Genomic DNA, 72089 nt, shown 5'->3' with positions numbered 1-72089 from the left:
GTCTTGTAAAATTCTATCACGCGATCTCAGGCGTTGTTTCTATCACCAAGGCTATATTTTCCAACTACTGGTTCTTCTTCTTTGTTTCCAGTTTTTGGATTCCAATCTCCAGTAATTGTCAATGCATTCTGATTGCATGTTTGATCAATTTCAGACTGCAGAAGTTGGTAAAAATCTTCCATTTCTTCATCTTTGGCCTTAGTGGTTGGTGGGTATATTTGAAAAAGAGTGGTATTAACTGGTCTTCTTTATAGGTGTATGGATATTATGCTATCACTGACAGCGTTGTACTTCAGGATAGATCTTAGAATGTTCTTTTTGATGGCGAATGCAATGCCATTCCTCTTCAAGTTGTCATTCCCAGCATAGTAGACCATATGATTGTCATCCAAAATGGCTAATACCAGTCCATCTCAGCTCACTAATGCCTATGATATTAATGTTTATGCACTCCATTTCATTTTTATGACTTCCAATTTTCCTAGATTCATACTTCGTACATTTCACGTTCTGATTATTAGTGGATGTTTGCAGTTGTTCCTTCTCATTTTGAGTCATGCCACATCAGCAGATGAAGGTCCTGAAAGATTTACTCCATCCACGTCATTAAGGTTGACTCTACTTTGAGGAGGCAGCTCCTTCCCAGTGGTCTTTTGAGTGCCTTCCAATCTGAGGAGCTCATCTTCTGACACTCTGTCAAATGATGTTCCACTGCTATTCATAAGATTTTCACTGGCTGAATCTCTTCAGAGGTAGATGGCCAGGTCCTTCTTCCTAGTCTGTCTTAGTCTGGAAGCTCAGGTGAAACCTGTCTGCTATGGGTGACCTTCCTGGTATTGGAATATTCAAATACAATTAATAGCCATGCTTTATTAACTGGATAGGGTAAAACCCAAATCAGCTGAACCACATGGAGAATTTTCAAACTAACTCAGAGATATTTTCATAATTCTTCCTGCATCAGCCCTTGTTGTTGAAACCCTCCTCCCTCCCCCCACTAAATGCGTCTCTTTGCTTTCTTATCTTAGGAGGTGGGGTCTTATGATGGAAATTAAATTTTCTTGTGTTGAAAACCTTACAAAGTTTTATTCTGTGCAGGGGTTCTTGGGCAGGGCTGAAGGTGCAGTTGAAGAGACAGCTTCACTTCTCCAGCCTCCGGGGCGTATTCTGGAAACTGCCTTTTTGTTGTTATTGCAATGTCATTAATGTATTTCCTATTGTGGCAGAGACTGGATAGCAGCTCACCACATCTGTTCTCTCTTCTTCCTGGGCACATAGCCTATGCTTCCCAGCCTCCCGTGCAGTTAGGTCATATGACTGAATTCTAATCAATGGAAGGTAAACAAAAGTACTGTGTTTCTCTTTCTGTCAGGCACATAACTATCTCTCATGCTCTCTTCCATGCTCTTTCTTGTCCACCAGCTTGGTGCAGACATATACAAGCCATTAGCCTTGGAAGTCCCATGTTGGAGATGGCAGAAATACTAGCTAGGGGAGCCTGGATTCTGGAATCAGAAGGGCTAGTTGCTCGTCGACATCACCTGCTTTGGACTTCACATTTGTGAAAATTTCTTTTGTGTTTTGGCCATTATAAACTTCTGAGATTTGTTTATAATCGTAGCTAATGACACCTTCCACCACCTGTCTGCCAATTTGTTGTACTGAGGTGGCTTACATGTTGCTATGATGGTGGAATGTATGCCACCAGTATTCCAAACACCAGCCGAGTCATACACGGTGGACAGGTTTCAGCAGAGCTTCCAGAAGAAGACAGACTAGGAAGAAAGGCCTGTGTTCTACTTTAGAAAATCAGGCAATGAAAACTATGGATCATGACAGAACATCGTCTGACACACTTGATTTGGACACGTCATCAGAGGGGATAATGTTTGGTGAAGTAGAAGGCCAGACAGCATGAAGGAGACCCTCGGAGAGGTGGGTTGCTGCATATTTGTTTGCCACAAGTTCATCTCTCAAAGATTGCCCCTTAGGCTGGAAATTGCAAATTGTGTCTATACTTAAAGATCTGTAACAAGATTGGTTTGTAGTCTCTTTCAGGAAAGTCTTTGCCCTGGAAATGGTGAATTAACATCTCTGCCTTCTCTACTCTGAATCTTCTCAATTCCCTGGGCTCTGCTTCAGGGACAGTTTTCCCAAATCTTTTATCTGTCCGCCCTCCTTCTTCTAATTCTTCATAACAGTTTGAGATGAGTTTGGTACAAAAAGCTGTGGGATTTTGGTTCTGATAAGAGTGAGCAATGTCTAGGTTTGCAGTTAGGTTCCTGAAAGTTGAGGTTTCATGGGTGTTATTTTTATCAGGAGTTTCTTTACAATTTATTTGGGACTGGCTGTACCTGGGAAACATCACTTCTCTCTCTGCCCCAGTTTCATTGAACAGATAAAAATAACACTGGCTTCCAGATAATTTCTGGGAACCATGTTGAAATCCTGTCTTTAATGCAATGTCCTGTTCCAGACTTGAAAATAAAGGGATAATTCAAAAGAAGGGCCTGCCCTTCAGTAGAGAATTGAGGTATAGGAGACACATCTCCTTTTGTACATTGAATGAACCCTGGGTTTTCCAGGTGGACCAGCCCTCTACATGTAAATCACCACTTTGGCATTTGGAGGCACATTATTTTTAGGGTTGGAGTCAATAATAGAGTCAGTTAACACTGTCTGTCTTTTATTGTGGGGGTTTGATTGGTTGGTTTCTTTGGCTGAGTTCTCTAGAGAAGCAAAACCTCTGTGTGTGTGTGTATGTGTGTGTGTGTGTGTGTGTATAATATCAAGGAAATGGGTCACACGGTTGTAGAGGCTGGAAAATCCCAAGTCCATGGGTCAGGTGTAAGGCTGGAAACTTCTCATGTAGCTGTATGGGCTGATGAACCCAAGATCGGCAGGTAAGATGGCAGGCTGCTGGCTCAAATCCCAAGAACAAGAGTTCAGATGTTGACAAGCCAAATACAGGATCCAGAGCAGAGGAAAGCCAGTGAGCTTTGCCAGGAAGTCCATATACCACCAGGGAAATTCCCTTGCAACTGATTGGCTGCTTATAACAGATTTCATCATGGAGATTAAACATAATATCAGATCTCATGGTGAAGGTGATTGCATCATTAAATAACTGCCAGACTACATCTTAACTGCCAACCCACTGAGAATCATGGCCCAGACAAGTTGACACACAACTTTAACCATCACAGTTGGGGTGCATAAACAGTGAGGACCCAGGGAGTAAGGAAATAGAACTAGACCTTGGCACATGTCGCTGAACACAGGAACTCAACAGAGCCATGAATGAATCCTAAAATAAGCAATGAAAATTCTTCTCCTGCACATTGTTGTTAAATGCCTCCCTGTATGTTTGTCAGAAACCCCGGTGGTATAATGGTTAAGACCTATGGCTGCTAACCAAAAGGACAGCAGTTCGAATCCATCAGGTGATCCTTGGAAACCGTATAAGGCAGTTCTGCTCTGTTCTATAGGGTTGCTATGAGTTGGAATTGACTTGATGGCAACGGGATTGGCTTTTTGGGTATGTTTGTCTTGGCTGATGAGCTGCTTTCTGTACTGGGTGAGTTACTTCTGTCTCCTTTGTGTATTGCCTCTTTTGTAGCTCCTAAAAACATTCCTGTCATTCATAAATATTATTTAACTGAAAATCATGAATAAACCCTTAAGTTCTTTTTTCTTCAGTATTCTGCTTCTTCACTATATTTCCTATTTCCCATAACCTTCTGAGCAGCTAATTTAAACTAAATTTAAATAAACACACTTATTTTTTTCCATAGATATATTTTCTTATCAGAAAGAGCTCTGAACAGGGAGTCAGAGGCTTTGATTCAAAGCCTGGCCACTAACTAGACTTAAGATAGGTTGCTTTAGAATGTTCTCCATAAGGTGTCTGAACAGTGCCCAGTAGATGTTAGTCTCCCTTCCACAACACACCTTCCAGGTGCAACATCCCACAGCCATGTGGTGTAGCCTGTCCCTTACTGCATCCATTCCTAAATCCCTAAATCGTCCTCTCCATTCTTTTCTTCTTGCTCTGTTTTCTCTTGTTATCCTGGCAGGGGGGTGGTGGTTGTCATTCAGTGCTGAAGCCAGGATGGTTGGGCCAGGGCAAGTGAACTGTTGGCTCATCAGGATTTGCCCCAATTGTGGGTCATTCATTCATTCACTAAACATTTATTGAGCATATAAAATTTGCCATACATTTTTCTAAGCAGTACGTTTTTTAAAACTGAATTTTTATTGTGATTTTCCTTATTACAAAACAAAACAGATTTATTGCAGTCTTTAAAGCACCAAAAAATTTTTAAAAAGGGAGAAGAAGGTTTATAGTCCCATTTTCTGGGGTTTACCACTGCTAATAGTTTAGCGTATATTTTTCCAGTGTTTGCGCCATGTAACTATATACTTTAAGAAAGAGAGAGAGTATGAAATATCGTACATCTTATTTAGGACTTGATTTTTCACAAAATGATCAAGTACCAATATCTTTCTTTGCTTTTAAACACTTGTTGGAAATATTATTTTTAATGGCTGAGTAATATTTCACGGTAAGAGCATGTAACAGTTGATGTAAATTTCTCCCCAAGGTTTCTTTACAATATACAAGGTGGAAGTGAGCGACCTTTAGCTATGAGGCTAGATCTTGTACACATCTGTGATCGTTTCCTTAAGCGATATTCATAGATGTTGAATTACTGGGCCAAAGAGCATAAAAATATTTTAACTCTATTTAATTATGTGTTCTGGCACTGTCTTTAAAACTCTGAGTGTAGTGCTTTTAACAGTCCAGCTGGACACTTAAAGAATGCTTTGTGAATTGAAAGTGTCACAATCTAAAATGTATAAGAAACCAGAGGTGATAATGTCTCTGGAATTTTCTAGAAAAAGCAACCTCAAGCCCTTTCCTAGGGGTCATCGAGCCTGGAAAATGGATTATCTCTATGGTCCTGGATCTTCAAAAAATTTGCCTTTGAAGCACAGAGAACCAAAATACGATTAGAGAGCAATGTCGAAGAGTTACTCAGACAACGCGGTGTAGTTGGACTGAGCTCAAGGTTTGTAATCAGGCTTTAAGACTTGGCTGTGCTACTTTCTACCTGTGTGACCTTGAATAAGTTTCTGTGACTTTCTGAGTTTAAGTGTTTTTTTTTTTTTTTTTTAACTCAGTACCAAAGTGGTTAATAATGGGCTTTCTCACCATGAAAATATTAGATATTAATATTTGTCAGGAATAGCCAAGTGTGCCCTCAAGTAGGGTGGTGGACAAGCGCTAATTACAGAAGTTACACACTTTGAGGATACTCTAGATTAGGTAAAAATATGACTCTGGGAAAAGACTTCTAATAAGGAAAACTCCAAATAATTCACATTCAGAATTGTGACCCTACCCCTTTCTCCATCCCCAGTTAAACATAAATTTAAAAAATTAACTTATATAGAAACATTTTCAAGACATAAATAGATTTGGCCTTAACTCTGTCTTTAGGAGGAATTTTTAACTATTGGCAATAGTCAAAAAGAACATAGGGCCATTTCTAGGAGGACTTGGATCTGTGGAGAAAAGACTTTGGTTCTCAGCAACTGAGTCATAAATCCCAGGTAAGAAGTGGTAAAAAATCGAGACTTAAAAAGATTACTACAATATGAAAGGAATGATAACTAGTGGAGTTAATATTCTCCTGGGCCACCTCTTTTACCTGTACTTCACCTAGTCACAGCCCAAGCCCTTACAATGCAATCACAGAGTACTTTAATGGTTTGTTTATATGTCTCCTGCTAGACTATGAACTCAAGGCTGGGGGCTGGCACTTCTCAGCTCAGTTCTCTCTACAGTGAATGAGGAAACTGGAGCAGAATACAGGCTCAGCAAATCTAGTTGAATGGATAAAATAACGTCTGCTTAAGTTATCATGGAAACCCTGGTGGTGCAGTGGTTAAGTGCTACGCCTGCTAACCAAAGGGTCAGCAGTTTGAATCTGCCAGGCGCTCCTTGGAAACTCTATGGGGCAGTTCTACTCTGTCCTATAGGGTCACTATGAGTTGGAATCGACTTGACAGCACTGGTTATCATAGTTAACACATATTCATTTATTCTATTACCTGATTCATTATTTATTAATTGGACAAGGTTTTGTTGGGTGCTCATGTGGTAATCCCTATACCAGTTGCTGGGGTACAGTGGTGGGCAAAATCAACAGACTTCCTACCGTCAGAGAATTTCCAGCCCAGGTGGGCATTTGGGCAATAATCAAATAATTACACATAAGAATATCAACTGTGATAAATGCCAGGAAGGAAAGTTAGGGGTTACCATGATAGGATGTAATTTGAGTTCCCATTCTACCTACAATAACCAGTTGCCATCAAGTCAACTCCTACTTACGGTGACCCCACATATGTCAGAGTAGAACTGCTCCACAGAGTTTTGAAGGGATGACTTTTTGGACATGAATCACCAGGTCTTTCTTCCAAGGCATCTCTGGGTGGACTCGAATCCCCAACCTTTCAAATAACAGCCTAGTGTTTGTTAGCTGTTTGTACCACCAAGGGACACTTCCAATGTAGTTTAGGTTCAAATTAGGTGCTGCTGTTGTTGTGTGCTGTCGAGTCAATTCCTACTGATAGCGATCCTATAGGTCAGAGTAGAACTGCCCCACAGGGTTTCCAAGGAGTGGCTGGTGGATTTGAACTGCTGACCTTTTGATTAGCAGCCTGAGCTCTTAACTGCTTCGCCACTAAGGATCCTCAAATTAGGTATTAAACCCAAAAGAGATAAAAGTGCAAATGATCTCTTAAAAGGTCATTACTATTAATAGTTTACTGGAAATACCATGGCCAAGTCAGAACATTTTTTATGAGTGAGGAGAAAATTACAAGACTGAGGAGAGTCAAGAATGAAACTGGTCTGTCAATGTGCATCAGCTCAAGTGGGACACACTTGCAAATACACTGCCCTTTTGCTGACAAATAAGTGTTTCAAATGCAAAATAAACACCTCGGGGACTTCTCATATGCTTCCCCAAATAGATAGGAGATAGCTGGCTCAAGTAGTGTACTCCCATCCAGTCATAGTCCAGCACTCATTATCGTTAAGACGTAAAATTTTGAGACATTTATGTGCCAGGTGCCATGTGAAATATTTAGCCTATGATATCTCATTCGTAGTTCCTGTGTGGTACAAATAGTTAACTAACTTGGCTGCTAAAGGTTGGAGGTTTGAGTCCACCCAGAGGTGCCTTGGAAGAAAGGCCTGGTGATTTACTTCTAAAGAATCAGCCACTGAAAACACGATGAAAGACATTTCTACTCTGACGCACAAGGGAGTCACCATGAGTTGGAGTCAACTCAGTTGCAACTGGTACTATATTTCTTCTTCATCATCAACATCATCTTTTATGTGCATCCCTCCCTCGAGAGTTTCCAAAGAATTTTTACATCAGTTATCTCATTGTGCGCTCTCAATACACCTGGTGAGGCAGAGATTCCTCTTAGCACTTCGGAGGTAGGAAAATTAAGGTTCAGAGAGGGTAAATGACCACTCCAAAACCAAAAAACCAAACTCGTTGCCACCAAGTTGATTCCAACTAAAAGCAACCCTGTAGGACAGAGTAGGACTTCTTCATAGAGTTTCCAAGGCTGTAAACTTTATGGAAGCAGACTGCCACATCTTTCTCTCATGGAGTGGCTGGTGGGTTTGAACCGCTGACCTTTTGGTTAGCAGCCGAGTGCATAACCACTCTTCCAGCAGGGCTCCCTAATGATCACTCCAAGTCACATAATTCATTGACAAGATGCCTGGGATCTAGAAGTCAGCCTCATATGTCATCCAGCCCCTTTCCCACTGTATGCATGGGAAGAGGTCAATATTGCTGACATAGATCTGAAAAGGGTTATTGTATTAACTTTTAAGACACAATAGTGCATAGTGGTTGAGAACAGTTCTGGGTTCAAATCTCTGTCATTTCTTAGTTGTTTGACCTTGGCCAATGACCTGACATCTCTGAGTCTCAGTTTTCTCATATGCAACTTGGGGGTTATAAGAGTATCAACGTCGCTGGGTTGCTGGAAGGATTAAGTAAGATAATGCATAGAAAGTTCCTGCCCAAGGTGATCTCATCCAGTTACATGCAATTCTTGCCACCTGTGTGTAAGAGGAGTTCCTGGGTGGTGCAAACAATTAACATGCTTGGCTGTTAACTGTAATGTTGGAGGTTCGAGTCCACCCAGAGGCTCCTTGGAAGAACCTATGGAGCATAGTTCTACTCTGACACACATGAGGTCACCATGAATCAGAGTCCACTCAATGATAACTGTTTTTTTTAATATGGTGAAAAAGCAAAAATCCGTATTTCCAGCCCTGTCCTCTTCTCTGAACTTTACTTATGTATCTAAATGCCTACTTGGCATTTCTACGCGGACGTCTACTAGCCATCCCCTCACTAGGCCCAACAGAACTCTTGAGTTCCCTTCCTGATACCCTGTGAGCTTGCTCATTTGTAGACTGCCACATTCCACTGAATGTTGCCACTACATATCCACTTCCTTCAGCCAAAACCCAAAGGTCCTCCTGGATTTCAGGTTCCTGCATCCCCTGTATTCACTTTGTCAGTGAGGCTGCTCAAGTCTTGAAAACATTTTCCAGATTTATCTGCGTTGCTCCAAATAAACCCAAACCCTCCTAGTCAAAGCCCCTATCCTCACTCACCCGAAGCACGGTGATTAATACCTTCCTAACTGGTTTCTCAGAAACTCTGGTGGCATAGTGGCTAAGTGCTGTGGCTGCTAAGCAAGGGGTCGGCAGTTCAAATCCACCAAGTACTCCTTGGAAACTCCATGGGGCAGTTTGGTTTGGTTTTAACTGACTTCTTACCTTCCCTTGCCCCCCCTACAATCCATTCTCTACACAGCTACCAAATAGGTGTTTTTTCAAACACAAATGAGATCCTTCTCTAGTCTGCTTACCATCTTCCAATGGCCTCTACAGCACTTAAGGTAAAAGCCAAACTCCTTACACAGAGGTCTACACGATCCTTCATGATCTCGTTCCTATCTAATTCCTGGATTTCTTCTCTTACTATTTTCTCTCTGGCACACTGTGATCCAGCCAAAATGGTTTCCTTAATGTTGCTCAAACTCCCCAGGTTGTTGACTCTGTTAGGGCCTGTGTACTAACTGTTCCTTTACCTAGCTCCCTCTGGCCTGAGATCTTCACTTCGTGGACTCCTTCTTCCTGTTCACTACCATGTCTGAAGTGCTGAGCATGTGACCCAGTGTAAAGCAGGTCCTCAATAAATGCTTGCTGATTGAGTTAGTGGTTGCCATTTTGAGGCCTCAAGGCTTGCTTTAGCCAAGAAGGTCAAATGGGTATATGAACATGGCCCCAATATTGTCCCAAACCTGAAGTAGTGTTTATAATTTTTTTTTTTTTAAATTTTGGGTACATCATTGAAGATACCAGATCGAAAAACAAAAGTTGCATTCTGTCAGCATTCTGATCTTGGTCTGGTAAACCATGGTACAGACAGCAAAAACAAAATGCAACTTACAAACAAGACGGTATAAACAAGTGTGTGTCTCCGATGTGTGTTTCTCCTGGGTGGGGAGCTCTGGATTGGCAGGGCCAGGTTTTGCATTGACAGCTATTCTAATTTGCTCCCCCCAGCCTTCAGTCTCAGCACACCTATCTCCTCCCTGGCTTCTGCTCTAGAAGCTTCTCTTCTCTGTATGACCTTCCTTTTCTTCTTCCCTTGTTCAAATCTGACCCATCCTCAGCCCAGTTGGCACTCCATCTACATCTTGGCAGCGGGTCGAGCAGAGTGAATAGCTCTGAGTTAAAATCCTGGCTTCGTTACTTACCAGACAGCTGATCTTGAGCAATTGGTTTAGCTTCTCCCAAACTCAGTGTTCTTGTATGTAGAATGGGTAAAGCAGCAGCATTGCCCTCACAGAGTAGTTGTAAGGAATAAAGGACCAGGCATGTGAGGAGTGATTGGTGCCGTGCCTTGTTCACACTAGGTGTGCACAAGACAGCTGTTGTGTCCCTTCTGCGCTAACCCCAAACAATTACCTTTTCCTAAACCTTTTGGTTCTTGGGCATTCAACTATTTGATTTGAAACGTAAATAGATTCTGTTCTAAATCAAGAGCTGTTTTATGTGGGTCCTTGTTCTTTACCAAAAAGTAGGTCTCTTGAGAGCAGGGAGCATATGACTCAGAAACACAAGAATACATCTTACCTTCCTTTTTAGTTAGGTTGCTTCTAGGCCGTTTTGTAAGACTAGTAATAACTGCCAACATTTGTAGAGTGTTTCACATTTTTGCTGCTGCTACTACTGTTATTACTACCATCACAACTACTATTACCGCTAGTACTACTATTACTATGCCATCACTCCTTTTGCTATTACTCTTACTTCGGTTGCTCCTACTGTTATTACTAACACTAGCTAACATTTATTGAGTACCTACTATGTGCTAGGCAGTATTCTCTGTACTTTCCATTTGTTGCCTCACTAAGCACATCAGTCAATGTAGGAGGCTGCTGTGGATAGGGGTTAGGAATACGGGTTGGAAGTCAGTCTTCCTGGCTTTGAATCTTGGTGTCTGTGATTATTAGCTGTGTGATTCTAGGAACACAATTCAGTTACCCTGTGCCTTAATTACCTTAAAATGTTGTTGTTCTTAGGTGCCATTAAGTTGATTTTCAACTCATAGCAAACCCATGTGACAGTAGAAATCCCCATAGGTTTTTCTAAGCTGTAATCTTTACAGGAGCAGATCAGTAGGTTCTTCTCCCACGGAGCCCCTAGATGGATTTGAACCAGCAACGTTTCAATTAGCAGCTGAGCATGTAACTGCTGTACCACCAGGGCTCCTATCTTAAAACAGGGATAGTAATGATAGAGCAGAATTAGTGAGATAATGCAAATGAAAATTTTTGAGAATCTCTGAGCTGTGACTGGCATTTAATAAGCACTCAAGTTATTGTTGATATTAAAAAACACTTTTGTCCACCTTCACTCTGCCCTCCTCTGTACTCCCTAGCACTGTGCTTTCTGCACATCTAATGCATCTCCAACAGAATTGTAATAATGTTTTACTTCTTGGATTCCCCTTCTTTAGAGCAGGAAAATGAGCTGTGCTCACTGTGGTGGTGACATCACCTAGCACTAGCCTGGCACATCATAAGTTTTCAATTGATACTTGCTGACCGGATAAAGGACTGAAGTTTTTAGTGTGTATTTTGAACCAAGTTGCCAGTTAACTTGACAACTTGACAAAGTGGGAAACATTTCTCTCGCCCCTCCTCCCTTCATTTCTTTATTCTATCATGGCAGTGGTCTTACTCTTCCTGTTTTTTCAATAAAGAGACTGAGACTCATGCTGGTAAGTAACTTGGCCAAGGTCAAGCAGTGTCTGTATGGAGGAGTCTGAATCTAGGATGCTAGACTCTAAATGCCTAGCTTCATAAAATAGACTCAATAAATACTGGATAGACTGCATTGTGATTTGGGAAACTCAGTGAATAGTCTTGGATAATGAGGCTGGTGCTATCTCTTTCCTTGAGAATAGCATCTTGGCATCACTGGGAATAGAAAAAGATGTAGAAATCTTTCCAGAGCCCATAAGTGTGCCCAGCTCTTTGAATCAGCGAAAATACCACCAACTACGTGTCTGTGATAGGAAAATACCTGTTCCCGTGGATCTGGGCTCCTGGCTGCCAACTGAGTTGACCGCATGGGTGATCCACATCAATGTAGGGAAATTGGCTGTTAATCTTTTACTACCATGTTTTCATTCAAAGAACACTGTTCCTAATTTGCTTGTGGTGTATATACCCAGTAGTTGAAAGAACATAAAACATTGTTTCTAGCTAGAAATCAATTTTCTAGGTTAAACATTTAAAATATGACACTCACATGCACATCTTCATTATAAAATGTAATAAAATCAACCATGTAGTAGAAAAGTTAGAAAAGGCAATGAAAAAAAAAAAGTCATCCCTAATTCCACGACTTTAACACAATTACCCTTAGCATGTTGATGATTTTTCTTCTACGTCTCTTCCTGTTTATTTTAAAATTTTCATTTGTTATAATAGTGTTTGGAATCGACTCAGTGGCAGTGGATTTGGCTTTTACTTTCACTTAGTATTTTAACAGAATAATTTTCCTTATTATTATAGTATAGTAGTCATAACTACAGGAGCCATGGTGCCCAGTGGTTAAAGTACTTGGCTGCTAACCAAAAAGTCACTGGTTTGAACCCATGAGTAGCTCCATGGGAGAAAGATGTGGCAGTCTGTTTCCATAAAGATTTACAGCTTTGAAACCCTATGGGGCAGTTCTACTCTGTCCTGTAGAGCCACTACGGATCAGAATCAACTCCATGGCAGTGGGTTTGTTTTGTTTTGGTTTTATTTATAACAATAGCAGTTAAATGGTTAATTACTACTCCCATAGACCATTGTTAATTTTCCAGTTCTCACTATAAAGATAGCTTATTAAGTTTAACTTTGATTTTCACAGTCAATGATGAAGAGACATGGAAATGTAGGCTCTTTGTCATTGACCAGAGCTCATAATATTGTCTCATTGTTAGACTTGGGATTTCATGGTCTTTGGTATTTGAAGATGAAAATAGTTATAAAATCATAATATCCTTGTGGAGGCACAGGAGAGATCATCTGATCCAATTATTTCATTTTGTAGATGAGGAGATGGAGGCCCATTACCTACATAATGGTGGACAGAGGTAGGAAGGCCTGTGTCATTTTCAGAAACAGGAAGGATACCAGGATGGAGAGAGAGCCTATAGTTGGCAAGAGTGAGATGGCGAAGATAGAAGGGTAGAAGACAAGTGGGGGTTGAGGCAGCTCATGGAAAGCCTTATGGTTCTTAGTAAGGACTTGAGCTTTTTACTTTGATGAGATGGAGAGCCACTGGTGGGCTTTGCAAAGAGGAGTGACCTGCTCTGACTCATGCTCTAAATATACCACCTGTTGCTCAGAATAGAACGTAGGGGGCAAGAGTGGAAGCCGGGAGTTCCTTGGAGGCCATTGCAGTATTACAAGCAAGAGATGATGGTGACTTAGGCCAGAGTGGTAGCATAAAAGTGGCCAGAAGTGGTCAGTTTCTGAATACATTTTAAAGATTGAGGTGGTAGGATTTGTTGATGGGTTAGATATGGAGTATGAGGGGGAGAGAGTAGTCAAGGGTGACTCCAATCCAAATTATTCTGGCATAAATGACTGGGTAATTGGTCTCTCCATTAACTGAGACTGGGAAGGCTCCAGGAGGAACAGATCAGGGGTGGCTATGAGGTAGGAGGAGGTCAAATTCAATAACCCAATAATAACTCAATTTGGAACATGTTAAGTCTGAGATGTTTATCAAACATTCAAGTGGAGATGTCAAGTTGGCAAATGGCTGTACCAGTCTATAGTGCAAAAGAGAGGTACAGAGGTACAAATTTGGAGATTTTGAGTGTTGGGTGATGTTAAAAGCCACAAGACTGGATGAGATAACCTAGGAGTTGAATGTGGATCAGTAAGAGGAGAGGTCCCAGAAATTATCTCTGAAGAGATGAGGAAGAGCCAGCAAAGGAAGCCAAATAGCAACATCCAGTGAGGTGTTTAATGGGTGCATACTTTACCATCTCAGGGAAGAACTGTCATTTACTTAGCCATTCCATTAGGGAAGAACATTAGGTTGTCTTCCATAAGCACTCAAACATCCATAACCCACATCCTACCAACACTTCCTTGTATTTCCCTGGCCATTCACACAGGCTTCAACTGTATGTTAGTGCCTCATGGCCCAGTGCCTTAATCAAAACCCTAGGAACACCTCATTAGGTCTCTGATTAATTCAGTATTTTGTGTAATTTATTATAATTAGAATTGAACCGGGCCAAAGTTAACCTTTACACTGTCTCTTACAAGAGAGAAATTCATTCAATTCAATAACCCTTATTAATTGTATAAATCAGCTATAAGTTAGCAGTAAATTAGTTAATCTATGCTGGGTAATGAATAGGATAAGCAGTATTGGCAGTGAGTATATTTAAGCTACTTACAGAAATGGACCGTTTACAAAGGCTTTCATGCATTCATTGTTTGGCCATAATGACAGAAACTCATCCAATCGCTTTATACTCCTCTCCCATTAAGCTGACCTTGTACATGTTATGTAGAAATTTCAGGGCAAGGGAGGAGGTAACAACACAAGCACTGGGCTCATCCAGGCCCATGTCAGAATCCCAGCCCCTATTCATTGGGGCTGGGACCTTGGGAAAAATACCTTAATCTCTTTGAGTCTCAGTGTTTTGACCTCTATAATGGGAATGTAGTAATAAAATCTACCTAAGAGGGCTGTAAGAATTAAATGAAATATGATATATAAAACACAGAGCACAGAGTAGGTGCTCTACAAAGATGAGCTCTATTGCTTTTCCTGTGACGTCAGTCTTCAAATCAGGTCTTCAGGATGGTTTGTTCCAATTTGAATCCCTGCTGAGAATTGTATTTCCGTCCTAGATATACTGAATCAGAACCTACAGTTTAACAAGATTCCCAGGTGATTCTTATGTATGATAAATTTCGAGAACCACTGCTCTACTAGTGGTTCTCATCATTGGTCCCTAACCAGTTGTATTAGCATCGCCTGGGAACTTGTTAGAAGTACAAATTCTCAGCAGGTGTTTGAACCAGCTCAAAGCCCTGCTTCAAAGCCCAGGTATAAAATGCCACCTTTTCTCTAGAAGAGGAAATCAGTTCTTTGCGATTACAATGATTGCTGCCTTCTGGAAGCTCTTCAACGTGCAAAGTTTGTTTCCATTTTCCGGTACTGTATTTCTTCCTGACTTGGAGTGAAGTTAGACATTTTCATGTCTTTCACCCAGGAAAGACCCTAGCTCTCATTCATGAAAGTATTTCCCCCCAAACTCCTGAAACAATGCATAGTACATTGTGTGTGCTCAATTTTCTTATCTGTGATATTAACTTTATACAGAGAATTTCAATTTGGATTCAATTAGTGGTTAGGTTACCTGAAGTTACTGTGTATGTTTGAATGTAATACAATGACATTTAAAAAATTCTTTGAATTCATGATCTGCCCTTCTACCTCTATTGGTCTGAATTAACAAGAGTTGGCCTGAGAATACTTAATGGGATTTCCTTTCTTAGATGGGTGTTCCTGTATCTTGGGTAATTAAAAACCACCACCATCTAAACCGAGAGCCAACCACAAAGGCTGCTTAGAAAAAATTATAAGACTTTAACTTCTCACTAAGTTTAGCTTTCTTTCTCTGTCTCTTCGATTAGATGACTCTCTGCCCCCTCTACGTACAAACTTGACAACAATGAATTACTTATTAGGCTTACTTACATAGTAGTTGATAAACTAGATGAGGTGGTATATGATTTAAAAAAAAAAAAAAAACCCCAAACCTGTTGCTGTCAAGCCGATTCTGACTCATAGCCACCTTATAGGACAGAGAACTGCCCTATAGGGTTTCCAAAGGAGCACCTTGTGGATTTGAACTGCCGACCTTTTTGGCTAGCAGCTGCAGCTCTTAACCACTACGCCACCAGGGTTTCCGGTATATGATTAAGCCCTAGTTTTGCCGATCTAAATTGCTGTTTCTTTATGAGTTTTTTTCTCAGAACAAAACCCTGTCTTGCAAAAAATACCCCCATGATATAGTTTTAATTAACATAATCATGCTTCTATGCATATATTTAGACTACAATAAGATAATTCAAATTAGTGAGCTTTTACATGGAACTATTCTTATGTAGGAAACCCTGGTGGCGTAGTGGTTAAGTGCTACAGCTGCTAACCAAAGGGTCGGCAGTTCAAATCCGCCAGGTGCTCCTTGGAAACTCTGTGGGGCAGTTCTACTCTGTCCTATAGGGTCGCTATGAGTCAGAATCAACTCAACGGCACTAGGTTTGGTTTGGTTTTATTCTTGTGGAAGGTGCTAAGAGGTACATGAAAGAAGCGATTAATCACTATGTATTAGAAATACAAAGCTACCATTTTTTGAGCCCTACTGTACCCTGCAGTCCCTGAGTGGTGCAAATGGTTAAAGTGCTTGGTTGCTAGATGAAACGTTGAAGGTTTGAGTCCACCTGGTGGTACCTTGGAAGAAAGGCCTGGCAATCTAATTCTGAAAACTCAGCCATTGAAAACCCTATGGAGTACAGTTCTACTCTGATGCACATGAAGTCACCATGAGTTGGAGACCACTTGATGGAAACTGATAAAAGACTTTAAGATATATTGGGTTTGAGGACAGCATAGCGAAAAGAGCTTTGGAGCTGAGACAGACCTAGGTTTGAGCCCTAAGCTGGTTACTTACTGGGTAGCCTCGGACATATGACTTAACCTCTCTCAGCCTCACTCGGTTTCCTCATCTACAGATCAGAATAAAAAGAAACACGTGTAAGGTTGTTATGGTGATTAGAGAAAGAGAGTGTTGTGTGCCCATCTTAGTCCTTGGTAAGAAATAAGAGCTCAAGAAAGAGTAGTTATGAGTGTTATGGGAAGTCAGAAAAGAAAGGGACTGAAAAACGGAGATCTGTAGTTAGGATATTTGTAGAAGAATCTGGGTGCTCCCAGGAGGCCCTGGACCAGAGGAGTGGCAGCAGAGATGGTAGAGGGGATGGAAGGAAGAGACTTGCTAGTGACTGCAAGTGGGAGTCAGAGGAATCAAAGTTGGCTCTGAGACAGTCATAAACACAAGTACGACTCCTTTTCTCAAACATCCTAGAGTCCCATTTGAGAAACAAATTTCACGCACGTGAGAGAATTAGAGCACAGAGAGGTGGCATGTGGCTGAGTCCTGGATACACAGAGCAATCCCTGAAAGGCATAGCAAAAGCAGCTGTGGTTTACCAAGCGCCTGCCTCATGCCAGAAAGTGTGCTGGAAATCAGCACGTGCATTTCATTTACTACTCACTTCAGAGATGATGAAACTGAAGTTCTGAGGGATTCCGTATTTTCCCAAGGACAAAGGTTTGATGGGTAGCTTAGCTGGAATCTAAATCCATATCCATCTGACTCCAGTGTGTGCACTCTCAATCATTCCACTTGTATATAGAGTATACTACAAATGTTCAAGAAAAGGATGTCCTAAAGTATGGGGCAGGTTGTCATGGGGATAGCAAGGGGAGTATTTGAGGTATAAGAAAGAGCATGAATGACAGACTAGGAATCAGCTCTTTTCTATCAATGGGACAATGAGGAAACTAGGATAAAACCAGGCTTATATTTTACAATGTCTTTTTTCTTGGAAAAAAAGTAATGTGATTCTTGGCTTTCCAGAATAACGTTAACTATAAAGCAAATACTTCTCTAGATAGGTCCCCAATAAACAATGTATGTTCATGCAGAACAAAGTCAGCAAAATTTTACAAAAGTGGTAAAGTTTCTCACAAGTATTAGGAGTGTGGTACTGTTCTCAGAACGTAGCATTAGTCTCTATTTTCTGCTTCTCTCTGTTGATACCATTCTTTTCCTACTTCCTGGCCCATTATAATTTCTCCCAGGCTTGAAATTCCTTTGAACCTTTTCTTATTGGTCCTACTTACCCTGTCAGTCTCCCCTATCACCAATCTCCCATCCCCATTCCCATCCCCGGTATTTACAATGTCTAATAAGGTTGAGTTGCAATACCACACTTTGCCACTAGGTGCTACTGTCCAACACATGAACTACTTCACCACTGAATTACCTTCAGGTTTTTAAAAAAGAACCAGGACTTTATTTGAACAGATCTTTCTGTTCATAGCTTTACAAAAGAGGCTTACCTAAAATCAGAGTTTCTTGTCAAAATAGAATGAGTACAGAAGTTACTGGGGAGGGGAAACATTTATTTTACTACCAAAGCTCTAGGCACCAGAAGTCAAGGATGTCTCCATAGTGAATATTTACAGTCACCATCAACAATTTGAAAATGGGAAGAATTACGTTGCAGGGGGAAAAGTTCAGGGAAGGTGCCTTCCAGGAGGCTTAATTTATAGGACTTTTGAAAACAAAGCATCACCATTGAGTGTCAAGAGTGGCTTTCTCATTAGGCAGCCAGGGACATTCAGCAGAAGCCCTGTCTGCGGATTGTATATGATGTCCCCCAAGGGTTGGAAAGTCTAGATTCTTCTTGAAAGCAGACACATTTGTTTAGTTATTTGTTTGTTGGGTAAAAATGACCTCTGCTGAACTGTTTTTTAGCTGTTTCTTGTAGAGGGGCAGTACAGCAAATTTGATAGTGAAACATGTTGGGCTAGGAGTACTGGAGTAGGATTGATCTTCCCCAAATATCCTTTTAAATCTTCTTGATCCACAGCTACTGAAGAGTCTACAGTAGCTTTCTAAGTTCCAAAGTCTAATCTCTGGGAGTTTTACTGCAGAGACCAACGCAATATGACGTTGGGCTATTTTTCTCATCGCCCTTATCCTATTCCATCATAGCTACTGTCGGGCTTTTCTATATATCCACAAAACAAAGTGTCACATGCCTGCCTTGATATTTTTGCACTCCATAACATGTGTTCGCTTGCATTGCTTACACAACCCATCCTTTAAGTCACAATTTAGGTTTCAACCTTAGGATAGTCTGTTCTGAAGTTCTGACTCTACAGTGAACCCTTTTTCCCTTACACCAACTAGATGAACTCCAGGTCCTTCCAGCTCTAAAATCTGAAGTTTATGAAGTGTCATCTGTATGACTCCTCTGTCATTCATATTTAATCTTCTAGGCTGTCATCTTATAAATATTTATGTTGTGTTGATTTCATTTTTAGTTCATCTATATATCTAGATTGCAATCTCTTTGTGGGCCAGATTATATGTAGGTTAGCTCTGTGATCTTTTTCAGTTTGCTATCTTCTCTGTTCCTTATTTTCTTATCTATAAAATGGGGATAATAATAGGATCTACATTATGGGTTTTTTGTGAAAATTAAATGAGGAAATACAGGGAACAGTACATAGAAGAGAACCTTGGGTAGGAAATATGCACAATTCATGGCTTTTAGCCATTTTATGTTTCTTTAGATCTACTAACCTCAAAACAATAATACAGGAAGTACTCAGCTTCTATTTACTGTGGGTTTTTTTCATTTGTTCATTTAACTTATGCAAATTCAAGCATACACTCTTTTATATGTAATTATGATGCTGTAACATTGTACGTTTGTTTTGCACATACACCATAATTACTGTATACATTATATGTATTTATTTGTATATATTACTATGACAGATTTATATATACAACACATGCATATTGTTCTTTCTCGGCAACTTAAGGGATTCTCAAGGGCAATTTTAGGTAGATGTAACTTTTATATACAGTATGAGATTCAACTCCATTTTATTGAGCTCTTACTAGATACTAGATGCTTTGCAAACATTATCTCATTAAATCCTTAAGACCACTCATTTTACAGAAGAAGAATCTAAGGCTCAGGGAGATTAAGCAACTTGCTCCAAATCACACAGCTAGAAAATCCAGGTTTTTAAACCACAACAGTCTGACTCCCAAGCCTTTGGCCGTCCCATTCCCACCCTTATTAATTGATCTGGGTCATGGGGTAGCAGGCATGCCCCCCATGAGAGCAGTGGTCAGCAAGATTGACTGACAACTGCCCATCCCGAAAAATGTGGCCTTTTCGTTTGGCCTCATGGGAGTTTTGCTTGGCCTCCATGACTGAAGTCTTCTGCACTAGACTGGGGACAACTCTTTTGGACTGATCCTTGTTTCTTGCAAGGATATCTAGTGTGTCTTGCATGTAAACACAAGCTGTGGCCTGAAGCCAGGTCCTGACTTGGTATCCACTGGCTGACGTAGATTAGGCTCTGATTTCATCAGCTTGATGTCGCTTACTGCTCCTTTTCTCTGCTCTCCTGGAGACACCACCTGACAGCTCATCATCACATCATTCTAGGTAGCAAGTCTCCAGGGATCCCATTTAGGAACATTTTCAGCCCAAGTCTTTGAGCTCTTGGCTTGATTTTTGTTGAGAAGGAACTAGTTGGAAGACGGTTGACTCATCATTCCGAGCTCCCCCAAAGCACTTTCTTATCCTAATAGAATAGTAATATGGTAGTCACTGAGTTCAACGAACATTTGCTAGGTGCTTAGCCCTAGCTATTAAAAGGTTAATAAGACATGACCCTTGCACTTAAGGGGCTTATAACCATCTATAAAAAAATATATTCCACAATAAATCCCACATTTTCTTTGTACTAATACAGTTTTTTTTTTTTAATACAGTTTACCGGATGCACTTCTGTATGGTTTCCTCATTGTTCTGTATGTCCACCCCTACTGGTGATGCTCATGTGGGCTAGAAATGAAGAGTGACCAAAAAATGTGGGCAGAACGGGTGGAGGATGGTCACTGAGAGAAAAGTTAGGAGACAAAAGCTCAAATTTTACCTATTTTCTGTTGACCTAGGACACAAAATTAAATCTTTCCAAGCTTTGGTTTTTCTGCCTATAATGCACGTACTGCTACTATTTCCCTCCTGGAGTTGTTATAATGTTCTTGAGAGTACTCTGTAAAGTATAAGTCATTCTTATTACATAGGAGGTTAAAGGTACTGTATTATATTGTAGCGTATGTTTTGGAAATCTAGAAACCCGTCTTTTGTTAGTCGTAGCATATTTTAATTCACTGGACTATTAAATGAGACGATTCTATCCCTTGACCTTTGGATAAACGGGAGTTAACGGTCAGATTTCTTGTCTTTTAGGAGCTGGCAATTGGTTCAGACTGTAGGGATTAATCCTATGAAATGGATGGAGCATCTGATAGAATTTCTGAATGTCAATGGATATCATGATTTTTCTTTCCAAAGCAGAGACGTGTAACTCCAAGTTTGAAAAATATTTGAGGGCCACCTTTAGACAAAGAAGAGCAGTCTAAAGAAATAATGGGATCCATATGACAACTCGGTGGTTCATATAGAGAACTATGAGGAGTACTATGTGAAATTTAGATTCTCCCAGCACATCTTACTGTATATCCCCTAAAATCAGGCTCTGAACACTATCTGCTATGCAACAGCAGTCTTTCATTTCTGGATGTGCGGAATACTCAAATTTAGTCACTGTTTAATTAATATGGATGGTCAGGAGTGTCTTGACCTACTTCTAGGGAACTAAATCTGATATAAAATTTGTTTCTTCTTAGCAATGATACTGATAGACTGTTATTCAGGATAGAGGGGGTATTGGCATGAAGATATCAAGATCCTAAAAAGATGGTATAAACCCACACAAGAAATGTAGATGGCAGAGTAGTAGAGTATTTAGCTGAATGAGCTTTGGGGCCAGACTTCGGTTTGAGTCCTGGCTTTGCTACCTATGAGCTGTGTGATCCTGGGCAAATTACTTAATGTTTCTGTGTCATATTTTCTTGAATTGTAGCACAGGGATATGAATAATACCACCCCCCTAGGGTTGTTGTGAGGAGTAAGTGAAATAGTGCATGCTTGGCACATATTGAAATGTTCGGTGCATATTGAAATGCTCCAAATGTTAACAACGTTACCATTAGGATCACCATCACTATCACTCTTATCATCATCATGATCATCTCCATTGACTTTCTCACTGGTTCCTGTGGTTCAGTGACGCCCATCTTGGTTCTTCCATTTTCTTCTAGCCTGCCATCTCCCATATCTCAAACACAACCCATCTTCCTTTCTTCTCTTAAATTCTTTTCATGTCTTCTAAAAACTCACCTGGCCCAGCCACCTGAAGCTAACTGTTGAGGGTAGGAGTAGATTATATCTCTTGATTCTCAAATAAAAATGGCCAAAAAAACCTCACCCGGGTTTTCAAGATTCCAATAGGGGGATAAAGCATGGTCTCAACAACAGTTATGACGCGGTACTTCTTTGTTTCCCACTCTTATCCAAAATGGTGCCTGGGAGCCCAGAGAATTTATCATTCATGCTCTGGGAAATGAGTCTTCTTGGCTACTCTGTGGTGATTGTCATTTGCTTTCTATCTTCCGTCTTCCACACTCTCATTTACTCATTCATTTGTTTGCTTATTCATGCAATGGTTACTTTGTTGCTACACGTTGTGCAGTAGGCTGGGGGTATAAAGAAGAGACAATGCCTATCCTAATGAGACATAGAGTCTAATGAGGGATGTTAAAAAGTAAAGAGACAATTACAATTCAGTATGATAAAAGCTTTAATGAAGGAAGCACTGGGTCTTGGAAAGCACAGAAGAGAGGTACCTAATCTGTCTTGAAGGATCAGGGGAGGAATCTCAGAAGAGGTGGTGTTGACACTGGGACTGGCCAGCAAAAGGCGGAGAATGTAAGTGGCCCAGTCAGAGGATAACAGCATTGGCTAAGGGAGAGCTCCATCTCCCAGCTCCGCCAGAGCACCAACAATCAATATTATCAATCAGCCGCTCTCAGCACTCTAGCCCTTTTTATTTTTACTCCTCTTTTGCTGAGAATGCGGTCATAGATCTCAGGCATGAGTCAATTTGAAGAATAGCTACCAGCTAGCCTTGGAATCCTTCCTCCATGACCAAATTGAGTCAAACCTGTGTGTTCTCATGCAGTGATGCCTAGAGGTTGCAATAAACTGAGATAGCTCTCTCAGCTCTCTTTCTCTCCTTTTCCTTCTGCGTCTAGAGTGTGCATGAATTATACTTGAGACTGAAGATCAAAGAGGCAGAATGAGATGTCTAGAATCATATACCAAGGTGGTATTGGGGCAGATATTTGAAAGAGATTCCAACTCTGTGAACAGCATCCCTATATTATAACGAATCATCAGGCTTCCAAAAGTTCGTTCATGCTCTTCTTTCTACCTGGAATGCCCTCCCCACATCCTGCAAGGACCATCTCAGAGGTCACCTCGTCACTCAAGGCTTTTCACAATTCCCCATTCCCTTTGCCCCCTGCTCCACCATCCCTACCCTATGAAGAATTAACCCCTTGCCCCTCTATGCTACCTACTATTTTGTTGAGGCTCCTATTTTAGAGTTCATCTCTCAGTCATACCTGTGTATGTTGGTCCCATAAAGACTAGAACTATCTCTTAGTCATCTCTGTACCCCTAGCACGCAGAGGTCCTTGATGAATCTTGCTGAATGATTGGACAAACAAGTCCCTGGGACTGTATTTTATTTGAATCAAGGTGCCTTCCAGTTAAAGACCATCTGCAAAGTTTTTTTTTTTTTTTTTTTTTTTTTTAAACGCTAGGCAATGTTGTATCCCTTCTAAACTAGTTTTTATCTTGATAATGTTCTTGGAGCTGAGAGCTGTGTGGGCTTGGCTGTTGGGCAATGGGCAAACAGAAAATTGTGTGATGGATGGGTACAAGATTGCCATCAAGTACATGGACTTGATAAACCAGTATTTTCACAGAAGCAAATACACAATGTGGTTACCCAAGCAGATAAATCCTGGGAATCCTCTCTCCGTCTTCAACAGTATTTCCTGGGTGAATTTTTTTGTCTTCTGGCAAATATCACCATGCTCTCTGTTGCCTTCAACTGTAGTTTTCCAATCCAGGGGTCTGACACTAGCTTAGCAATGAGTGATTTCAGAGTCTGAGGCGGGACCTTTCCCTAGCTTAAGGTAGTACAAAATCAATGAAGCAGGTGTGTTGGAGCCTGAAAGAATTGGGTTCGAATCCTGCCTCCACCATTCGCAACTTTGGGGCAAGTCACTTTGCCTCCCTCAGCCTCGGTTTCCACTTCTACAAAGTGGGACACAATACTTTCCTGGAAAGGTTTTGGAGAAGACTAAATTAGATAACAAAAAGGGTTAACAAACAGGACCTGGTTTTTACTTGGCGTGTCGTAAAGATGAGTTCCCTCTCCTTCCAGGGAAGCAGGGACAGACAAGAGATGGGGAGATAACCTTCTCAGGGTGCTAGAACCTGCTAAAGAAAGAAGCATTGTGTACTGAAGACCACTTCTTTTGCACCAATTTTTTCCTTTTTTGGAGAGATACTACTCATTTCCCTTCCCCTTGCTGTCCCCTCAGCTGCCTGAAACCACCCATTTTCCTTTTTCTGAATGGAGCTCCCCTCCTCCACCCCCATGGGGCCCTCCCTTCCTACCACAGTGGTTGTTTGTGCCTTCCCCTGTCCTGCACCCTGGGCCCACCCCACCCCCAGTATTGCTATGTGGTGACCATTTCCCAAATACCTGTAACTCAAGAGAAGTACCGAGAACAGCAGCCTTTTTATTGCTCTTGGCCTGGCACTTTGGCCCCAAGCAGCACATCCTGTTAGAACAAAATGGGTACCAAAAGTGGCAATTTTACCAAATGTGAGAAGGGCGAGGTGGGGTGAGAATCTCAGGCTGTGAGCATTCCAACAGGTGCCTTCTCCCCCCACTGCGTGTTCATGTATTTTAAAAGACAATTGATACTATTTTTTTTTTTTTGTATCAGAAAGAACAAAAATAAAAAGGTATAAAATGGTATCCAGTGAGAATCTACCTCCCATTCCTGTCCCCACCCGTAAGTCCTCGGCTGGAGAGCCAACCCTGCTGTCAGCTCCTTGTGTTCCTCTGCAGAAGTCTAAGCACAGGCACGTGTTTACACGTTTTCACACACAAGTTACACACACTATTTCATAACTCTCGTTGTAATCCTGAATCACGGCGACCCCATGTGTTGCAGAGCGGAACAGCTCCGTAGGGTTTTCTTGGCTGTAACGCTGTGAATCAGAATCGACCAGACAGCAACTAACAGCAACAATTTTTGTGGAAGCAGATCACCAGGCCTTTCTTTTGTGGTGCCCCTGGCTGGGTTTGAACTACCAACCTTTCGAGTAGTAGCTGAGAGCAAACCATTTGCACCACCCAGGGACCTACACATTATTTATACTTTTTTGACTTAGCATTGCATTCCGCATAGACCTAGACAAAGACCTCTCTCCTCAATTCATTTATGTACAAGAGTCAGAGTTTATTCAACAAGTCCTCTGGTGATAGACATTTAATTTGTTTGCAAAAATGCAATGAGTAGCCTAGTGCCTCACGTCATTTCCCCTGACTTAGTTGTAAATTCATTAAGAAAGTATGAAGGTGGAGGAATTGCAGGCTGGCTCTAGACAGCAAACACCTGGAATTCCTGGAATGTTCTCCACCAACTCTTTTGTCCCTCTGGTGAACTCTCCTTTGAAGGCCTGGTTCCTAAGTCACTTCCTGTCTTAAGCTTTTGCAGGCCAGCACTGGCCAGGGAAAGTTCCTCCTGCGTCTTTTGGGTTCTAGGCTTGGCTCCCGAATTGTAGCTGTGTTAGGATCACCCAGAGTGTTGGCCTCACCCACCCGCAGAGTTTTCATTCAGAAGGCCGGAGGTGGGCTCTAAGACTGTGCATGTCTGATAAGTTCCTGGTGACATTGGTGGTTCGCTGGTAGAATTCTGGCCTTCCACGTGGGAGACACAGTCCAGTTCTCAGCCAGTGCACCTCAGGTGCAGCCACCACTCATTCATCTTGATGCTGAGCAGGTTTCAGTGGAGTTTACAGACTAAGACAGACTAGGAAGAAATACCAGCAATGTACTTTCGAAAATCACCAGTGAAAAGCCCTTGGATCACAATGGTGTGATCCTCAACTGGTCATGGGGATGACTGGGCAGCATTGCATCCCATTCTGCACAGAACGAATGACATCAAATTCTCAGGTGAGGCTGGTGCTGTTGATCAGAGACCACGCTTGCAGAGCCAGGGATCCAGGGGTTCCCCTGCCTCTGTGACCACTGCTTAGCGCATGTCTTAGTGACATCTCTCATCCCTGTCCCAGGCTGGATTAGCGCTCTGTGGAGGACTCACCTATCTTTCCTCCTTGGGCTGAAAACTCCATTCAGCACTCTATTGTCAGGGTCTGACAACACACCTCAGAACACAGTAGGTGGACAGTAAATGCGTGCCAAATGAATGGATGCTTTGAAGCTACTAGTTTGGTTGTACTTCTGCAAGGCCAGGGCCTCAAGGTCCTTAAATATCTGTCTTCTCCATCTCTATTGCCACCATCCTTTTCTTAGCTGGTCTGTTACACCTTAACTGGTCTTCCCAGTTCTCCTTTCACCTCTCTTCTAACCCATTTTCCCTAAGGCAGACAGGCTGATATCTTAGTAACGGAAGATTGACAATTATTTTCATTCCCATCAGTACAAAAAAAAAAAAAAAAAAAAAATCAGTACAGGGCTGGTTAAATAATCACACATCCATATCAGTGTATAAAGGGTTTCCTGATTCTTTCTTAGACTTACATACACTCTCTTCTCAAGGGCTTTTTGTTAAATTAAATGCTGTGGGTTCGGAGGGGTTAGATGGACTGGTATGACAAAATGATGTATCCCAGATCTTTACTCAGAGATCACATACCCACTAAAGCTTATTTACTTATTTTTAATTGATAGTTTTCTATTGATCTAAATTATCCCCAGATTTGAGTAAAGTATTTGAAAATATCAAAATGTTCTCTGGTTGAGGACTAGTAAAGGGACTCTAGGAGCAAGGTCAAGGAGGCCTTTGTTGGCCAAGCCTTAAGAGCTTGGACTTTATGCTACAGGCAGTAGGAGAGGTGGAAAGTGGGGGGAAATGTGAAATTTTAGAGAAGTTCCTCTGGCTGTAACATGGAGATTGGCTTTAAATGGGGCAAGGCTGGAGCGAGGGACAATGGGAGGGTCTCCCAATAGTCAGGTGAGCAATGATGAGGGTCTGCTAAACTGGTGGTAACAGGGTCAGAGAGGTGGGGGGGGGGCAGGGCAGAACTGACAGGATTTGGTCTTTGGCTGCGTATGAGCATGTGTGTGGGGGTGTATGTGTGTGCGTCTGCACTTCATGAGGGTGAAGCTGCTGAGAGCCAAGAGGATTAACAAGGACTCCTTAGTTTCTGGGTCAAGTAACTGGGTAGTAGGGGGTGCCATATATTGAGTCAAATATGGAGGGAGCAGGTTTTTGGAGGGGTGGAGAAGATGAATTCAGTTTGGCCCACAGGAGTTAGATATTCCAGTCTGAGGCTCAAAAGAGAAGTCAGAGTGGGACAGGTATATATTTGAGTTATTCATATACTCAGATGGCATCAAGCAGAACATGAATGGAGAGAAGTCCAGAGGGTTTGGGGTCCAGGCAGAGGATGTGGATTCTAGGAGGAAAAAGAGAAGGATTAATGAAAGAAAGAGTCACAGCAAGAGAAGGGTCCATGAATATCAAATGGTCAAACAATGGGCTGTCGGTGGCCTCTGGCAGAGACATGGCAGTGGGTGGAGCAGAAACTCCAATAGACTGTGGAGAGAAAGGTGTAGCCAGGGAGAGGGGTCAACCCTCTCAGGAAGTTCAGGTACAGAAGGAAAGAGAGCTGTGAGGCTTCCACTAAATGTTTCCATGCTGGTTGACTAACCATTGCTTGGCTTTTATTTGCTTTGAAAACTAAAGGCATTATGTAAATACTCTTATAATATTATTGCTTTACCACAGAAAAATCTTGAAAACATTTAAAAAAAAAAAAAAAGAGGAGACAAAACACACCAAGGTTATTCTCTGATTTTTGTGGCTTATCTTCCAAGCTTTGTGATAGTCATTGCAGGGAGGCAGGAAGAATGGCCATGCTAAGCACTGGTTTAGGCATCTACTAAAGTCACCTGGCAGTTGCAATTCAATAAATATCTGCTCTGGATAGAACGATACAGAGTACCTCTCCCAACTTACGCTGCAGCCAACTGACCTTGGGCAAGTCACTTCACCTCTATGGAAGCTGGGCGCGGTTTCTCATCAGTGCAACGAAGACCTTGAATGACAGCATCTGTAACACAGCTTGTTGTACCTTGTCAGTTGCCACCAGGTGAGGACTCCACTTAATTCAGCCCCAGCTGGGCACAGCACAAGAAGCCAAAGATGAGAACTTGGACAGTCCTCTCCCACCCATACCTTTATACTCAATGCAGCAACCTGCTGTTTTGTGCCAGGTACCAAATGTCAGCATATCACAAGTTGCATGGCTGATTAGATTTCTAATAGTTTGTTGGCATTTCACTTTTCCAACTGCTTTCTCCAAGGTCAAAATAAGATTGCTTTCAGAACGTCCTCTAATTTGAAGTAACAAAAGTTTAAAACATATGGCTTCGCAACTGGATTTTGCTATTAACTCTTAATTACCAATCACCGTAGAGCAGTGGTTCGTGATCTTTAGCGTGCACCAAAATCTCTGGAGTGCTTGCTAAATCCTGAATTGCTGAGCCCCAACTCCAAAGTTTCTGATTCAGTAGTTCTGGAATGGAGTCTTAGAATCTGCATTTCTCATAAGTTCCCAGATGATGCTGATGGTGCTGGTCCAAGAACCACACTTTGAGGGCTAACGGTGTGGAGGAGGAGTCCCTAGGTAGTGCATGCAAATGGTTAATGCACTCAGTTGCTAACTGAAAGGTTGAAGGTTTGAGTCTACCTAGAGTTTTTTAGAGGCACCTTGGAAGAAAGGCCTGGTGATCTACTTCTGAAAAATCAGCTATTGAAAACCCTGTAGAGCACAGTTCTACTCTGATAGACATGGAGTCACCATATGTTAAAATCAACTCAACTATGACTGGTTGGCTTTTTGGTGTGAAGGAAAGACCCTTGGCCTTTAGATACAGGTGACTCAATGTCTTGAGCCTCACATTCCTCAACCATTAAATGGGAACATACAGGCCCAACAAACCCAGCACTTAGATGAAAGAAGAAGAAAACCAAGGTTATCACTGTTAAATTTGTATAGCAGCTTCTTCCAAGCTGTATGCAGGGAGGCAGGGAGAATGATTGTTTTAAGCACTATGTCAAGCATCTGCTAAAATGACCTGGCCATCAGAATTCCTTAAATACTTGAGTTGGAGAATTGTATGTATTGCCTCCCCTAACCTCAGTCTACCACCACACGACCTTGGGCAAGTCATTCCATTCTGTGGAAGCTTTTCCGGCTTCTATCTCATTGGCCTGAAACGGATTGTGCCATAAAGCCACTGAAGAAAAAAAAAAAAAATTGGTGACGGTATACACAGTCAGTGATACACCATTTCAATGATTTCTACACGTACAATTCAGTGACATTGCTTACATTTTTCAAGTAGTGCTACTGTTCTCTCTATTCTTCTCCACATTATTCCATCACCATTATCTTAAACTCATTGTTTCCCATCCAACCTTCTGAGTTGCCATTGTCCTTTTGATCTCACATAGATAACTCTTTAAAAGAGCACAATGCTCAAGGTATACATACATTACTAATTAAAATTAGCTACTTTTTGGTTCCAAGAAGACGTCAGGGTATAGTTTTGATTTAAGATTTAAAATTTAAAGATTGCCTCAGGGCAACAGTTTCAGGGGTTGTTTCTAGGCTCAATAGCTCCAGAAAGTCTGGATTTTGCAAAGAATTTAAAGTTCTGTTCCACATTTTCCCCCTTTTAATCAAGATTCTTCTATAGACTCTTTGATAAAAGTGTTCAGTAATGGTAGCCAGGCACCATCTGGCTCTTCTGGTCTCATGGCAGAGGAGGCAGTTATTCATAGAGGCAGCCAGACATGTGTTAGATTTCCTCTTCTGATTCCCTTAGAATCACTTTTATTTAAAGTTTATATTTTCCTTCTTAAGCCTCCAAGGACTTTGAAGACCAGGACTTCCCTTCTTTTATCAGTTTTTCGGGGTTAGGCATATAGAATAGAGGTCAGGAATGTGGGCTCTAAACTCAGACAAAACTAGATTAAAATCTTAGCTTATTGGCTTAAATACCACTTATTAGCTTGTGAACTTGTACAAGTGACTTCAACTCACCAAGGCCCAACATCTCATCTCTAATATAGAAATAAAAATAGAACATACCTCCCAGGATGGGTGTGAACATTAGATGAAATCAATCTACAGGCTTGACATGCTTTGCACATAAAGAATCAATAAATGGTCGTTATTTTGTACTTGGAAAAGCCCGAGACAATGAAGCAGTTACTCAGTACGTGCTGGCACCCACCTGAATGGAATCATGCCAAGGCGAGCAGCTGTATTCTTAAAGGGATAACCCAAATAACTGAGAACAGGACACAAACAAAACAGCCCATCTTTCCCTAGACAAAGCCCCCTGAATTTGCCTTGTTGGGGTGATGGGTAGGTACCATGCTGCCGGGGGAGATGAGGAGTGACAGCTGGCAAGCCCGGGGAAGTACCAGCACAGTGGTCAGCTTTAGCAGCATTTTCTGCAGCAGGCCCTTCGCCAGGTCCTCCAGGAGCAAGAAAAGTCAGAGGAGTCTCGGAGGGAGTGGGAGCAGGGAGAGAGCAGAGGAGACTTCCCAATTATCTCCCTGAGACTGTTTAGAATGTAATGTTCCTCTCTGCCTCCCTTTTCTTTCCACGCTGTAATTTTCTTCACAGAGAGAGCACAATGGAGAACATATTCCAGACTGCCGAGAGCTTGCTGCTAACTCCAGCAACCCAGACGCAGGAACAGATAAGGAAAAAAAAAAAAAAAAAAAAACAGAGGCAGTTTTTTTTTTTTCCCTTCAGAGATTTGAGAGATTGAAGCTAAAAAATCCAGTTACACTTGAACATCACATTACCTGCCCACTGAATGGTTTCGGTATGACCTGTACTTGGTGCCCAGCAAGTTTCAAGAGCTGTTTTCTTTGCCTGGGGGGTTTTGGGGACTGCCTGTACCGTGGGACCCCACCCTCCACCCTGCCACACCCTGTATCCACTTAGGAGGATGGGGGTGTCAGGCTGAGTGGCATGGTGTGCTCCACCTGGATTCCCACGTCAGTGTTTAATTGTCCCGATTTTCTTCTCACCTGTTTCTGGGAGGAGAGGAGAGAGTCTGGGCAGTTATGGCTCAGTCTTAGCGGTGTAAGGACACCCCAGGATGCAGGGTGCCCTCTGACTTCTCTGCCTCCACCTCACCTCATCCTCCCCTTTCTTCTCCCCTTTTCCTTTCTTTTTCATTTTCTTTCCTGCCACCCTGTGCCTAGCTGTTACAGATTGAATTCTGTCCTTCCAAAAGATAGGTTGAAGCTCTAACTTCTGTACCTGTGAATGTGACCCTGTTGGGGGAAATGGGGTTTTCCTTTTTTTACCAATTGAGTCACACGTGGTCTTATTGGAGTCTTAATTCCTCATTCCTTCTGAGTGGTATCTTATAAAAAGGGACTCTGACACACGAGGGAGAGAGATACCACGTGATGATGGAGACGGATGCTTCTATAAGGAGCAAAGAAACACCAAAGGTCTCCAGCAGCCACCAGTCAACAGAGCTGAGACCCTGATTTGGACTTCTAGCCTCCACAACTGTAAGGAACATAAATTTCTGTTCTTAAAGACATCCACTCTATGGTATTTTGTTATGGCTATCCTAGGAGACTAGGACACTAACCTAATACATCCCAACCTTTCAACATTAAGCTCAAAAGTGCTCCCACATTGGTTTTTGATACTTATTACCAAGTTGCCCTCTAGAAAGGCTGAGTATTTCCTCCAGGAGAATATAAATGCATGTGGGATCTGAACATCAGTTTTCTTTAACTCTTTCCTTGTACTCATGTAGACCTGTCTGATGGAGTAGCTTTCCTAGGCTAATTCCTGGTGCCATCAAATAAAGTGCTGACCTGCCAAATCTCTATTTTCCACAGACCCACATTCATCTCTGATGGGAACCATGGAGCAAAGCCCAGTTGTGCCACCATAGGCCATTCTAGACCAGGGTTTTAGTCATCTAGTGCTGTTACAACAGAAATACCACAAGTGGGTAGCTTATTAAAGAGAAATTTATTTCTTCACAGTAAAGTAGGCTTAAAGTCCAAATTCAGGGTGTCAGCTCCAGGGGTAGGCTTTCTCTCTGTCTGCCTTCTCATCAGTCTTCCCCTGGAATAGGAGCTTCTCCATGCAGGGACCCTGGGTCCAAAAATGTACTCTGCTCCAGGCACTGCTTTCTTGGTGGTATGCGGTCCCCTGTCTCTCTGCTCACTTCTCTTTTATATCTCAAGAGATTGCCTCAAGACACAATCCAGTCTTATAGATGAGTCCTGCCTCACTAACACAACTGCCACCCACCCTCCCTCATTAATATCATAGAGACAGAATTTACAACCTATAGGAAAATCACACAATACCAGGAGTCATGGCCCAGCCAAACTGATACGCACATTTTTTGGGGGGACATAATCCAATCCATGACAACCAGCTAGCCACCCATTGATCGACCACCAACTAACTGCCAATGCACAGGTGAGCAAAAAGATCAGCTAAGCCTAGCCCATATCAGAACTGACCACATAACCTGCTGTCCTGAGAGAAATAATAAGTGTTTTTTGTTTTAAGCCATTGCCACTTATTGAACATATACTGTTGGTGTTGTCGGTTCCGACTCATGGCAACCCTATGTACAACAGAATGGAACACCGCCTGGTCCCGCACCATCCTCACAATCATTCTTACGCTTGGGCCCATAGTTTCAGCCACTGTGTCAGTCCATCTCATTGAGGGCCTTCCTCTTTTTCACTGACTCTCTACTTTACCAAGCATGATGTCACTTTCCAGGGACTGATCCCTCCTGAGAACATGTCCAAAGTGTGTGAGACATAGTCTTGCCATCCTTGCATCTAAGAAGCATTCTGGCTGTACTTCTTCCAAGACAGACTTGTTCGTTCTTTTGGCAGTCCACGGTATATTCAACATTCTTCGCCAACACCACGATTCAAAGACATCAATTCTGCTTCGGTCTTCCTTATTCATTGTTCAGCTTTTGTGTGCATATGACGTGATTGAAAACACCATGGCTTGGGTCAGGCACACCTTAGTCTTCAAGGTGACATCTTTACTTTTTAAAGCTTTAAAGAGATGTTTTGCAGCAGATTTGTCCGATGCAATATGTAATTCGATTTATTGACTGCTGCTTCCATGGGTGTTGATTGTGGATCCAAGAAAAATGAAATCCTTGACAACTTCAGTCTTTTTCTCCATTTATCATAATATTGCTTATTGGTCCGGTTGTGAGGATTTTTTGTTTTCTTTATGTTGAGGCGTAATCCATACTGAAAGCTGTGGTCTTTGATCTTCATCAGTAAGTGCTTCAAGTCCTCTTCACTTTCAGCAAGCAAGGCTGTATCATCTGCATAACACAGGTTGTTAATGAGCCTTCCTTTAATCCTGATGCTGCATTCTTCTTCATATAGTCCAGCTTCTCGGATTACTTATCCAGCATACAGATCGAATGAGTGTGGTGAAAGGATACAATTTTGATGCACACCTTTCCTGACTTTAAGTATCTCCTTGTTCTGTTTGAACTACTGCCTCTTGATCTATACAGTTTCCTCATAAGCACAAGTAAGTGTTCTGGAATTTCCATTCTTCACAAGGTTATGCATAATTTGTTATGATCCACAAAGTCGAATGCCTTTGCATAGTCAATAAACACAGGTAAACATCTTTCTGGTGTTCTCTGCTTTCAGCCAAGATCCATCTGACATCAGCAATGATATCCTTGATTCCAGGTTGTTTTCTGAATCTGGCTGAAATTTCTGGCAGTTCCCAGTTGATGTACAGCTGCAGCTGCTTTTGAATGATCTTCAGCAAAATTTTACTTGCATCCGATGTTAATGATATTGTTCAATATTTTCCACATTCTGTTGGATCACCTTTCTTTGAAATAGGCATAAATATGGATCTCTTCCAGTAGGTTGGCCAAGTAACTGTCTTCCAAGTTTCTTGTCATAGGCGAATGAGCACTTCCAGCACTGCATCGATTTGAAACATCTCAGTTAGGACTTCTTCCTTTAGTACCATCTTGATCATATGCTACCTCCTGAAATGGTTGAACATTGACCAGTTCTTTCTGGTATAGTGGCTCTGTGTATTCCTTCCATCTTTTTTTGATGCTTCCTTAGTCATTTAATATTTTCTCCACAGAATCCTTCAATATTGCAACTTGAGGCTTGAATTTTTTCTTCAGTTCTTTCAGCTTGAGAAATGCCAAGCTTATTCTTCCCTTTTGGTTTTCTAACTCTAGGTCTTTGCACGTGTCATTATATTACTTTCCTTTGTCTTCTTGAGCCGCCCTTTGGAATCTTCTGTTCAGCTCTTTTACTTCAACATTTCTTCCATTTGGTTTAGCTACTGGATGTTGAAGAGCAAGTTTCAGGGTCTCTTCTGACATCTATTTTGGTCTTTTCTGTCTCTTTAATGTCCTCTTGTGATGGAATTACTATGTAACAGAAATTGCTAATGCAGGGAATACAAAATGATAAAATATTGTCACTGCTCTTGAATGGGTCATGATAAAGTGAAAAAGTACTACAATGTCTGTTTTACAGTTGAGAAAATCTAAGGTATGAAAAAGAGCTGTGATGTTCTTAAATAGGCACTGTGACCATGTGGTAGTGCTAAGAGGAGAACCCCAGAGCTTTGCCATCCTTAAGTATTTATTCAGAGGAAAATAATTAGTTAGTGGAAAAATGGAGAGAATACTTCCTTTCTCACCCCCAAGTCAAAAATACATATTTTTAACGTCAGTATCTACTATATGCATCTCAAGGTGCCCTGTTGGTATGGTGGTTAAGCACTTATTAAAAAAAAAAAAAAAAGCTAACCAAAAGTCAGCCATTTGGGCCCACCAACTGATCCAAGGGAGAAAGATCTGCTTCTGTAAAGATTGCTGCCTAGGTAACCCTATGGGGCAGTTTTACTCTGTCCCATAGGGTCGCTACGAATAGGAACTGAGTGGATGGCAGTGAAGTATATGCATGGCACTTAATCGGCAATGTGAAGGCTATAAGAAATGTCTTGCTCTATCTTAACTAACAGTTTATTTAGGGAGATAGGCCATAAATGCCCCAATTTTAATGATACATGAATTTAAGGGGAACGTTCAATCAGCTAAAATGCAATTATAGTTTCTAATGCATCCTACTTTTTTTTTTTAATGCATCCTACATTAGAAATTAATTGTGTCCACTAGAGTTTAAACTCTGTCAGCCTAAGGTCTGTGTCTTACTCAAGATTGCATCCCAGCACCTAACAAAGTACCTGGCACATAGTAAACAATGCATGAAGTAAGTAAATAAATGAATAGTCAAGATGCTTGGGTTTATAATTGACTTTGATTTTAAGAAGGTCACGTCTAAGGGCCATTGCTTTTACATTTCCTTATCCTTTTTTGTTTTGTTTGTTTTTATTTGACAAGTAGAATCAGAGCATTTCATGCATATAAGGAGAGGAGAACTGACATTTGTCAAACTCTTGCTATGTTCCAGGCATTGTGCTAGGCTCTGTTACATTCCTAACGACTTTTAATCTTCACAGCAACCATAAAAGGCAGGCTTTATTACACACACTGTACAGATGTGGCTACTGGTGGTCAGAGAGTTTAAGTAACTTGCCAGAGATCACACAGTGAGTAAGTGCTATAGACAGTCTGATTGTAAAATCTACCCCTTTTTTAAAATTTTTATTTCTCAGTGGTAATAGTCTACCTTGAATGGCATCTAGCTCAACCTCTCACCCAATGGCTTGGGAGTCATTTTCACTTGGTGATTATTTGAAGAGACTTTGAATAAAGGGAGAACAGTGGAAAGTCACTCTTTTCAAGAGGAGTCATGTATTTTCAGCCAGAGAACAATTAGAGTCACAGTTTATGGAGTCCCGGCGGGATGGATTAACATATGGGGGATGTAATGACAGGGTCCAAAAACATTCCTAGATTGAAGAGTTTGTGCATGTCTTCCTGCTGTCACCAGCTGAACTTGCCTCTGATTTAATTATATACTTAGGGTACAGATGCCTATAGAATTGCAGGCCATCTCCTGCTTCCCAGGAAGGGTTATTGGTTAGACAGCATTCAACTCATGGAATGTGGTTGTGGTGGTGGCGGGGGGAGACACTGGCCTATACCTTAGGAGTGGGGATAGATTTGAGTCATTGTGAGCTGATACTCATTCACTGAGTCATTCAAAGATGAATGCATGATGCGTCAGAGCAGACAAGGTAAGCCAAACCCAGAATATTTACTGATTAACTGGGCACCTGTTGTCTTTCTTCACTTTTAACAGAAGGGTGGCCCAAAAGAGTACCCTATTCTCCCGGACACAATGATTAGTCCTAGGTAGGGCATATACGCTAAGATGGGCATATTAAAATCCTTCAGAGGAAATTAACATGGATGTTCAGAAAGAAAGTGTGTCTCTCAGATCTTGAGTTGAAAGGATCTTGAAAGACTGGAGTTGCCAGAGTTCATTTTACCCACCCTGCTAACACAGTCCAAATAGGAAGGAAGCTGACACAGAGGAAAGCAAAGCTAGGAAGAGAGGGGAAGTATTTGACCATGTGAATCCTGCCATGCCTGAACCCCTTGACTTTGCAGCTACCTTGAGCAGATACCCTCACTGTACTCACACTAGAATTGGGAGCTGGACATATGAGGAATATGAATTTCCTTTTTCTTTACCTGAGTCTAGGTACTGTTTTTGACTTGTATAGGGAATATCCAGAGCAATCTATTGAGGCATAGCTGATATCATCGAGCAAGCAGAGACCTCGGAGCCAGAACTAATCCTAGGACTGTTATTTCTTCTCTTAAAACCTAGCTATGATGTCTGCTGATCTGGTACCAGAAGCAGGGGCAACGATAAGCCCTCAGCCTAGTAGGGCATGAAAGCTTACTGACTGCATAACTCTTGAACACTAGTTGACCTCTCTGAACCTCAGTTTTCTTATCTGCTCCTGCAAATACGTTTCTCCAGGAGTTTTGAGAATCAAATGAGCTGGTAGATATGGAAGCTTGTTTAAATTGTGAAGGGCTCACATCCAGAAGCTCTGCAAGGCCAGGGCAATCAATCTACCAAATAGCCTTTGATCTAAGCTGGGGCAGCAATTTAATGGTGTAAAACTCCGGAAAGTGGGGAAAATGGGAGACTACCCTTCTTATCTTTTATTTGCCCTCTGCTTATTTTTCTCCCGATGCAGTCTAGGGGATGATTTCTTGATGTCTGCTGCCTAGACCATTAGGACAGCTCCAGACTGATCTTCCTGCCTTCAAACCAATCTGACAAGCATTTATTTAGCACTTACTATCTCCTCAGTGCTGTGCTAAACCCAGGGAAAGAAACAGGTGTTCTAAGAATACAATCCCTCTCCCACGGCCTCAAGGGGCCCTTGTGGCATAATGTTTAGGTGGTTGGCTGGTAACTGAAAGATTGGTAGTTTGAACCCACCAAGTGGCTCCGTGGGAGAAGGGCCTGGTGATATGCTCTGGTGAAGATTTCAGCCTAGAAAGTCCTGCGGGGCAGTTCTACTCTGTCACATGGCATTGCTGAGTCAAAATCGACTCAACGGCATCTAACAACAACAACCCAAGGCTTCAGTCCAGTAGAGATACAGACAAAGGCACTGCTGCCTCCAAGGTAGGAGCCTTGGTGGTACAGCGATTAAGTGCTCAGCCATTAACTGAAAGGTTAGTGGTTCCAACCTACCTAGCAGTTCCGTGGGAGAAAGTCCTGGCAATCTGCTCCCGTAAAGATTACAGCTTAGAAAACCCTATGGGGCAGTTCAGGTCTGTCACATGAGGTCGCTATGAGTGAAAATCGACTCGAGGGCACCTAACAACATCAACAACCACCACCTCTAAGGCAAACTGATACACACCTCTATGCTTCCTCACTGAAATCCACTCTCCACCTTGTCACCAAGGTTATTTTAATGAAATTCTTTATGTAGCCTACAAAATAATGACACTATTTCTTAGTCTACTATTCAAGGCTTTCATGAATTGCTCCCAATCTCTCTTTCCTGGCTCTTGCCCTGTTACTTCTTGGAGAGAATTCATCACTTCTATCCCATCAGAATTGTCAGCATTTCCTAGAGCTCTCTGAGTGTATTTCTAAACTTTACAAAATTTTCTTTGTATATTCTCACCCCTCATCTCTGCCTGTTGAAATTGAATCATGCTCAAGTGTTAGCCTCCTCCACAAAGCCTTCCTTTCCTCTCCTATCTAGGATTAATTTTTTCTTTCTTTCTTTTTTTTTAACTATAATATGATATTCTTGTGGTGTCTATTGCACCAGGTTCCAGTCCCCTGGGGACTGGCCTCAGTCTTCCACACCTGTCTGTCCATCAAGTTACCTGACTCTATGTACTGTTTTTGACTTGTATAGGGAATATCCACAGCAATCTATTGAGGCATAGCTGATACCACAGTGCAAGCAAAGGCCTCAGAACCAGAAGCTGTCTAGTCCTAGTTCTGTTATTCATTCTTTTAAAACCAAGTTATGGTGTCTACTGATCTGGTACCAGGAGTAGTGACTATGATAAGACCTACCTGTCTGCCTCATGAGGAGCCCTGGTGGTACAATGGTTAAAGAGCTTGACTGCTAAACAGAAGGTTGGCAGTTTGAACTCACCGGCTGCTCAGAGGGGAAAAGATGTGGCAGTCTGCTTCTGTAAAGATCATAGCCTTGGATCAACTGCCTATAGGGCAGTTCTATTCCGTCCTACAGAGTTGCTATAAGTCGGAATCAACTCGATGGTGGTGGGTTTGGTTTTTTGGTTTTATCTGCCTCATGGTAGGTGCCGAGTCAGTGCCGTTGACCTGACTTGAACCTCTTCCCACTTCTCCTTGCCTGTTCTGTACCCTGTGGTCTCAGAGTTGGCAAGTCATGGTCAGTTTCCAGGACTCTATTCAGCCACTAGGGTAAGCTGTTGTTGAGTTGGGCTCTTCTCTCGGCCTATGAACTGGCATAAGCTACAGGCCCAAAAAAGTCCTGCCGTGTCACAGCGGGTCAGTTACTAATTGTAGTTTCTCCTCTGGATACTTTTCTGAGACTTGAGCCCACATTGCCTCGCTGACTTTATTTTTAGGTGTCTGGCAGTTTAGAAGAGGGTTGCACCTGTCTTTGGTTTATTATTACACGATGAATGGACCCTTGGAAACCCAGTGCCCTGATTATGATAAGAGAGCCTGTTCAGATGAGGTCTTCTCCTTATTCCATTTGAAGCCCTTTGTTGTACAAGAGTGGCTTTCCAACTTCAGTGTGTGAATCATCCGGACACTCTGAAGCATGTGAATTCCTGGATATGATTGCCAGAATTTCTGAACTCGTAGGTCTAGGCAGGGCTTAAGGAGCCTAGTGGTGCAATGGTTGGTGATTTGAACCCAAAGGTTGGCAGCTAGAACCCACCCAGAAGCTCTGCGGGAAAAAAATAACCCAGGCTATCTGCTGCCATAAAGATTGTAGCCTAGAAAACCCTATGGGGCAGTTCTGCTCTGTCACATGGGGTCACTATGAGTTGAAAATGAACTCAAAAGCATGCCACAATGACAACAAGGGCAGGGCCTAGGACTATGTAATTTTCTTGTACTCCCCAGGAGATTTCGCTGCTGGCAGACCATGCTTTGAAAAAAAAAAAACTACTACAGAATTATAAGAATTAGACTGTGAGGAAAAACATTGACTGCAGTTTGGGAGCTGACACGATGCCAGAGACCAGGGAGGTGGTCAAACACCTCTCCTCTGGCCATGCCACTCCTCTGCTCAAGAACATGCCATGGTTCCTTCTTGTCCCTCCAGGTCCAGTCCGAACTCCTCCTCGTGCCGTTCCAGTCCTAGCCCTTCCCCACCTACTTTTCTTCCAGTCCTGCTCAATCAGACTCCCTGTTGAAATCAGGGGATCTCTCTTGATTATGCCACTCATATTCCACTGCTCCTTGACCTCCCCTTCTGCATGTTTTACTCTATTTAATCTCTACTCCTTTGCCTTCTAAGTGTTTTGTATCTCATTTCTTCTCCTTAATTAAAAGACACCAAAACTTATTGAATGCCTCTCGTCTATCAGCCACAGTCCTATGTACTGTTCTACACAAGTTTATTTGATCCTTGGATTGGTCCTGAGATAAAGGCATTATCATCAGGATATTATCATGTGGAAGGCCCAGGCTCCTTCTACAGATACCCTTCTGTGACTTACCCAAAGTGGCATAGCCCAGAAATGGACTTCAAACCCAGAGTGACTGAGTCTAAGTGCCATTCCCCAACCACAATGCCATGAAATTCATGTGATATTTATGCTGGTGGTTCAGTGGTAGAATCTCACCATCCATGTAGGAGACCCAGCTGTCGTTCTCGGCCAATGCACCTCATGTGTGGCCATCATTCATCTATCAGTGGAGGCTGTGTATTGCTGTGATGCTGAGCAAGTTTCAGTGGAGCTTCCAGACTAAGATGGACTAGGAAGAAATGCCTGGTGATCTACTTCCAAAAATCAGCCTATGCTCGATCTGAAACCAAACATGGGGATGGAGCAGGACTGGAAGAAAAGTAAAATGATAATGGTAGAATCTTGTTGGTGGGTGTGTGAGTGTTTTCAACTTTTCTGTATATTGGAGCATTTTCATAATGAAGTTGAGTGAGTTTGCCTTGATGGCAGCTAGCAACAACACAACAACATTTAAATCACATTCTTTCTTCAAGAATTCAACCATCTTCTGAACAAGGATGTGAGCCCCATTTTCCTCAACAATAAGCTGGGTGAGTGTGCCAGCTCTAAGGCTCCTGTGAGGATTAAGGACAACAATGTACACACTGTACTTTGCCTGGTGTGTGGTACAATACGGATACTTAAGTGTCACTACTGCCCAAGAAATCCACGCAAAATCGCTTCCAGCAGGACAGATGAAAATCCATGTGGCTTTTGAGGAATGATGAGATTTAATGATCAGAATAAACTTTCTGGCACCAAAACACAGTTTTACCTCCTCCTGCAGGTCAGAGGTATCATTCATGGATAAAGAAGTTAGGAACCATTCGTCTTGCTGGAATATATTTTATTCCCTCTTGAAGGAGTCATTTCAAGGCAATCCTAGTGATGCTAACAGAATCTGACAGGTGGAGCTGTGCTCTGGATTAGAGGCTCATTTTCCTCGGTGGGAAGAGAAAGGGTGAGGTTGGGTGAGATGAATGGCTGGGCTGATAGGTCACAGCCCGCAAACAGCATCTTCTCCCAGTCACTCCATCACTCAGACCCTTGAATTGAAGGCTCTCTCTTATCACTTTGAGTGACTTGGCAGCCCTTTTGTGTCTGCATGAGGGACTTCTAATCTGCTTGAGTGATCCATAAGTGGAACGCAGCTTCCAGGGGGCCTGGCCCACAATTAAGAGTAGATTTACTTGCTTCTTTGTTCCTTCTCAGCAGCTAGAGATGGTGAACATTTTCCTTCCTTAAGAAGAACTCCGTTGCCTGCAGTTTCATGGATTAGCTTATTTGGTCAAGTGTGGAAGAAGCTGTTACTTATGGTCTATTGTCAGGAAAAGCTGAAACTCAGCATTGGAAAACAATGCTACCTGTTGCTTTGATCATTCACTATTGTGGAAATAAGGAGGTGGGCTTTGAAGGTGTGGATTCCAATCCTGACTCAACAGGCGTCCACTCCCTGCCTCCGTTTCCCTAAACTGAAAAACAAGGGTGGCCATGCCTATCTTATACAGTTGCTGCAAGGATTAAACATTGTTGAGTAACATGTTTGGCATGCAATGAGACTTGGGTAACTGGCAGGAAAGAACAAAACCCAGATTCAGAATCTAGCAGCATTGATAATAGTGAGCAGAAGTGAGGTAGCCGTTTCCTCGTTGTAGTTCAGCCAACATGTATGGAGAGCCTCGTGTGCATCGGGAAGTTGGTTAGCCTCTGAGGATCAAGGTGAAGGAGATACAGACCTCATGAGGAGTTAATGCTGAACCTACAGCCAGTGTTTGCAGAGTGCCTGTGAGCCAGGGAGAAACAGAAGCCCAGATCATTAAAGAGACTCACATGAGGTCCCCGAGCTGGTTACTCCACAGTCCTTACCCAAGCCTCCTGATGTGACATCCAGAGCTTTCCCACTGATCAGCAGCTCTACTTTTAAGAAAAGAGCAGGCCCAGTAACATCATTCTGGACAAAGGCCCTGCTAGAGGTGATATACCAGAGATCAGAATGGAGAGGAATATGGGCTCCAACTAACCAAATAGAAGCTAACTGAGGACTAAATGCGATCAATTGGAGAATGCGTCATGGCTGGCCAGGGCTGAGCTTTTCCTCTGCTGGCCTCGGGAGCACTTGGCTGCCTCTCCCTCTTCCAGACACTGCACACAGGTCATTGTAATGATCACAGTGATTTGCCTCTGGTGACGTCAGCCTCCCCCTGGGCACCGAGCTCATCATCACATGTGGGACCTTCACTCCCTGTCACCCCTGGATCACAGGGCAGAGATGACTCAGCAAGGCCAATCTTTGAACCATCTGTAGGGAGGGGCCGCTGCTTTCTGAGGAGAATACTCTCAGCTGCATCTCCTTGCCAAGCCAGGTGTATAAAGTCATCTCTGTCAGCCATTTCTGACCTAATTTAAGCCTTACTGGCATTGCAGGGATGAGAGAGCAGGTCACTAAAGCTCTGTTTCCTTAAAAGAACTGGGATAAGAGTTGGCGATGTCTGCCCCTGAGCATTTATTTTTTCCCCTCAACTTCATTATGAAAATGCTCCAATATACAGAAAAGTTGAAAACACTCACACACCCACCAACAAGATTCTACCATTATCATTTTACTATAACTTGCGTTATTTTATCCACTTATCTACCAGTTTATCAATCCACCCGTCAGTCTATTTTTTTTTTTTTATGGAATTCAAAGTAAGTTCCAGACATTAGAACACTTCCTTCTTAATACTTCAGCGTTCTTGCCATCATCCAGAGTTCAATATTTGTGATAATTTTTAAAAAATCTTTTGAACATACAAATCGTAAGTCTACATTGATGAATTTTCTAATGGAAATGATAAACATGCATGTATTAAATGCATATGCTTGTGTAATGCAAACCCCTTATGAGATATAAAATATTACCACTACCCCCAAAAGTTCCCTCACCACTGTCAAGCTCTGCCTCCACTCCCTCAAAGTAACCACTGTTTTTATGTTTTCTACCATAGAGATTCTTCCGTTCAGCATTGTATTCTGATATTCACTTCCTAAAAAAAAATTTAAACTAGAGCCCACTAAATTGCATGAGGATGAAAAAGGATATGGGAGCTAAAATGTTTAAATACAGTTCCTGGCAGATAATGGGCACTCCATAGATGTTAACTACTGTTGATGTAATTATTATCATTATTTTCATTTCATCATGTTTGCTTACGTGGACTGTAGTGTGAACCCAGATACCAAGGCAAATCAAATAGCTTATCTTAATTTCATCTGGGAAGTTAGACTTGGAGAATATTCTAGATCCTAGCATTCTATGGTCGAGGGCTCCTTGGAATTACTCATTAGCTATTTCTACATAGGCGCTTCCTTCCCTAAATAGATTGTAGGCATTGCAGTAGAAGGAACAATTGTGCTTGCTACTTTTTATCCATTGTAGTATCTTTTTAACATACTAGGCATACAGAAGAGAACTAATACATGTATTCAACACTAGGTTAAAAAAAAAAAAAACTCAAGGCTCCACCTGTATAGAAATAACCTGCTTAGGAAATGGCAACTGAGCCCCTGAATTGATGGGCTATGTTGGCTCTGGTTTCCTGGTGACCTAGTGGTCAAAAGCTAGCCAAAAGTTCGCAGTTTGAATCCACCAGGTGCTCCTTGGAAAACCATATGGGGCAGTTCTACTCTGTCCTGTAGGGTCACTATGAGTTGGAATTGACTCAATGGCAGCAGGTTTGGTTTTTGGTTGGCTCTGGAGTAGTTGCACTGCTCAAGTTCACATCACTGGGGTGTCAAGAGTCCTGGCTTTGAATTCTGGTTCTTCTATGAATCTTTCTTTAGCAGGTACTTCAATCAAGAGACATATAGCTTTATGTCTCTTGATTCTTATCACAACTTTGTAAGATAGATATTATAATTTCCATTTTACATACCTGGAGACTGAGGCTTGAGGAAGTAGCTACTAAGTCATGGAATTTGGATTCGAACCCAGGCCTGTCTGATTTACAAATCCCATCCTCTATTCCTGGAACTACAGTCTTCTTGACTTATTTTAGGTACATGTGGAGGAGAGATGGAAAAACCAAAGAGGTGAAGGGTTAATGAAGTTGCTGGTACAAGTAGAGAACAGGATCGATGATAAATGGCTCCAACATGTACATTCAGTACAATTGACATGGGATGTTAGTAAAAGATATCTGTGGGCAAGTACATTTGAATGTGTTTAATTAATATTTCAAATGACATTGTTAAAATGGTTTTGAAATCAACACATTTAAAACTGTACTTATTGAGGGTTTCCCCTGTGCCAGGCATTGGATCTGTTGACCACATTTTCAGCAGGCTTGACACAACGAACGCTCTTCATGAGGGACGCTGCTCCATCCACATCCTTCTTGGGAGCAACTCACAAGACTGACCGATTTCACTTCGTTCATTCTCTCAGCTCACTGCCTGTGTCGTTTCATGAAAGGTAGATTCTGCTCTGGCTCTCCCCCAGCCATCAGCTGCAAGGTACCAGATTGACATGACGCAGGTGAGTGAAGTCAGCTTACACATAACATTGCGGAAATCTGTTCCTCACGACTCACAGGGACCACTCAGCATCCTCAGGAAAGGGTAGTCACCTAGTCAGCCAACAGCCTCAGGAGGGAGAAGTCCTTTCAAGGATTGTTAAGGATGGTGTGGCTTTCATTTAGCCATCATCTGCCTGGTTGGTTAGCTGACTTGACTCCTCTGTTTAGAAAACAACACAGATGGGTGGGACCCACGGAGAAGCTGTAGGGATCAGAAGAAAATGGGATCATGGCTTTACATTTCGTATTTCATAGAATTGCATGATCATCTATAAGAAAGGAGCATTTAAAAAACAAACAAAAAAACAGTTGCCATGAAGTTGATTCCCACTCATAGCGACCTCACGCATGTCAGAGTAGAACTGAGCTCGAAAGTATTTTCCGTGGTTGGTTTTTTGGAAGTAGATTGCCAAGTTTTCAGTCAGCAGCTGAACACTTTAACGGTTTGCACCACCCGGGGATTCCAAGAACACTTACTGTCCCCATTTTAGTGATGAGGAAGCAGAGAACTCAGAGAGGTCAAGCAACTTCCCAAGGTCTCTCGCAAGCTTGTGGTAGATGATTAGGGTGACCAATTCATCCCCATTTATCTGGGACTTTTCTGGGTTGAGCACTGAAAAGTCCCATATCTGGGAAATCCCTTAGTCCTGGATGAACCATGCAGTTGGTCACAGGAGCTGGAGCTGAGATCCTTCCTCTACTCCAAAGACCATGTCCTTAACCTTCTCACTCTCCTGCCTTACATCCACGGCATCGTCTCATCTTCCTTACAATTTCAGGATTGTTATGCTGTTACTAATGGGTAAAAGAATCCCATGGGTAAAGGGAGGTTCAGGAATCCCTGAGTAGCTCAAACGGTTAAGTGCTTGACTACTAACTGAAAGGCTGAAAATTTGAGTCCACCCGGAGGCACCTTGGAAGAAAGGCCTGGTAATCTACTTCTTAAAAATTAGCCATTAATAACCCTATGTAACACAGTTCTACTGGAATATACACAGGGTCACCTGGAGTCAGAGTCAACTGAAGGCAGCTGGTTTACGTGGAGACTCAGAAGGTGAATGACTTCACCATGGCCACATGGCTACGCAGGGACAGGAGCAGGTTTAGAATCCAGTTCTCTCCAGCTCTGAGGCTGGTTGAAAGGGAAATGGTGACAGACATGAAGAATCTGCAGGGGCTTATCCTCAGAGTGTGTCACCTGCTCTTGGAAGCTCCAGGGCAATTCCATTTTAACTTTTTATTCCAGAAGGTCTTTATGACTTTCTGACCCCAGGCATGATGCAGAGTAGCAGAGAAAAGGTGCAGTGAAGGCCCTTTAAGGAGGGTTGGATTCCAGGGGGTGCTACAAGGATGCCAACAGTCCTGTGATCATTATCATAGCTGCCCGCAGACAACTTGAGCAGCTGAGTGTGTTATCTGTTTGCACCTCCCAGGGATCCTGGGTGGGCTCTGGAATGATCCAAGGCCTTGTGAGAGATGGCCAGCTGGGCGAGGGCCAGGTGCAGTGAGGAGGGCCAGGGGGGCAGGGCTGACCTCTCCTCCTGCAGGAGCAGATTGTCGGGTGGTGGCGGGGGGAGGTGGGGGGCGTGCTTTCCAGTGAGACTAATTTGATCTGACAGCCAGCTAACAAGAGGCGTACATACTGGGAGTGTCCTCTGTCCTAAGAATGTCCTTCACCAGCAGATCCACTCTGGGTTCTTGTTCCCAATGTGTTTAAACATAACACATTTGAAACTGGTTACTAATGCCCTATATTTATTCTTCCTCTCATCTACTTATTATTGAAGGCCCATGTGTCCAGGGCACTGTGCTGAGTGCTGGGCAGTGGGAGATGAAGAAAGCCTGGTTTATGTCCTTAAGGAGTGACAGCCCATTGAAAAGACCAGTATGGAAGCAACCTGGAGTCCCTGGGTGGCCCAAACAGTGAAACACTTGACTACTAACCAAAAGGTTGGTAGTTTCAACACACCCAGAGGCGCCCTGGAAGAAAGCTGCGGAGATCTGCTTCTGAAAGACGTTAAAAACCCTATCGAGCAGTTCTACTCTGAACACATGGGGTCGCCATGAGTTGGAATCAACTCTATGTCAACAGGTTTTTTTTTTTTTAAATAGTGTGGAGAATAAGAGCAATGGGGGTGGATGTTTCTCAAACCTGAGTTCCCATTCTGGCTCTGTGGCTTTGGTCAAGTTACTCTATATTCTTTTAGCCTCTGTCTTCTCATCTGCAAAAGAGAATTAATAATGTTACCTCAAAATTGCCGTGAAGATCAAGTGCAATGCCACATCTGGTGCTAAGCCCAAGGCTTGCTATGTGGTAATTAATTAATGATAGTTATTTTTCCAGTTCTACTATTTCTAACTCTGTAAGCTTGGGCAAGTCAGTTAATCTCTCTATGCATCAGTTTCCCTCAGTAGAATGGGTATGGTAATAGTAAGAACTTCACAAAATTGTAGAAAAGAAGGGGATTAAATTAGATAATGCATGCAAAGCACTTAGAACACTGCCAGACACACAATTGGAATTTAATATACAATAGTTATTACCAATTCTAATGGTAATACACAGCACAAGAGTTGTGCAGTAAAACAAAGACATTCCAGGAGAGAGTTCTAGAAGGTGTGGGGAGGTATTTCAGGGGAGGGGCAGCATGTGTAAGCTATGGGGGTGTAAGGGGCACTGCATCTAAAGAAATGGCTCAAATTGGGACTTCGAGGTGACACTGGACAGAGGGTGGATGGGCTCTGAACCAGTCGCTGTCAAGTCATTTCCAACTCATGGTGACCTCATGTGTATGAGGTAGAGCTATGCTACATAGGGTTTTCAGTGGCTGATTTTTTGGAAGTTGATCTTCAGGCCTTTCTTTTGAGGTGCCTCTGGGTGGACTTGAACTCCAACCTCTTGGTTAGCAGCCGAGCACATTAAATGTTCCCAATGCTCAGGAAACCCAGCTGGGCTCTAGAATGAGCCGGAATCCAGGTTCTGCCACTTATTAGCTAGGTGACCTTTGGAAAGTGACTTCGCCTCTTAGTGTTTCAGCACCATCGATAGTAATAGATAATAATCGGTTTCTACTTTTAACATCAGTGTAAGGGCGAGATGGTATAACTTCTCTAATTGCTCAGCCAGCCTGTGGCGCAAAGGAGGCCCTCAACTGGTGGCCGCTAATCATTGATTTTTCAGGACAGGAGGTGGTAAAGGGTGGGAGGGGACCCGGAAGGGAGAGGGCACTGCAAAGATAAAGATGACCAGGTTGTGAGACACAGTCCAGGACAGTTCACGAAAGGGAGGCTTTATAGTGGAAACACTGAGGGAGCACAGGGGCCATGAGTCCCCGATTCTGTCTTTTTGTGACTCAGTCCCAGCCTCTTCCTGAGCCCCACTTCGGAGCCCCACGTCCTTGGTTTTGTCAGAGTCTAAATTTATCCTCATCGTAATTATTCATACTGTGCCTCCTCAGCTTGTGAGCAGAAGAACTAGTGGAGGCCAGTACTGGGGGAACAGGGAAGAAAAGAAAGGAAACAGCAGCCAGGGAGGCCGCCCAGTGTTCGCTGCACGTTGCAGGCATTGGCTGGTCCTCCTGAAATAACTCCTAAGGGCAGAGTTGGCTCCTGTGTCTTTGAACGTTAAAATTAGAGCGAACCAAGATTAAATGCTCTCGAGAAGCTGACCAGCCTCACATTTTTCTCCTCCCTCTCTCTTTTTATAACTATGGCCACGGTAGTAATTCAATTGGAAACGTATTCTGTCCTTGATTGCTCCAATGCTGGCACCAGATCATTCCCAGGGCTGGATTTTTTTTTTTTTTTATTAAATACACACTGCTTTTTTTTTTCTTTTTTTTCTGCCGGGGCTAAAAATACATCTGACTGAGCAGCAGAAGCTCTGCAGGGCTCCTCCCTGTTCTTTCGGAGCCCAGAACCAGGCAGAACTCACAGAGTGATGTGCCTCTCAATTAACTTAGGCAGCACACTGTTTCTGAGGAAAACCACCCCAGATACTGATACAAGAAGGTAAGGAGAAAGATGGAGTTCTGGTCTGAAAGGATTCACAATGGGAGCCTACATTCCTACCCTCATTTACAACCAATCTTTTCCCACTTCCAGCTACACTTCAACATTTCAAAACACTTCTATGTAGTTTTAAATCCTCTAGTCTTTGCTGATGCTATTCCCTTGCTTGAAATGTTTTTCCACCTTCTCCCTGTGTGGGTTGTGATTTCCCCATTTATTGAGCCTGCGTTCTGATGAAGATAACCCATCTGTCCCCCATGGCTCCTCTGCCTGCTCCCATCTGACCTCATCCCTGCACTAGAGTCCCTGGTTTAGCTGTCTGCCCACTAGACTTTAAGCTTACTGAGGGCAGGGGCTGTTTCTTGTTGACTATCGTACCCCATGGACCTAGCACAGTGCCAGTCCCAGCAGGGCTGGAACTAGAATCAAGCCAAATGCCAAAAAGCACAAAGTTTAGGGAGGCATTTGCTTTCTGGTGCTGATCTTGCCTTGCACGACGCTGAGAGGGGGGTGCCTTCTGAAGCTTTACACCCTAGGCACCTCACTGTCTCACCCTGGTCATGGCTCTGGGGCCCAAAGTAGCTGATGAGGAACAACTCTTGAATGAAGACACATCGGTCACCTTTCCTTTTAGAAATTCTCCCCTCTGTGGGCTTTTGGCATCAAGCTCTTCTGGTTTTCCTCCAACCTCCCTGAGAGTGCCTTCTCTGTGTCCTTCTGGGATTCTTCCTTATTCCTCTGCCTTTGGATGTTGCAAGTGAGGCGTTGCTCGTCTGTTGCTGCCATGTCATTGTCAAAGTACTAGCCAGTTGTTCCTGCAAACATTCATTTATTCAAGCACTATTTATTGAGCCCTTACTACATTCCTGGGAGTGTTCTAGGTTGTTGCCCATATAGCAGGGAAAAAGCCAGCAAATGATCCTACCTTAGTGGAACTTACATTCTAGTGGCACACACAGAGATTAAAATGAAGGAAGGGAGGAAGGGAGGGAGGAAATGGACTGTTAAAAGCCCTTGAGTAGACTCCCGGCACCCGTGGTTAAGACTTACGCTCCAGTCTTGGAGCTGCCACCACCTCACGTTGTGACCTTGAGCAAACCACTCTCCTTGTCTGAAATTACTTTCCCTTTCTGGGAAAACCTACACTTGGATTAGGTAATTACTCCATAAGACCCAAAACCTGTTGCTGTCAAGTCGATTTTGAAATTAATGACCCTATGGAATAGAGTAAAACTGCCCCATAGGGTTTCCAAGGAGCCGCTGGTGGATTTGAACTCTTGACCTTTTGGTTAGTAGCCAAGCTGTTAAACCACTGTGCCACCAAGGCTCCTCCAAAGTCCTCCACAATTCTGAGCCTTGAAGGAGTCCACGTGTATTCTCCACTCAGGGGCCAGTCGATGCTGGCTTTTTCCCTATTTCTCCTGGGTGGTGAATGGATACAAAAATGATCTTCAGAGAGGGCACTTCTTGCTGTGCCAGACTGGAGATGATCAGCTTATAGGTATTCATTGACAGTTTGCTCTGTACCAAGACCTGCTAAAAATGGAAATTATTGCAGAGGTTGTGTTTCTACCCAGTAGGGCTGTTGTTGAAGTATTTCCATCACTTAACCACTTCTTGAGAATATTCTACGAAGCAGTTGGTATCAAGGCAGTGAGCTCAAATTTGGGACTCACAGTCTAATTGAGAATAAAACACCACACAGAATGAGAACTCAACAAAAGCTCTAAAGAGACTCTATTGTATGAACCTTCATTCTGAAGGGCATCTAAGAATCCTTACATAGGATATGAGAGGCAAAGAAATTTCTGAGAACTTGAATAATTGGGGGACGTGTTCATGAACAAGGTGAAACTTGAATTGTTCCTTTTAAGATGGGTGACTAGGTTGGTGGGGAGGAGTTGAAAAGCCTCCTGAGAGTGAGCAAGGACTCAGAGATTTTCCTTCCAGCCTCGAGTTCTGTGCACTGGTTTCTTTGTTCATTAAACCCACTGATCAGAAGCAGGTTGATCTCTGAGTTCTCAAGTAGATCTGAGTCAAGTGTACTGGCTCCAGTATGAGCCAGATGTCTCATTACCGTGGTGATGTGGCCATATGTGTGGCATCCATCAAGGTCCTGTGTGGGCCAGTGGCCTATAAGAAGTTTTTCTACCTTCCTTCTGCCTCTGAGTGACTTGGGCTCAAAGGGAATCTCTTTTTAGGAGGGAAAGAAAAACATCTATTTTCATCCTGAGACAGGGAAGAGACCCATTTCTGCTTTTGAAGTCTGTGGTATCTGTGTGTGAGACCCTTTGAGAGTGGCTCCTTTGCAATGGAGAGTGGATGGAGGATGCCTGCTCATTTGGAATCTAGTTAGCTGAAAGGTGATGAAGGTAAGATCTTCTGGCTTCTATTACTAGGGTCATCAATCTGGCTTACAGAGAAAACCTTACCATAAACTAGTTTATGCTTGTGTATGTGTGTGTGTGTGTGTGTGGTTGTGGTTGAAGTGTTTGTGTATATGTATGTCTGTGTGATTATATGTGTTTTAATGGCCATTAGCCATTTCTTCTAAAAGTGACAAAGTGGGGAGATACCCAAAATAGGAAAAATCTGATAAGTTAGATTCTGATTTATCAGTTCTTTTATGTCTGTTTTCATCTCCCCCCTGCCCCCTGCCAATCTAAAACTAAACTTTTCTTTTGGACCACTAAGCTGATCAGTACTGAAGAGTGATTCATTTAAATTCAGTGTAGTTCAGTGCAACTCTACAGGCATTCGTGGAACACTTATTCTGTGCAAGAGATGCTATTCTTTCTACTAGGACTCCGTGCTTGTTCCTTTGGTACAACAATCTATAGAAGGAGACGTATAGATACATAACTTGCAAATAAAGCATATGGTAACTGCTATAAGAGAGGATGACAAAATTAGCATATAAGCAAGGCAGAGATCCTTACTGGGATATATATGTCTACTCTTAGAAGACTCATTCATTCACTTATCCATTCATTCATTCTTTTATTTAGTGAATATTTATCAAATATCTGCTTTGACTCAGGTAATGTGCCAGATACGGGAAATTTAGAAATAAACAGCTCTATGTTTTGGGGGTGAGTCCAGCCATAGGAGTCCTGGTGTCATAGTGGTTAAGAGCTCAGCTGCTAACCAAAAGGTCAGCAGTTAAAATTCACCAGCAGCTCCTTGAAAACCCTATGTGGCAGTTCTACTCTGTTCTGTAGGGTTGCTATGGGTCAGAATCGACTAGACAACAGGTTTTGGAGTCCAGCAATGCTGTTTAGACTGGCCAACTTTCTCCTTTACCTCTCAGTTATCCTTGGATGCTGTCCCCTTCTCCCTCACACCCACCTTTCTGCCTTGAATCTTTCTGCTTCTTCCCACTTCGTGTGTCACTTTCTTGCCTGCCTTTCATCACCCTGGCCTAGGACATCTGCTCTTGTCTTTTATCCCTGTGTGTACACTCCATCTTTGGAACTAACGCTAACCCTGGTGCTATCTTTATGACCCTCCTTGGCTCTCTGATTTGCATTCACCCACTAGACTATCTGCTTTGAGTAACTGCCTGTTCTGCTCCAGCTCTCAAGGAGTGGGAACTTCCCCAAAGCTGGCTGCTTTAGCCACATTCCCTTTCCTCTACAATAGAGAATTTGACAAATAGAACAATTCTTGCCTGTATGTGGCCCACAGCCTGGTCAGGAAATCACATGTCAAAACAGTGGGATGTGCAAAGACCTGAAATATGAAGGGCTTGTACAAAGCAATAGGGGAACACGAGCTGGTCAGAGAAGTTCTTACTAAAAAACAAAAAAACAAGTCTGTTGCCATTGAGTCAATTCCGACTCATAGAGACCCTATAGGACACAGTAGAACTGCCCCATAGGGTTTCCAAGGAGCTCCTGGTGGATTTGAACTGCTGACATTTTGGTTAGCAGATGTAGCTCTTTACCGCTATGCCACCAGGGTTTCTGGTTCTTGCTAGGTGGACCTTTAAGTGACGTAGGAGGGGTCAAGTTGTCAAAGGGTGGGGAGGACTTTCAAGGCGAAGGGAACACCATGTGTAAGGATTGGGCTGGAAAAAAATGGAGTGCGTGTATCTTTGGATGGTGGAGGTGTTGAAGCTACAAATTCTTTGAGCTAACTGTAGTGCTCAGTGCTGGAGACAAGCTATGAAGACATCTGTAAGATGGTCTTTTACTCATTTTTACTCTTTCCTACTTTTTGTATGGGAAGTTGTAAAGTCAGGAGGCCATACATACCTCCTGACCCACCCACCAACTCACGGAGAGTTATTTTGGGCCAGGGTTTGATGACTTTTCTGCTTGGGACTAAGAAGCATGAGCCTATGGTCTATATTTAGGCAATTGCTCTGCAGCATGGGACTTCTATGCCAAGTGGAGAAGTACCGATATCAGGATGAGGCCCTCTGATGGTGTTGTACACGGTCTGGGAATTTCTGAGGACCAAAATGTAAAAGTATTCTGTATTGTTTCCGCACCGTTTCCGGTTGGTTGATTAGAAGGTGCAGGGAAAACACTGTGAGCTAAAAAGCACCACTTCAAATATTTGCATGTGGGTTGCTATATAAGATTTCCTATATTTAATGCAAAAATTAAATAAAGCCATCAGAATGTATATCTGACTCATTTGGAAAGTGAAATCTACAGATATGCCGTGCCAGTAAACACCCATGCATTCCTGTATCACCTCAAATGGATGCTTCGCATTTGCTCTCACTTTAGTACTATTATTGCTTAGCTGGCACACCTTCGTGGGGTGGAAAAAAACATTTTATGGGTGTAAGTGGACACCATTTTGAGAGTGAGAAGGCTTATGTTCCAGGTCCAGCTCTCTCATTGACCAGCTGTGTGACCTTGAGCAAATCCGTACAGGTGGACATTGAGGGTGAATTGGCATTGCCTGTTATTTTCTTTAATTTCCTCAAACTTTGTCACCAGAGGAGTTGTGGTGGTACAGTGGTTAAAAAGCTTGGCTGCTAACCAAAGGTCAAATCTACCAACTGCCCCTTGGAAGCCCTGTGGGACAGTTCTCCTCTGTCCTATAGAGTCGTTATGAGTCGGAATTGACTTGATGGCAACGAGTTTAGTTTTGGCTTTTTGTCACCAGAAAATGGAAATTGAGTTTGGACAGGCTTGGTACAAACTGACCTTGAATGCCAATAAAAAAACTAAATACCTGCAGTATACAAGTATGGGTACGCAAACAGAACAAAAATGTTAATGAAAGGAAAAAAATATTAACTCTGATTTATAGCATTCTTGGTCATATACAGCCTCAAAACAGATTTTAAAATCTTACAGGAAGACCAAGGAATTAACACTTTTAAAGCTGATTTATTCACTGATTTGCCTTGTTAACAAGGCCCTGTTGAGTAGGTGAAATGTTAATTGTGATTTCAAGACTAATATTAGTAGGCAACATGTCTGAGCGTTTACTGTGTAAACAATTGACATTCATCATCTAATTTAATCCTCACCACCAGCTTTATGAAGTAGGTACTATTATTATCCTCATTTTGCAATGGAGGAAATTGAGGTTTGGCACGATTAAGCAACTTGCCCCAAATCTCACAGTCGTTAAGCAGCAGAGATTTAAATACTGGTCTGTCGGATGTCCTAGTTGCTGCTCTGCGATAGTGTCTTTGCTCAGTTCCTTGCATGTACAGAACCCTGAAGCACTGGTTTGTCCATATATTCCCAAGAACTTCAGACTTGAGAAGGGTTTTTTTCTTCTTTTTTTATTCAGTATCTACCCAATTAACATTTTTGTCCTTGTGATCCATGATGGGACATTCCTCTCCCTAAAAACGGGCATCATCTTATTACTTCTCACATCAAAAAAGTCCTTCTGCAACTTCCTTTTACCTTAAGTATGAAATTCTGGCTGTTCAACCAGGCATTTAATTCTCTTCTATGTATTGACCCAATGTAGCTGTCAGTATGAGTGCTGTGTTCCAACCCAAACTCCCCACTTGGGTCAGATAAGTCTAGCCATTGGCCTTGAACTGTCCCTTGCCTCATGCTCCGTACTTACTTAGAAGGATTCCACCATGATCCCTATGCATCCAGAATGTGCATGTTTAGGGAAGCCCATTTTCAAAGTCCTCCTCAATCTCCAGTCCTTCGTGAAACCCTCCTTTGACATATCAAGACATCTGATCAAATGCTAACTTCATTCATTCATTTGTGAGTTCATTTACTCACTTGTTCAATATTTATCAAGCACCTACCATGTTCCAGGTTTTGTGCTGGGGACATCATGGTAAACCAGATTCTGTCCCTGATCTCATTGTAGTTCACGTTTTTACTTATGATTCATTTCTATAAGGGACCTCGATCTTCTTGAAAGCAGATCGTTTTATTTTCTAGCTTCTAGCACTGGACCATTACAGTTCTAACACTGGCACAAAGGAAGTGACCGGTGAATGTTTTTTGAGTGACTTTCTGAATCACATTTTCTTCCTCTACCTATTCATTCAGACAATGCCTAGGGGATTCAAACACACGTAAATCATAGGCAAGAATTTTATGACCACAAAAAATATCACCTGTAGGAAAATTACCATGATTTCAAAAGGTGTTATTCCCATTATCTTTATGACCCAGCATGCTACAAACCAAAACCTGACCCACTACCACCGAGTTGATTCCGACTCATAGCGACCATATAGGACAGAGTAGAACTGCCCGATAGAGTTTCCAAGGAGCGTCTGGCGGATTTGAACTGCCGGCGTCTCGGTTAGCAGCCGTAGCACTTAACCACTATGACATCAGGGTTTCCCCAGCGTGCTCAGCACCCAGAAATATGTTACGTGAAAGCAATGGCTAGGAGCTATTTCTGGTGACCTTTACTTATCTAGGAAACCCTGGTGGTGTAGTGGTTAAGTGCTATGGCTGCTAACCAAAATGTCAACAGTTCAAATCCAGCAGGCACTCCTTGGAAACTCTATGAGGCAATTCTACTCTGTCCTATAGGGTCACTATGAGTTGAAATAGACTTGATGACAATGGGTTTGGTGGTTTTGGTTTACTTACCTACAGATGAAAAGAGTGAGGCCAGGCTACTTGGTATAATCATTTCCTTTATTTTTCCACAAAAAATGTGCAAGATGTTCCCCAGTCCAGAGTCCAGGAAGATTTTACAGAATTTCAGAGGAAGAACACCTTCGTCGTGGGAATTTTAGCCTCAAAGTTAACTTGAGATACTCCTAAGTCTAAGTCAACTCAGCTGTTTGTAGTAGCACTCACAGCCTGGCACATGGGACTTACAACTCAGACACTGACAAGTAGTGTACTTTCTGGTAATGGTCTCACCCTTAAGGAAATGGTTTGGTTGAGAATGCCCTAAAGCTGCATCTCCTGAACAATCTTTCTGGGAGATGTTAGCAGAAACACCACACACACACACACACACACACACACACACACACACACACACACAGAGTGTTCCATGGTCAAAAAAGTTGAGAAGTACTGCTTCTTATATTATCCCCTTGGACATTTACTATGCACATTTGCATACAAAAGACTCTTGAGAAGCCTATTTATAAAGAATCACAGTTAACATTGTGAAAATTATTAGGGAAGCTTTATAATATCATTTCGCACCCCATCCTACTTGACTCTGTTCTCTGTATGACTCTACTTCTTTATTCATTCACTTGGTAAATTTCCATTGCCTGGCACTGTGCTAGGTAGAGGACACTGAGGTCTCTGCCTTCAGTAGCTCATAGTCTATTGGAAGCAGAGAAATAGATGATGGAGACACAGAAATGTGATGAGAGCCATGATAGAGACATCCCTGGTGGCTGGGAAGCAGCACAGAGGCAGAGCTTCCACAACTGCTTGCAGGGAGGCGGGAGAGAAGTGACACTGAACCAAATTGTTGTGAATTGGGAATTGACTATGCCAACAGCAGAAGTGTGGTAACTACCATATCAAGATAAATGAGAAATTTGACCTAATTAAGATGCAGGGTTTGAATGGGGCAATGGCAAGAGATGACATGAAGAAAGAAGCAAGATAAGATCATGAAGGACCTTCTTTCCAATCTGATGTTCTGGAAGAAAAGAAGGTTTTTCTAGAAGCTTTCCCAGAATCAATCTTAGGACTGGGCCTGGCAGTTCTACTTTGGATTTTTACACCCTCTTCTTCCCTGCCACAGGGGGAAGAGGCACACTGGATGATTCAGAAGGTGGGAAACCAGGTTCCAGACTTGTAGGAGTTGGTCAGAAGGGGAGACAGTTGTAGATGGCTCTGGAAACTCCCCAAAGAGTAGTGAGCGCTCTTGATAACAAACTTTTAAAAATCAAAATGATTTGTGATATAACCATGTTTTTCTCCCCACAACTCACACGTTTCTCCCTGCAGCACGCTGTTCTCCTTCAGGCATGAGCACATGCTTGGCATGACTCTGCTCTCTGTTTGGAAATTGTATAAAATGATTTCCATAGATGAGTTGTATTATTGACAAGTCGTGAGATTGTACCTCAGGTTCTTTTTTTCTGTCCAGAGCCTGACTGCATGATTTGGTCATTCAGAATTTAATATTCCCTCAGAGTATTTTAACTTTTTTCTCAAGGGTATATGTATATATGCGTGATGCATATATTTGTAAGATAAGTGATAATAAAATATTATTTAAATGGTATTACGTCTTATCAAGTCTGGAAAAAAAAGAAACACACTGTAGAAAAAATGATCCGGGGGGGAAAAAAACACTGCAAGTTATTTTCTTCCTTATGTGTAAAAGGATGGGGCTGGACTTGCTGGTCTCTGAGGTCCTTTCCAGCATTAACGTAATGTTCTTGGATTCTATGGGAGTTGTAGACAGTTGGGGATGGCAGATGTGGAATATAATTGCCTCAACAGGGTATTTCTCTCTCACTGACTCTTTGGGAAATGGTAAGCATTTGTATTACTCGTTGTTATGACTGGAAAATGTGAGCAATAATTATGGTAACATTCATACAATTTCTCTTGTTTTGTAAAATACAGATATGGCTCTTATAATATTATCCCTTGGTAACTGATATTTGTGATGCTGGAATTCTCCATGGAGCTCACTGAGATTGGGGCTGTGCTTCTTGTCATCTGGCTCTATTTGTCTGCAAGGAAGCCCTGGCCTTGGGGGAAGTTCCAGCAACTGATTCATTTATCCATCTATTCAACAAATATTTATTAAACACCAGCCATGCACCAGATATTATGCTAGGGGCTGGGAATATGAGGATGAATAGACATGGTCCTTTGCCTCCAAGATCTAACAGTCTAAAGGGGGACACAGCTATTCAGTTTCATTCAGCAATCATGTATTGGGTGCCTAGAATGTATTTGGTCCTCAACAGAGACAAAGAGGAATGAAAAAAATAGTAAGTGATGTATGTGTTCAGATTCAGAGGTTACTACTCTGTGGTCCCTAAGGTGGCATCAGGATTGTGTTCTTTCTGGAGGCTCCATGGGGTAGTTCGGTAGGTAGAATAATAGTCCCCATAGATGACCACATCCTGATCCGTGAAACCTGGGAATATGTTACCTTACATGGCAAAAAGGACTTTGTGGCTGTGATCAAGTTAAGGATCTTGAGATGGGAGATTATCCTGGATCATCCAAGTGGGCTCAGTGTAATTACAAAGATCCTTATAAAAGGGAGATAGGAGGGTCAGATTCAGAGAAGCAGTTGTGATGACAGAAGCAGAGGTCAGGTGATGCGGGGCCACAAGCCAGGGAACGTGGGTAGCCTCTAGAAGCTGGACTTCAGATCTCCAGAACTATGAGAGGATAAATTTGTGTTGTCGTAAGCCACCAAATTTGTGGGAATTTTTTACAGCAGCAATAGGAAACTAATACAAGTAGTCACAGAGGACCATAACTCAACTTGAGACCTAGAAAGGGTGCATGATGAAGGTCCTTTTTCAGGAAGAAGCAAGGCATGGGCCAGCATGCTGCCTTTCCTACATGACCACCTGCTATGTGCAGAGAAAATGGAGATCGGCCTCTCAGTTATTCTGGTCTAGTGCTCAGCCCTGCAGCACAGCGCAGTAGTTAAAAGGGCAGAGCTCACATACTGTATGATTCCATTTACATAAAGCTCAAAAACCACAAAACAAATGCACAGAATCAGAAGCGAGAGTGGTAGGTACCTTTGTGGTGGTGGGAAGGAGTATAGTGCTTGGGGAGAGAATGTAGGGGACTTCTGGGAGCAGGTTTCTAATGTATATTTGATGAATAGTGGTTCTCACATGAATAAATAAATGGATTCATGAGGCAATCAGGAAATATTTCTAAGAGTATGTAAACACGCTTAGCCTATTTGTAGCTTCTTTTTGGATTTTGTATGGTAGGAAATAAACAGCTAATTTGGGCCAGAAGGGACTTGAAACTTATCTGGTCCATTCCTCTGACTCCAAGTAAAATGTCTTAGGCTGGGCCCTCTAGAGAAGCAAAACCAGTAAAGCATATATATATATATATATATATATACACATAGAGAGAGAGAGAGATTTATAGTAAGGAAATGATGCACACTGTTATAGACACTGGAACCGTCCCAAGTCCATGAGTCTGGCTGGAGGCTTCTCCTGATTCTCATAGCTGCAGGTGCTGGTGAACTCAAGATTGGCAAACCTGATGACAGGGGTCTGGCTCAGAGGTACAAAGACTGGTGAATCCCAGGATCATCAGGCAAGACGGCAGATAAGCTACTAGCTCAAGCCCTAAGAACTGGAGGTCAGATGAACAGGAGCTAGCTTCAGGATCCAGAGTGAGCAAAAGCCCATGAGCCTTGCCAGAAAGTCCACCTATAGTGGATGTAGGCCACATCCCCAAGGAAACCCCCTTTCAACTGATTGGCTCCTCACAGCAGATCCCATCATGGAGGTGATCACATCGTTTTACGACTGCCAAACCACATCATAACTGCTGAACTACTGAGAATCGTGGCCCAGCCAAGTTGACATACAACCTTAATGATCACAGAGATTTATGCCCGATTGAATTCTGGAGGACAGTCCAGTTCAACCTTTCTCAAAGCATGGTAAGCTTTGTAAGAAACTCTAGGAATCCAGTGAATTTGGGTACTGAGTCACCCTCTATCCTCATGATCAGAGTTTGACAATGAACATTAACACATTAAAGGTAAAACAATTCTGCAGAAAAAAAAAGAAAAGCTCTTTAACTTTGTTTTATCCTAGTCTTCCCCAAACGTAGATGTCCATGGAGCAAGTCCTTTCTTCCCAGTAATACCTACTAACATTCTACAGAGCCAATGTCCCAACAGTTACACTTTGGGAAATATTAGTCTAAGCAAACATTTACTTTTTGTACAGTTCAACTTTTACAAGGTGAAGAAAGTTTATTTCAATGAATATTCTCCCTTCTGTAGGAGCTGATCATATTGAGAGGAGTTGCACAATGGCATTTTTTTTTTAACCTGCCAGAGAAGAAGCAGAGTTTTAATGTTCCCTTTGTCAAAGTAAGCTTTGCCTTTCGTTAGAGGGGAGGAAGAAAACTGAGGTAATTATATAGTGACAGGAACTTTTTTCTCCCATTGAGTTCCAATGTCAGACTTCTTGAACAAAGGCGCTATTGAAATTGTGAATCAGAAAGTTGATTTGTTCAACTTCTGGGCACCAGCTAGGCTCAGTAGGGAAGGGTCTCTGGTAAGGGGAAGGCATTTTTAGCCAGAGGTCTCTTATTGTGTCCTTCAAGGAATTCATGCAGATATTTTGCATGCCATTTATTCGTTTTACAAACATATATAGAACCTCCGTTCTGCGAGGTGCTGGCAATATCCAGATTAACAAAATCCATTTGTGGCCCCAATGCATAAAGATTTGAATAAACTCATACGCCATCCTTGCCTTAACCAAACTCTTTCCAGAGTAAGACATGTTTGTTGTTTCTGTTAGCTGCCATGGAGTTGGCTCCACGGCAACCCCAGGCACAATGGGATGAAATGTTGCTTGGTCCTGCACCATCCCCATGATGGGTTGCAGATCAAACGGTTGTGATCCACAGAGTTTTCATTGGCTGATTTTTGGAAATATATCCCCAGGCTTTTCTTCCTAGCCCATCTTAGTCTGGAAGGTGCGCTGAAACCTGTTCAGCATCATAGCAACATGCAAGCTTCCGCAGATAGATGGGTGGTGTCTGCGCATGAGTTGCTTTGGCCGGAAATCAAATCCAGGTCTCTTACACGGAAGGTGCAAATTTTAGCATGGAACCATGGATGCCTCAAGACATGTTTAGAGTACTCATTATGTAGCATGCACCATGCTAAGTACTGTCACCAACACTGTCTTGATAAATCCTCACAACCATATTATAAACCAGGAAAGTGAGGCTACAGGACTTGGTCATGTGGTATACCTATTAGGGCACAATCTCAACATTTGAGCCACAGGCAGATCCACTCCACAGCTCATTGCACTTTTTGGACTTGCAATTAGACAGTGTGATGTTATGGGTACAGAGCTTGAAAGTTGAACTTCTGTTACAGGGTCAAGGGTGGGCTGGTATGTAACAAACAGCTGCCAAGTCTTTTGTGCCTGTTTTTAAGAGCTATCACCCTGCTGCAGCAGCAGAGAGAAGGTTCCCATTCTATCTTATGCCTCATGCAAATTCCCGCATAGCAACACTGGCTTTGTGAAGAATTACATTTCCTGCTGCAGTGATTAGATAGACAGATGCATTTATGTCCTATCAGCCAGAACTTAGCCCTGTGTTTTGCTGGGAAGTTTGTGAATAAGCTCTTCATGCCAGCTTTCTCCCTCTTTTCAGTAAGGTAATAACATAGGGCTCTTTCTTTTCCTTTACTTCCATCTGCACTATATCCTTTGAGATTCTTACCATCCTGTTGGCAAGACAGTAGGTATTATCCACATTTTGTGAGCAAAACTGAGACCAGAGAGACCTAAGAGCACGAAGGATGTACAGATTGTAGTTGATGTTGCTGTTGTTAGCAGCCATCAATTCAGCTCAAGACTCATGGCAACCCCATGCACAACAGAACAAAATGCTGCCTGGTCCTGTGCCATCCCCACGATTGGTTGTGGATTGTACGGTTGTGATCCGTAAGGTTTTCCTTGTCTGATTTTCAGAAGTAGATCACCAGGCCTTTCTTTCTAGTCCGTCTTAACCTGGAAGCTTCATAATAACATGCAGGCTTTCACTGACAAATGGCTGTGCATGAGGTGTTTTGGCTGGGAATTGAACCCAGGTCACATATTAACATTCCATAACTACCTCCACCCTAAAACTTAGCAAATGGTGATGTAATTTTGTTTATCTTTCTCCATTGCACTGAAAGTATCTTGCAGACAGATGCTGGGTGCAAAGGGTCTATCGTATCACGTGTAATTAAGTATAATAAATGGGTTCCTGAATGGTATCTGGGATTTCAATGAATCCTGAATTTTTATTTCCAGCCCTGAACAAACCTTGAAACACCAGACTTTTATATCTAAATGCTAAGTATACATCTCTACATGAAGCTGTTTAGGCATCACAAGAATAACACGGCCAAAGTAGAACTCTTGATTTCCCGTTGCAAACCTGCTTTCCACTGGGCTTTCTCATCTCAGTAAATAGCTTCATAGTTTCTTACTCTAGAAATCTGAGTTATCTTTGATTTCTTTCTTTCTTCTACCTTCAAATCTAATTGGTCACTGTTGTATCAGGTTGTGTTGGATATGTCCTCCCAAAAGATATGTTGAAGTCCTAACCCTCTGGTACCTATGAATGTGACCTTATTTGGACATAGGGTCTTTGGAGGTGTTATCAAGTTAAGATGAGGTCATATAGGAGAAGGGTAGGTCCTAATCCAAAGATTTGCTATCCTCTTAAGAAGAGAAAGTAGAAGCACAGAGACACACAGAAGAACACAATGTGATTACAGTGGAGGAGACTGAAGTGATAAAACTACAAGCCAAGGAACGCCAAGGATAGCTGGCAACCACCAGTAGCTGGAAGAAGCAAGGAAGGATTCTTCCCAAGAGCCTTCAGAGAAAGCATGGCCCTGATGATACCTTGATTTCAGGACTTTGACAGGATAAATTTCTACTGTTTTCAACCAGTTTTTGTGGCAGCCTAGGAAACGAATACAGTCACCAAGCCCTGTCACATTCCATTCAAAACACATCTGGAATTGTCCACTTCTTCCAACTCCCTCATTTCCAACCCAGTCTGAGGCATCATACTCTTTCATTAGAACTGTCATAAATATTTTCCTAACTGGTACCTGTCTTAGGCTGAGAGGAGAAAAATCAGTAAAGTGTATACACACACACACACACATACAGAGAGATAGAGAGAGACAGAGATTTATATCGAGGAAATGGCTCATGCAGTTGTAGAGCCTGTAATGTCCCAAGTCTGTGGGTCAGGAAAGAGGCTTCTCCAGATTCAGGTAGTCCCAGGGGCTGGCGAACCCAAGATCGGCAGGCTGGAGAGCAGGGCTGCTGCTCAGATGCTGTGAAGAGCGACAAATCCCAAGACTGGCAGACAAGACCACAGGTATAATGCTAGGTCAGATCCCAAGAACAGGAGGTCAGTTGAGCAGGAGCCAGCTGCAGGATCCAGAATGAGCAAACCACCCCTCCCCCCAGCCCTGCCAGAACGTCCACACTCCAGGCCACACACCCAAGGAAACTCCCTTTCACTTGATTGGCTACTCAAAGCAGATCCCATCATGGGGTGATCAAATCTCAACAGAGAAGCAATCACAGCATTATATGGCTGACAAAACACTAGAATCATGACCCAGCCAAGTTGACACACAATCTTAACCATCGCAGTGTCCCTTCTACTCTTGCCATCCTACAATCCATTGTCCACAAAGTAGCCACAGGGATGTTTTTAAAAGTCAAATAAGACAAAATAACTTGTTTAAAACCCTTTGTTGGCCTCTGGTGTCACTGAAAACCAAAACCAAAACCAAACCCAAACTCCTTCCCTTGGTTTGCAAAGCCGTCTGTGATCTGCCTCTGCCAACCACTTTGACTCTATTTTCTATCATGTTCCCGCCCTACTAGCCTTTTGATAGTCCTTAAATTTCCCCAGTTCACTCAGGCCCAAGGGACTTTGCACTGGCTGTCCCCTTGGTCATCCTAGTTACATGTATAGCCATCTCCATCCACCCAGTTTTAGGTTGCCGCATATCTCCTCTCTATCAAATCATCTTATTTTAAGTCTCTTTTTGGACAGCACTGGTCATGATCTGACATTTGTCTTTGTCTTAATTACCTAGTGCTGCTATGAGTTGGAATTGACTCGACAAAACTGGGCTGGGCTGGGCTATAACAGTAATGCCACAAGTGGATGGCTTTACCAAGGAGAAATTTATTCTCTCACAGCCTAGAAGGCTAGAGGTCCAAATTCAGGGCACCAGCTCCAGGGGAAGGCTTTCTCTGTCTGTCGGCTCTGGGGAAAGGTCCTTGTAATCAATCTCCCTCTGGTCTAGGAGCTTCTCAGGGCAGGAACCTTGGGTCCAAAGGATGTGCTCCCCTCCTGGTTCTTCATTCTTGGTGGCATGAGGTCCCCCGTCTCTCTGCTTGCTTCTCCCTTTTATATCTCAAAAGAGATTGACTCAAAATACAACCTAATCTTGTAGATTGAGTCCTGCTTCATTAACATAACTGTCTCTAATCCTGCCTCTTTAACATCACAGAGATAGGATTTACAACACTTAGGAAAATCACATCAGATCACAAAATGGTAGACAACCACACTGTACTGGGAATCATGGCCTAGCCAAGTTGACACACATTCTGGGGGGACATAGTTCAATCCATAACACTCTTATAATTTTTTTGTCAGTTTCTCCCTTACCTACACTTCTTTCTATCCTCTGGCTTACAAGGTCCAGGAGAGCAGGGATCCTCCTGTCTTTTTCAGTGCTATGTCCCTTGTTCAGTGACTGGGACTCAGCATGGGCTGAGTCTCAGAGGTGATTATAGAGTGATTGTTGGTGTTTTCAGCAGGGGAGGTGGTCAAAAACTAAAGGCATATTGTCTAAGTTAATTCTTGAACAGCCTGCCATGATATGTATTATAGTCCCGCATTTTTCAGATAAGGCAACTGATAGGGAAGTTAAGCAACTCTCTTAAGGCCATACAACCAGTAAGAGGGTCAGGATTTGAACTCTTGCCTTTAACTGCAAGTGTCATGCTGCCTTCCTCCACGGTGTTTGAATTCCCAGACTCTCTTTCCTTCTTTGCAGCTAGGGTGCTCTTCTAAGCAATTTTCCGTATGACTCAGAAAGGTGGTGTCATGTGCTTCTGCAGTCTGGACTGAAGAAAGATAATATTCCAACTGGGAAGTGCAAGTGATACCCCTAACACGGAGGCCAAGGAGGCAGTTTGCTTTGTACTCTGACAGCTGATAAATGGGGCCTTTGAAGGTTCACAGGAAGAAGAGAGTTTCATGGTCAGAATGGGGAACAGGACTCTGCATTGGAAGGATGATCTTCCCTCCCCCCCAGGTCTCTGAGAGTAACATGACCCCCTAAACGTGGACAGTTTGCACAGCTTTTCACGCAGCTTCTCATGGGAACCTCGCCACAATGTATAAGATAGAACGTTTGCTTCCTGGTAAACAGAAGAGGAGCTGAAGATCAAGTGAATTAAATGGTTGTCCAAGGTCATAGAATTACTAGTGAGATGCGGCAGACGTTCAAAGCCAGCCTTCAGCTAAAAGTCCAGGCTCCAGACACTGCCACTGTCACGGAAATCCTGTGCCTACTCTTCTCATACCCCTGCAGATGACCAGTCCCTCCCTCCCAACCCCCAGCTCTGTTTTCTGCCTCCCTCAGTCCTGGAGTTTACTTTCTTGCCAAACTAGCTGCAAAACTGAGTTTATAGCCCCCTGGGACCTCTGTGAAAGGGCTAACTCTCAGTCAGCTTTTAGAAAGGTGTCTAAGAAGCCTGTTGGGGTGGTGAGGTGGGTGTGAGTTGGTTGTTGGCACCACTCATTGCTCTGTTCCTTGTGCTCTAAATCAGTCTCAAACTTAATTAGCGTAAGGATCCCATGGAAATCCTGTTAAAATGCAGATTTCTGGGCTCAACCCACCCGAGATGCTGATTGAATATTTCTGAATAGGTCCTGTGGGGCAGTTCTACTCTGTCCTATTGGGTCGCTATGAATTGGAATCAACTCAGTAGCAAATGGGCTTGTTTTTGTGTTTTTTTTTTCTGGAAACCAAAACACCAAAACCAAACCTGTTGCTGTCGAGTCGATTCTGACTCATAGCAACCCTACAGGACAGAGAAGAACTGCCCTATAAAGTTTCCAAGGAGTGCCTGCTGGATTTGAACTGCTGACCTTTTAGTTAGCAGCTGTAGCTCTTAACCACTACACCACCAGGGTTTTTTTTTTTTTTTTTGATAAGCCCTGAGACTTAGCATTTCCAATGAGCTCCCACATGATGCTGATGCTGCTGGTCTGAGACCCCTCTGAGTAGCACTGCTCTAATGCCACACCTGCTTCCCTCCTTGTTGAAGGTGGAGCAAAGTAGACATTCTCAGGTGATACTGATGAGAGTGTCTATTGGTACAACCTATTTGCAGGGACAATTAGCAATTACAATCAAAATCTTAAAAGCCTGCTTTGACCAAGAATTCCACTTTTAAGAACCTTACCTTAACGTTCTTAGAATTACTTAAAGAAGTAATTAAGGAGTTGCACAAAAATCTAGGTACTATATGTGCCTGTCCTTGTTGGTGCTCAATAAATCTTTGTGGAATGAGTTGGGGAAGGAAAGGATGCTCACTGCCAAAGTTTTTATGGTAGGGATACATGGGAAACCACTGAAATGTCTAAATGCCAAAAGGGGTTGATTACATTAACATATATCTTTTCAACTAGATACCAGGCATGCATTAAACTGTTAGAAAAATAATTGCTGTATAATAGTACGGGGAAAATATTAGTATGCCTTCATTTTGTTAAACTCAATACTGATGATGGTGGGATATCAGTTAATTCTAGTTTGTGATGACTAGTTCCCTATTTTTTGTTTGTGATGAGCAGGCATTACCCATGTGGTTTGAAAAGGAGAGCTTGTCTAAAAGCAGCATAAAAAAGTAACTCTCCAACTGAGAGGTTGATTCTCTCGGAGAATCAGAGTTCTCAGGTGTGGAGGGAGGAGTGCATTTTGTCTTTGAAGAGGCTGTTGCAACCCCAGTTAATGGAAATCAGGCATGCTTGAACCTCAGCTTTCCAGCCGGGTTACTCTTTATCCTGGAGTCCAGCTTTAACTCTGAGCAGGAGCTGTCCTTCCCTGTAGGGCTGATGTGCACCGCTGGCTTTTAGTGGAGGTGAGCACCTTGGAGTTGTAAACATTAACTGGTTTGGGCATCAATTAGTTTGAATTCAACTTTGGCAAATTGTGTATGCCTCCATTGGGACTCTTAAGTTAGTTGGTCAGTATTAACCAGAGACGATTGTTTGATCAGCGTTTCAAGGAAGGTTATTGATTACTGTTTGTAGATTTTAAAAAATAAACCAAGAATATTAGCATCTGTTTTTTGGTGGGAAGAAATATTGCCACAAATAATCTCTACTCTGTTGTAGGGGTAACATAAGCATGAAATTGTATTCATCTGGGCTGTTAACATAAATGACATTAACTCTGGGTGGCTGAGTTGTGGGTTTTATGTCTACTCGTTTTGCAATTTTTTTTTCATGGAGTAGATATAATGTTCTAATTGCTAAAAAAATAATAAAATATAAAATAGTTAAGAAAGAAAATGTTACTAAAGGGGAGGGAGACCATCAGGTAGGTGGAAAATCGAGAATCTTCCAGGGCTTCAAATTGGTTCCTTCCGGGTGCAGCCCCTGCTGAGAATTTGCATTTCCATCCCAGAGACACTGAATCAGAAACTAGATTTTAGCCGGGAAACTTGTAAAGATGTAGATCCTGATTCAGCATCTCTGGGGTGGAAATGCAAATTCTCAGCAGGAGTTTGAACTAGAATGAACCAGTTTGAAGCCCTGGAATGTTCATATGGAAGAGCCTGGCAGTGGTTTGTACAATTATTGATGAATTGCTTCAGGGCTCTGCCTCAGTTTCTGAACAGTCAATTGTATGTATTTCTGAGTTGGCCATTTCAGGTTTGTGCTGTGATTTCAGCCTTTACAGCTGTCTGAACTGGGAGAAAACATCCTCGAACTTCTTGGACTACAGTTACTTATTTGAAAAAGGAGGAGGGAATGAAAGTTTCTCTCTTGCCCAATTTACAGGGTTGTTATGTAAAAAAAAAAAAAAAAAATTTTTTTTTTTTTTTTTTTAATTTAAGATAAGGCCCATGAAAGTGACAGTTCCTAACCTGGAAGTAGAAGTGAAGCATAGATTAAAAAGTGATGTGTTACATTTATGATAAAAAATGAGTACAACATGAACTCTATAGATAAACAAGAAAAAGCGACTCATGAAACTGTTTTGACAAATTTCTAAACAATGTAGTTATTGAATTTTAGGAAGAAAGTTATATGCTACGAGGAAATCCTAAAATCTGGAGGTATCCCAAACGTCTTTGGGTGGTTACACATGAATTTCAAGTGTCTACCCTACCAGTCAGAGGAGCCCTGGTGGCACTGTGGTTACACGCTCAGCTGCTGACCAAAAGGTCGGAGGTTCTAACCCACCAGCTGCTCAGTGGGAGAAAGATGTGGTGGTCTGTTTCCACGAGGATTTCAGCCTTGGAAACCCTATGGGGCAGCTCTACTCTGCCCTGTAGATTGCTATGAGTTGTAATTTGACTCAACAGCAGTGGGTGGGTTACCACACCAGTCAGGAGCCCTGGTGGTGCAGTGGTTAAGCACTCAGCTGTTAACTGAAAGGTCAGTGGTTCAAACCAACCCGCTGCTCCATGAGAGAAAGATGTGGCAGTAGGCTTTCATAAAAGATTACAGCCTCGGAAACCCTCTGGGACAGTTCTACTTTGTCCTGTAGGGTCACTCTGAGCCAGAATCAGTTTGACAGCAATGGGTACCCTACCAGTCATGCTCCAATCCATGTCCAAAGGGAATACATTCATTCTTACCCTTTCAACTGTAGTCCAAAAAGCTTGAGGATTTTTTTTTCCCCCAATTCACACAGCTGATAAAGGCTGAAATCACTTGTCTCTCTCCTATTACGTTATATCTGAGTTCTAGTCTTGCGTCCATTAAGACCCACCATCAACCGAACTCAATCCCATTCCAGTGTCCCCAGTTCTATGTAGGATTTCATCACTCTATCCATTACTGGGTTTTCACTGGGTTATCCATTACTGGACATTGCAGCCAACCCTTTTCCTCCTAATCTACCTTCAATTAGTTCCTAAGTCCTCTAATGTTTCTTCCTTTTAAGTATCTTCAAATATTTCTTCCCTTTGCATTTTTGCAATCAGTACACTAGTCAAGACCATCATCACCTGTCCCTTGAGGCAGACTCGTAATACATTATCCTTTCTTTAGTTACTTCTCCTTCCAGGTCATTGATTCATTGCATCATTTGTGCTACATGGTAAGAATACAAGGTCCAGAAGACAGGATCCTTGCCTCTTAATCACTTCAGTGTCAGGGGACTGGAAGAGAGACAGACAACTAATAATTAACAATCACGGAGATAGAGCATATTATTACTAGAAGGCGGGGGGAGCATTCAGCACAGCTTAGTTGGGAGGTATGACTCTTGAGCTGACTCTTGAGCTGAAACGCAAGCAAGAATAGGCAGGGGGAGCAAAGATTATAGAGCAAGAGGCACATCAGACATAATGAAGACATGGAGGTAAGATATAAAAAGGGGAAAAGCATGGTGAGATTTAAGTTTCTAATAGATAGTTTGGGGTTAGGTATACAGTAGATTTAAATGGAATAAGACTGTGATGGGGGGAATTTACTACATCGTTTCAATAAGAAAACCAAAAAACTAAACCCGCTGCTGTTGAGTCGATTCTCACTCATCGTGACCTATAGGACAGGGTAGAATTGCCCCATAGAGTTTCCAAGGAGCGCCTGGTGAATTTGAACTGCTGACCTTTTGGTTAGCAGCTGTAGCACTTAACCACTATGCCACCAGGATCATTTCAATAGTCTAAGCAAATCCACCATAAGATCCAAGCAAATGCAGGGATGGGAAAGAAGTAATAGACTAAAAAACATCAAGACAGATGTGAGACATCCAAGTGGAGACGTCAAGTAGGCAGTCGAATAAAAGTCTGGCAATTGCGTATATCTCCTTTTTTTTTTTTTTTTTTTAAAGTGATTCTGAGAAACAATGAACTTCTCTACTACTTTAGTATTTTTGGTTCTTTTGCATCTAATAGGTACAAGGTAATATGCGGCATTTTATAAGTACTATCGTTTTTTCTTATTTAGCCCTAATATACAGTGAGATGTTCTTCTCTAATCTCAATTGACAAATTGAGACCTAAAGAAGTTAAATACCCGAAGCAGTGCACAGATTTTGGAACTGGGTAAAATCTGCTAATAACCATGGGACAAGGATTCAAATCCAGGTCTTATTCTTGTCTAAATCAAAGTCTCCTTATGCTCTTTTTCTATGGCCTTCCTTCCTTTCTTGCTTCCTTCCTTCCCTTCCTTCCTTCCTTTTCTTCTTTTTTTCCCTTCCTCCTCCTTTTTGTCCCTTCTTTATATCTACCTACTGGAAACCCTGGTGACAGTGGTTAAGAGTTCAGGTGCCAACCAAACGGTCAGCAGTTCAAATCCCCCAGGCTTTCCTTGGAAGCCCTATGGGGCAGTTCTACTCTGCTCTTTTTGGATCTACTTACCTACCTACCTTCCTATCTATATCATCCCTCTTTATCATCATTATCATCATCTATCATCTGCTTTTAGGAGTCTTTGTGGTGCAGCAGTTAAGTGCTAGGCTGTTCGAACCCACCAGCTGCTCTACAGGAGAAAGATATGGCAATCTGCTTCTGTAAAGATTATAGCCTTGGGAACTCTAGGGGGCGGGCAATTCTACTCTGTCCTATAAAAAAACCCAAAAACCCAGTACCGTCAAGTTGATTCTGACTCATAGCCAGAATCTGCTCAGAGTAGAACTGCCCCATAGAGTTTCCAAGGAGTGCCTGGTGGATACGAAGTCCAGACCTTTCGGTTAGCAGCAGTAGCACTTAACCACTGCACCACCAGGGTTTCCTTTTGTCCTATAGGGTCACTATAAGTCGGAAGCAACTCGACAGTCGTGGGTTTTTATCATCTGTTTTTATCTGGATAGTCTATTATTCATTTTTTTTCATTCATCCGTTCACCCATGGTCTTAGTCATCTAGTGCTGCTATACCAGAATTGCCACAAGTGGATGGCTTTAACAAAGGAGTTTATTCTCTCACACTCTAGTGGGTTGCAAGTCCAAATTCAGAAATGTCTTTTCTCACACACCAGTGGATTACAAGTCCAAATACAGGGTGTCAGCTCCAGGGGAAGGCTTTCTTTCTCTGTTGGCTCTGCAGGAAGATTCCTTGTCCTCAATCTTCCCCTGTTCGAGGAGCTTCTCAGGCGCAAGGACCCCGGGTCCAAAAGACATGCTCTGCTCCCAGTGCTGCTTTCTTGGTGGTATGAGGTCCCCAACTCTCTGCTTGCTTCCTTTTCCTTTTATCTCTTAAAAGATAAAAGGTGGTGCAGGCTTCGTCCCAGGATAACTCCCTTTACCTTGGATCAGGGAGGTGGCCTGAGTAAAGGTGGTGTTACAATTCCATCCTAATCCTCTTAACATAAAATTACAATCACAAAATGGAGGACAACCACATAATACTGGGAATGACACATATTTGGGGGGGGGGACACAATTTAATCCATGATACCTATCTATCTATCCATCCAACTTCCCAGAAGTAGGTATATCCCTAAGAGCTAAAAGGAACTTAAAATATCATCTGTTCCAATTAATTCACTGTATGGATGAGGAAATCGAGGTTCAGGAGAGAAATCTCTTGCCAAGAGGCACTTGGAGCTGGTTAAAATTCCACTTCTGTTCACTGCATCCGCCCGCAGTTTCCTTAACCAATACCTTTCATCTTTGTGCCTCCTCAAAGCATGGTTCAGCCCGAAGCTGAAAGAGACCCAGGCTCATGAGGTGGAGTTTGCATCTATTTCCAGCATTTCTCCCCCCTCGTATTTCAGAGCGTGGGGCTCCCCTTTGAAGTCCTACAGGGTGAGAGCATCAGCAGGGGGCCTTGGAATGGCTACAGCTTCCAAGGGCTCCGCAGTCGGTCTGCTAACAGGCAGTTTGTCTCCCCTGATGCTGGGACAGGACAGAGCATAGGCTTATAAAAGGGGACAAGATAAAGATGAAAGTGAAACTTGGAGCGAGGGCTTCAGAAAATCTTAGGTGATTGAGTTGGAGGTCGCGAAGGAGGGAGCAGCAGGCCTCAGGGCTGCAGATTTGGAATCCTGCCAGTGACTCTTTGGGAGCAGCCCCACCCCACAGCCTCAGAACTGGAGAGATGAAGAACCTGTGCAGAGGGATTAGAAATCTACTCTCTTCTATCACTTCTACCCGTAGTTCTGA

This window comes from Elephas maximus, chromosome 15, assembly GCF_024166365.1.
Source record: "Elephas maximus indicus isolate mEleMax1 chromosome 15, mEleMax1 primary haplotype, whole genome shotgun sequence".
NCBI classification, from domain to species: Eukaryota; Metazoa; Chordata; class Mammalia; order Proboscidea; family Elephantidae; genus Elephas; species Elephas maximus.
Note: the sequence above shows the minus strand (reverse complement) of the source record.